Source organism: Rhinolophus hipposideros (assembly GCF_964194185.1).
Source record: "Rhinolophus hipposideros genome assembly, chromosome: 18".
Lineage (NCBI taxonomy): Eukaryota > Metazoa > Chordata > Mammalia > Chiroptera > Rhinolophidae > Rhinolophus > Rhinolophus hipposideros.
This window is the reverse complement of record NC_138064.1, coordinates 12,070,592-12,142,680: the sequence shown is the minus strand read 5'-3', so window position 1 is coordinate 12,142,680 and position 72,089 is coordinate 12,070,592. Positions and strand designations below refer to the sequence as shown.

At 43.2% G+C, this 72,089-nt stretch overlaps 1 protein-coding gene across 3 annotated transcripts; it reads left to right on the top strand.

The window, feature by feature from the left end:
* Window positions 1-27,625: 27,625 nt before the first annotated feature.
* Window positions 27,626-53,966, top strand: MTURN (maturin, neural progenitor differentiation regulator homolog). Of its 3 annotated transcripts, none has more exons than XM_081080173.1 (4): window positions 27,626-27,671; window positions 27,754-27,962; window positions 37,034-37,156; window positions 48,677-53,966. In XM_081080173.1, the coding sequence occupies exons 2-4, from the start codon at window positions 27,801-27,803 to the stop codon at window positions 48,785-48,787; spliced, it is 396 nt and encodes a 131-aa protein (XP_080936299.1). In that variant the 5' UTR covers window positions 27,626-27,671; window positions 27,754-27,800; the 3' UTR covers window positions 48,788-53,966. The 3 variants fall into 3 exon arrangements, with proteins under 3 accessions (XP_080936299.1, XP_080936300.1, XP_080936301.1); XM_081080175.1 differs by lacking the exon at window positions 27,626-27,671 and having other exon boundaries at window positions 27,725-27,962; window positions 48,677-48,772; window positions 49,161-49,374; XM_081080174.1 differs by having other exon boundaries at window positions 27,645-27,962.
* The last annotated feature ends 18,123 nt before the right edge of the window (window positions 53,967-72,089 follow it).

Below are 72,089 nucleotides of genomic sequence, written 5' to 3'. Positions count from 1 at the left end.
GAGCCAGTCTCATGGCATGTTTGATGTATGAGTCCCCTATGCCATGACAGTTTCACTAGAATGTCAGTAAACAGCCCAACTACCTCATGTGAAATTGGCTGTGGACAATCTGTGTTAGATGAGACATGTGTTAAGGTCTGTTTGATCTGGTTAATAGATGGGACAAAATGATGTCTCTATAAAGAAGAAACACATTAGACCAGATGCCAAAGGCTACGATGTACATAGATTTCCTTGAGTTAATTTTTTAAGTCACTGTTTAATTCTACTCTCAGTATTCTTCTCTCAAATGTTTTGTGGTTTCATAAATCCATGCACTTTGAATATCTGTCACATGCAGTCTTATGTTACCTGCTCTTGTCCTTCTGCATTTTGACTATCATAATGACAATGGAAAGCAAGTGTCAAGTGGTTTGTTGATTTCTTAATTTTAATGGAACTTTGCTTAGACTATAATGTGTTGGAGCCTTTTAGGACCAACCGATGAATGAGGATTTCACGTTTAGGTTTCATGTAAAACTCTGTCCAAGTTCTTACTCTGTATCTTGTGGGGAGGTGGAAAGGGGAGGGTTTTACTTTTTTTGCAAAAATGTTTGAAAACATCTGTCAGATTTTATATTCATTAGTTATAATAAACTTATTTTTAAATATTTTATCGTGTGCTTCTCTTAAAGACTTTTGTGTGGTTTCTTAGGATAAATAAGGCCAGATCACAGACGCTCCATCCTCTAAAGTCTAACAAATGAACTACCAAAATAAATTAAAATTTAAGAAGTGAAAGCCACTTAAGTTCACCAGCAATGAAGCAAGGGAAGGAACCCAACCTTGTCAATTGTGCTTTAAACTTCAAAAGATGGTCACCCAAGAAAAAGACCAAAATTTCTGGCAAGAATGAAAGAGCTCCTGCTCCTGCCCCACACTGAGCAGGTGTGGATTTGCAAAATCCTGAATTCTCTTTAACAATTCAGGTTTTGGAAAGAAGTTGATTGGAGTGCTGGGCAGGATGAGTAGCCTGATCTCTGTCTTCCTCTGAGTCGGGCTGTGTGTGTGTGTGTGTGTGTGTGTTTGCGTGTGCACATTGGAAGAAGGGGTGTTGCTGGGAGAGATGGGTGACACAAAGGACAGGGACAACCAGCTCATCCCTGAATTATGAGAAACACTCACATCCCAAGATCCTCTCCCGTGATACAGTATTAGGTAGGTGCAAAAGTAATTGCAGCTTAAAAGGTTAAAAGCAATTGCAAAAACTGCAATTACTTTTGCACCAACCTAATAGATATGTCTCCTCTCCATCTGGAACTCACCTTGGTATAGGAATTAATGCAAGTATCAGAACACAGAGCCAAGTCCAGTCCCTCTGACAAAAGCCTGTATACACAGCTCCTCCTCCCTTCCCCACGCACACGAATGAGCAGGCCTCGGGTTGGCTGGTATCCACTGGTATAGCTGTACTAGTTATTAAAAGAGCAAAATACTTCCATACCAGAAGGTGAGTAACTGCTGTCTGAAGCGTCTAATATCTGGCCACCCCAGCCCTTCTCAAAGCCACCCCCAGCTCCAGGCCACCCCACAGTGCAGCAACTAAAAGAGTAACGAGGCCCAACAAGAAACTTTCAAGCCCCTGCCCCAGAACTAAGCCCCACCTCTGTTCTGCTTATTCAGTGTCTGTGTCATGCTGGTTATTAAATATGTTTAATATCCCCGCCAGAAAGTATTATAGAACACAAGCTCACAGGCGAAGAGGGATAGTTGTCCAATAAAATGGGAAGTATGCCAGGGAGAAGAGACCAATACTATATTAAAGCAAATAAATGGTCTAAACAGGGCTGCCCACCTTAATAAACAAATTTAAATAAAATGACCTGGCAGGTACGGAAATATGCTACAGCCAGCAAAGGAAGTGGAATGGGGAACAGGTGAACCCACGGGGGAAAAACTCATCTAAGAAACAAAATTCCTATAGGTGTATTTTTCTCTCAAAGAACTTCAAAAGAACATGAATTCAATAAAAGGAGAGCTCGTATATGTGGGAATCAAACAGAATGAGATAAAAAGGCAGTTAAGGAAACAACTTGAACAAAAATAACACTATTTTAGAACAACTAAATGAATTAGAAACAGCAAGAAATAGTCAAAAACAGAATTGATAACAGAGGAAAAGGCTTGAGATGACTGCAGTAAAGGAAGAATTTAGAAAACAAAGATTAAATTCTTGAGAAAATAATTGTAGGAAGATGAAGATATTCTAACATGTGTAATTGTTGATTTAAAAAAAGAACTAAAGAAGTATTGAAAGATATGATAAAGAAAAGTTTTCTTGAAATGAAGGAATTAACCTTCAGATTGAAAAAGGGTCCTGTGTTCTAGAAATTTGACAACACAACATATCCTGATGATGTTAATGAACTTCAAGCATGAAAAAAGAATTATTCATTCAGGCAGAGGAAGCATGTCACCAACGGGTCTCAAACTTCTTTACCACAAGATGCAGCTACCGGAAACAATGGAGGAATGCATCTAACGGTCTGAGTAGGAAAAAGTGACAATATGTATATTATTGGCAGCCAAGTTGTGAACTACAATGTCAGGTACTCTTGAGTCGGGGAATACAACACCCATGAGCCCTTCTTCAGAAAACCATTTGAGAGGAGAGACGAATCAAATAACTCAGTAATAGGGGAGCTCACAGTACAAGGACGGTTGAATAAAAGTGCTGGTTGGCGAGCACTGAATTTATATGAAGAACCAAGACCACACTGGGAATTATAGTCACGTTATAGATACATATTGCAAATATTGTAAACTTTAATAATATGATTAATATATTGGGAATGGGGGAAGGGAGGTATAAGTGCCGATCTCTTATTTTTGGTAACTTTTTTTTGAAAACTAAACATCAATGGATTATTAAAGAAATACCCGTTGGGATAAAGAAATATTTAAAAGTTAGTAATTGCTTCAGTTTACTTCAGTTTCTTGTCTTAAATACAAGCACAAAAAATAGCTGAATGCTATTTTTTAATTTAATGTGATTAGAAATAAATATGATAAATAAAAATAAGTATGAGTTTATATTTCTAAAAATATTCTCTATATCCTTTTACCTTTGTCTGTAAAAAAAAAAAAAAGTCAGAAGTGATCCTCACCTGCAGTTAGTGATGGTTATTTTATTATTATTATTAGTTTCAGGTGTACAAAACAATGTAATAGTTAGACATTTATCATTTATATCCCTTACACTGTGATAACCTCCTAACCCCCATCCACTACCCCTCTGACATCGCACAGAGCCATTACATTTCCACTGTCTCTATTCCTAATGCTGTACTCTGCTTCTTGTAAGTATATACATACATATATATACATATATATATAAAATTATAGTTGGCATTCATTCTTGTTCAGCTTCAGCTTCAGGTGTACAGCACAGTGGTCAGGCATTTACATCATCCCTGAGGTGGTCTCCCTAATGAGACGAGTGTGGTGATGGTTATTTTTAAGTGGGTGTTGATTTTATTTTGCTCTTTTCTGTGTACGAGAACTTTATTGTTTGACTTGTTTGATAATTGTGCTATGTTTTTATTTTAAAATGGGGTGAAGGGTGTTCAGAAACAAGGTTAAAAATCATTGTATAGTGTAGGCTGACCCCTGGTATGTGCTCCTACTTTTAATGACGTTTGCTTTATAATTTCTAGCAAGGTACCTAAAGTTTTTAACTTAAATCTCACCACACTTTTTCTACTGGCTATTTTGCACTCATTAGCTTCTATTCCCCACAAAGACATGACTCATATCCCATTTTTATACAACTCGTAAGTGTTGCATTCTTTTATGGCTAACTGGAAAAACTGAACACCAGTATAATACCTAGTGACTAGCCCAGTACATCTGAAACAAATGAAAAAGTGGAAAAAGAAGCCCTTTGGACTGGCTGACAGTCATCTTACAAGAGCCAGCCAGAAAGACTCAGCAACAAGGGAATTCTGCACATGAATTGGCTGCAGTCCATCTGAGAAGCTGAAAGGTTTCTTTCTTTGTGCTTCTGTGAGTTTGGAAATGAAAGGTCAGCCCTTTCCCTGCCCAAGTGAAATTGCTGGGCAGTAGAGCTGTAGCTCAGTATTAGCTTATGCTGCCAGCAATGGCAGATGAGAGAATGCAGCAGTAAACTTCATTCTGTAAGCATTTGTTTTAAGGACCAGTCAGCATTATGTTTGAGGAAACCTGCGGAAGCCCTGTATTCTATTGTGACTTGCGTGAGAGGAACTCGGGACCCTCTGTGTGTGTGTGTGTCACATACAGAGTTTTATAAAACCCCAAATCCTTGGCTATTTTATTTAATATGAAAAGATGATCACCAGATTGCAGAGCTGAAAGACTCCTTATTCTGCCCTGGGGGTCAGAATAGCTATTGCAAAGGGTTCTTACAAAGATGAAATCAGGAATTGGGCATAATGTGTGTGGTAAAGCATCAAGCACACAGTAAGAGCTCCCAAAATGGTGGTGGTGGTGATGGTGATATTTATAGTTATTGTTTTCAAGGGAAGTATAGCGCCGTTGTGCCTGGACGTTTCCTGGCTGAGTGAACCTTTCTTACTTGGGCCACTTGTCCCGGTCTCAGAGGAGTCACAGCTGCCCATACGGCAGGTTCCTCCCTCTGCACTGGATGTCTTGCCCCCTTCAAGGAGGAGACCTTCACCTAATCATGTCTGCAGTAGACTGGGACACTTCTTCTTTCTTGCCTGAGCCCTGGAGCCAGCTGTGATACTTCACCTGTATTGCAGTTGGAGGATTCCAGAAGAATGGCTAGCTGAGCATGAGGGTGGACCCGACACTTTCCATAGGACCCCTCCCATCACTTCAGAAGATGTCTAATATATTTTTCTGTCCTGATCTCCTCTCCCCTTGTTTTGGAGCACACTAATTTCTTTGAGTGACTGCCCCTTCGCTGCTCTTGAGTTCTGCTTGGGCTGCCAGTGACAGAGTCCGGCCCTCCGGCCACAGCAGTGGGCACATGATCCAAAATAGGCCTATCCTGGGATTTCCCTAGGATTGTATATTTAGACACAGGGAAAGAGTATCCGTGTTATGAACAGCATGTTTGTGTCCTCCAAAAATTCATATGTGGAAAGCCTAACCCCCACTGAGATGATATTAGTAGGCAGGGTCTTTTGGAAATAATTACTAATTATTACTAATTACTAATTATAAATAATTAGTTAGATTTGGTCATGTCTGAGACAAGATAGAGAAGACCTAAAATAAATTTTAAAAGGTAAACTATGTTCATGGGTTAGGAGATCTGCTATTGATAGGATGTCTCTGATGTGTGTTTTGTTTTTCATACCACCAGGCAATTCTCCAACACCAGCTGGGTATCCTAAATTAAACTCGGTTCAATTCTGACACTGTCAACCTAGAGAAAGCATCAGATTCCACAGGTTAAGGGCTCAATCCTACAAGACTGCCCCCAGTACACTTCAGGTGCCAATCAAACATCCAGGCTATCACCTGTGCCTCTCATTGAATGTAGATTACACATTCCCACAACTCCCTTCTTGGGATTGATTAATTTGGTAGAGTGGTTCACAGAACTCAGAGAAACATTTACTTACATGTATCAGTTTATTATAAGATATAAGTCAGGAACAACCAAATGGAAGAGATGCACAAGGCAAAGTGTGTGGGAAGGGGCGTGGAACTTCCCTGCGCTCCGGGATCATGCCACTCTCCCAGCACTTTTTGAGTGTTCACCTAACAGAAGTTCTCAGAACCCCACCCTTTCGGATAGGTAATCATGCCGAGGCATGATTGATTAATTTATTGGCCATTGGTGATTGAAGTCAATCTCCACTCCCTCTTCCCTCAGTGGGACTGAAAGTGTCAACCCTCTAACCACATGGTTGTGTCCCCCAGCAACCGACCCCCATCCTTAGGTGCTTTCCAAAAGTCACCTCATTAACATAAGCTCAGATGTGATTGAAAGGGGTTCGTTATGAATATCAAGATGCCTTTATCACTCTTATAACTTAGGAAATTCCAAGGCCTTTAGGATCTCTGTGCCAGAAATGGAAGATCAAATAAATATATGATATTATCAATCACAATATCACAATGTCAGTTCTTCTGAAATTGATCTAAAGATTCAGTACAATCCCAGTAAAGATATCATCATGTAGATATGACACCAAAAGCATGAGCAACAAAACAAAAAAATAGATAAATTGGACTTGTCAAAACTAAAAACTTTCGTACATCAAAGATATTGTCAAGAAAGTGAAAATATAAACTACAGAATGGGAGAAAATATTTGCAAACCATCTATCTAATAAGGTATCTGTATCCAGAATATACAGACTTATAACTCAACAACAAAGAGACAACCTGATTTAAAAAATGGGCAAAAGAGAAATAGACATTTCTCCAAAGAAGATACATAAATGGCCAGCAAGCACATGAAAAGATATCCAACATCCTTAGTTATTAGAGTAATGCAAATTAAGGCAACAGTAAGATACCACTTGACACCTACTACGATGGCTACAATGAAAAATAAAAAAAAACACAAATAACTAGTGTTGGAGAGAATGTGGAGAAACTGGAACTCTTGTATATTGCTGGTGGTAATGTCAAATGATGCAGCTTTTATGGAAATAGTTTGGCAGTTTCTCAAAAAGCTAAACATAGAATTACCATGTGACCCAACAATTCCACTCCCAGGCATAAACCCAAAGAAATCGAAAGCAGGGACTTGAACAGACGCTTGTATGCCAATAGTCACCGCAGCATTAGTCACAATAGCTAAAAGGTGGAAATAATCAAGTATCTATCAACAGATGAATAGATAAGCAAAATGTGGTCTATATAAACAATGGATTATTCTGCCATAAAGAAAGAATGCTATTTAGATACGTGCTATAACATGGATGAAACTTGAAAACATTATACTAAATGAAATGAGCTGGACCCACAGGGACAAATATTGTATGATTATACTTACAGGAGATATCTAGATTAAGCAAATTCAGAGGTTACCAGGGGCTGGAAGCAGAGGGAATAGGGAGTGATTGCATACTAGCTACAGAAGTTCTGTTGGGGACAATGGAAAATCTCCATAACTACATATTGGTTGTACTACCTTGAAAATGTACTTAACGCCACTGAATTTTTTACTTAAAAATGATTAAAATGACAAATTTATGTTACAAATATTTTACCACAATTTTAAAAAATTGATAAAGTACTATGCCAAAAATTATTGCATGAACTGTACACTTTGAATTGTATATTTGAATTTTATGCTTTACCTGTACACTTAAATGAGTGAATTGTGTGATATGTGAATTCTATCGATAAAACTTTTTCTAGATTCCAGTAGGATTTCAATAGAAACTAATGAACTAATTCTAAAATTTATAGAGAGATGAAAAGGACTTAGAAGGACCAGAACAATCTTGACTGTTCACAAAGTTGGAGGACTTACAATAGCCAATCACAGGCTTTCTATAAAACTGCAATAATCAAGATGGTTCAGTGTAAAGATCCACAGAACAATAGAGCGTCCAGAAATAAACTCACACTTATACAGTCAATTCACTTTTGGTCAAAGTACCAAAGTAATTCGATGGTGAACAGAAGACAAAAGGTCCTGGAACAACTGCCTGTGGAGGGTGTGGGGAGATGAACCTCACAGATACTTCACACCACACAAAAATAATTCAAGATAGAGCATGTAACAATGTAAAAGTGGGGGGAAAGGTTCTACAAGGAAATAATGGGGCAATATTTGTGAATTTGGGGTAGACAAGATTTCCTAAGACACTGAAAGCACTAATGCTAAAGGTATGTAAATCATAGTTAAATTTTGAAAGTTAAGTAAAAAACATGTTCTCAGGAACAACAGGGTGAAACCAGCATGGCCAACATTGCAAGGGCAGAAGAGCCAGATCAAAAGAGTACGTTCAAAACATGAAGACTTCCCACACATCACTTAGAAAATAGAAAAAGATACAAAGGATGTGACTGGATGGCTCACAAATAAGGAATTACAAATCGCTAAGAAAAAGGAGGGGTTGAGGAACATAGTTTCTTATGTGACATGCAGGTTTCTTCCTCTGGCCATTACTTGTTCATACTTTTTATCATTTTTCTCTTGGGTTATTTATCTTTTATGTTAATTCTAGTTATTGTATATTGGTTGTATGAATAGCAAATATCATCTCTTAGATGGTGGCTTGTCTTTTCTCTTTGCATCTTGTGCCTTTTGTTATAAAACAAGTTTTTAATTTTAATATAATCAAATGGATCCATTTTTCCTTTATGATTAATTCTTGTTGGGTTTGGTTTAGAAAATAATTGCATATTCAAATATCACTAAGACATCGTGTGATATTTTTTCCAATAATTTAATACTTTTTCACCTTTCGGTCTTGAAACCATCTGGAAATTATTTGTGTGTGGACTGTGGTTTGGATTAATTTGGTCTTTTCCTTATGAATCCCCACTAGTCTCAGCACTGTTGGAGCTTTCCTTTTCCTATAATTTAAATGCTTCCACTCTCATATATAAATCAGTTTAATTCTAGTCTCTGTTCTGTTCCATTTGCCTAATTGTCACTCTCTGGGCCAATACCACACTATTTTTTAAAGGAACTGTTGATGTCTTTTGGAGTCAGTTCCCTCCACTACACACACACACACACACACACACACACACACACAGAGCTTGTGTTTCCTCTCAAAAATGTTTGAGTTTTGGCTGTTTTTAACCCTTTAATCTTCTGCATGAATTTAAGGATAATCTTGTCAAGTTTTGAAAAATATCTTGTTCAATGAAACTTTTATTATAATTATAGTGAATATGTTAGACTGATTTTGGGGGAAACTGCAGTTGCTACAAAATTGCATCTTCCCATCAATAAATATGGTTTATATTTCCATCTATTTAGGTATTCTACTGCATTCTTCAATAAAGTTTTATAATTTTATTAGGAAAAGTCTTATGCATCTTTTGTTATATTTATTCCTAGGTACCTTATATTTTATTGTTGCCATTGAAAAATATATCTTTTTTTAAAAACAACATTTTATAAATTTTGTTGCTGGTGAATAGCAATGTTATTGATTTTATATATCTGTTTTGCCTTCAAAAACCGTGATAAACTCTTATGTTTAGTAGTTTGAACATTCTTTTTTATTTCATATTTTTTTTCTTTTTCAATCCTTATAACTTTTATTTCCTTTTCTTGTCTTATCACACTAGTGAAAAGTTCCAGTACAATGTTGAATAGAAGTCGTGATAGAACAAATCTTCATTGTGTTTCTAATCTGAAAGGGAATGCTCTCAACATTTCACAATTACGTATAATTTTTGCTGTATAATTTTGAAAATTGCTATAATTTAGGTAGCTGCCATTTAACAAGCTATGGAAGTTGCTTTCTACTTCTAATTTGCTATTGATATTAATCATGAAACAATGTTGAATATTATCAAAACTTTTTCTACATTTATTGAGACGATTATATGGTTTTCTCCTTTAACCAGTTAATATGGTAAATCTCATTAATAGACTTTCTAATTTTAACCATCTTTGCATTCCTAGGATGAGTCCAACTGGGTAATGATGTATTTTTAATAGGCATTTCTGGATTCAGTTGAGCAATGTTTAATTTAGGGTTTTTGCATCTATATTTAGAAATGAGATTAGCCTTTAATTATTACTTTCTCATACTGCCTTTATCTGATTTTGCCATCAGAATTATTTTGCTTCATAGAATGAGGTGAGCAGTGTTCCGTCATTTTGTATTCACTGGAACACTTTGTTTAAGGTAACGATTATCTGTTCTTTGAAGTTTGGGTCTGACTGTAAAATCTCTGGCTTCCATGGGTTATTTTATTTTATCCTTTTTTTTTTTTTGAGGGAGGTGGGTGGATTTTAAAACTCCTGTTTCAAGTAATAAATCTAACCCAAAATTATATTTTTTCTTGAGTAGTTTTATGAAGTTATTTTTTCTAAGAAATTGTACATTTTGTGTATGTTTGCAATTTTCTGGTTATGAGTACCAAGTGGAATTGTGCCCAGAAGACCCTGAGAGCTTACTTTGGGTAGAATGGACAGAAGCCAGCTAGGCCTTGACCCCACCTTCTCCTCGAAGCAGGGGCCACACTCAAACCCAGCTTCCCACAGGACCAAAGCTCCCTTCCTTTGGTATGAGGGCCTGCTGCTTTCACGGTCGCCCTCAACCCCCACCCCCAGTGTCCCGGTGCTAGACAACTGACTTTCTCAGTGACTGCTGCAAACATTTAGCCATTAAATCCAGATCACTCTGACAGCTCGTCAGCCAGATCCTGACATGACTCTCCATGCAGCAATGGGAGGAAAGCGAAGCACAAATTATGTCTTTTCTTGCCGACCCTTGTGTTGTAGGTTTCCCCCAAAGAGCTTATTCCTTATCTCAAACTGGATCACATTGTGGAATTCATCCCGAGCTCAGAGATGTTCTGAGCTCAAGATGTAATACATAATTGTTCTTAGTATTATGCTTATTAACAGTTATTTCCACTGTTTTGTCGTTTAAATCCCATTGTCATTCCTAATTATTTATTTGTGCCATCTCTCTCTGTGTCTGTCTCTGTCTCTCTCTCTCTCTCTCTGTCTCTCTCTATCGAATGCACTAAAGGTTTGTTGTGGTTGTTTCTTACTTTTAATTTGGAATAATTTCCGACTTACAGAAAAGTTGCAAAGATAATATGGAGTTCCTGTAAAACATTCACCCATCTTCCCTAATGTTAACCTCTCACATAACCATGTACATTTGTTTATCAATTAATATTGGTACAATTACTTGGTACAAACGTTATTACTACACTACAGACATTATTCAGGTTTTACCCGTTTTTCCACTAGTGTCCTTTTCTGTTCCAGGATGCAATCCAGAATACAGCATTGTATTTAATGCTGTTTTATTTGATTTGTCAAAACTCAATTGTATTGAGTAAAATTAGTCTCGTAAAACTTACCCATTTAAAGTGTACAGTTCAGTGGTTTTTATTATGTTACAAAGTTGAACAATCCTCACCATAATCAAATTTTAGAATATTTTCATCACCCCAAAAAGAAACTCTGTGCCCATTAAGCAGTCACTTCCCATTCCTCCCTTCTCCAGGCCATGCCAACTACTAACCGGCTTTCTGTCTCTGGATTTTTCTATTCTGGATCTTTCATGTAAATGGAATAATACAATCTGTGGTCTTTTATGACTGACTTCTTTCACTTAACATGTTTTTGAGGTTCATATCATAGTATATATCAGTACTTCATTCTGTTTCATTGCTGAAGTGTTACACTGTGTGGATACACTACATTTTGTTTACCCATTCACCATTGATGGGCATTGGATTGTTCACATTTTTTGGCTAATATGAATAATGCTGCTATGTATATTTGTGTACCCATCTTTGTGTGTACATATATGTTTTCGTTTCTCTTGGATGTATACCTAGGAACAGAACCGCTTGATTATATGGTAACTCCATGTTTAATATTTCCAGAAACTGCCAAATTGTTTTCTAAAGTGGTGGCACCATTTTACAATCCACCAGCAATATACGAAGGTTCCAATTTTTTCACATCCTCACCAATGCTTCTTCAAACTATAGCCATCTTAGTGGGTGTGAAGTGGAATGTCATGGTTTTCATTTGCATTTCCCTGATGACTAATGATGTTGAGCATCTTTTCATGTGCTTATTGGCCATTTGTATACTTTCACTAGAAAAATGTCTGTTGAAATCCTTTGCTCAATTTTTAAATTTCGTTAATTTTTAAATTCAGTTACTTATTTTTTCACTATTGAGTTGTAACCCTTCTTTATATATTCTGGATACCAGTCTCTTTTCTGATATAGGACTTTCCAATATTTTCTCTCAGTCTATGGGTTGTCTTCACTTTTATTGATGGTATAATTTGGAGCACAGAAGTCTTTAATTTTGATGGTCCAGTTTATCATTTTTTTAATTTTATCTTATTGCTTGTGTGTTTGATATTGTATCTAAGAAGTCATTTTCTAACCCAAAATCATGAAGCTTTATGCCTACGTTTTCTTCTAAGAGTTTCATAGTTTTAGATCTATGATCCCTTTTGAGTTAATTTTTATGTGTGATTATAAAGTAGGGGTCCAGTTTCATCCTTTTGCATGTGGATATCTATTATAGTTGTTTCAGCCCCATTTATAGAAAAGACTATTCTTCCCCATTGAATTTTCTTGGCACATTTGTCAAAAATCAGTTGATTTCTAATATAACAGTTTATTAATGCCACACTATCTTGATTCCTGCAGCTCTGTAGTAAATTTTGAAATTGGCAAATTTAACTCCTCCAACTTTGTTCTTTTTCAAGATTGTTTTAACTATTCTCTGTCATCTTATTTAACTTTTTTTAATTTAGCAAATTTTGGTTTTGTGATTTTTCTCTATTGTTTCTTATTTCATTCATTTCTGTTTTTATTATTTCCTTGCTTCTACTTTCCTGGGTGTGCCATATTTATTTTATAATTGGAAAAATGGACATTTCTCTTATTACTTTAAAGGCTTTTTTCTTTTCTAACATGCAATTAAGGCCATAAATGATTCAAGTTCTCCTTTAACTGTATGCCACATGTTTTATTATGTGTTGTTGTCACTTCTAGTGCTAAGGATGTACTCATTCCACTTAAGGCTTCTTTTTTGACACAAACTATTTAGAAGTGTGTTTTTATATTTTTTGAAAGTGTTTCGTTTTGCTCACTGATTTCAAATTGTAGTCGGAAAACCTTGACTTTTTCTGTATATGCTGAGTCATATAAATTGTGTTTTTCAAATTTTCCATATTTTATTTTTGCCTGCCACATTTTGAATGTCAATTTGTCCAATTTTCCATTTCATTCTGTCAATTACACTATGTTTCCTGGTGCATAGAACATCAGCACTGTTGAATACTCCTAGTGAATTGTTTGTGTTTCCGTATTGTGGTGACCTTCTTTATCCCTATAAAATTAAAAATTTTAAAGTCTTTTTTGTTTGACACCAACATAATTACACTGTCTTCTGGCCTCTGTTGTGGCTATTGAGTATTGTGCTACTGCGTTCCCCAAAAATAAGACCTAGCCAGACCATCAGCTCTAATGCATCTTTTGGAGCAAAAATTAATATAAGATCCTGTCTTATTTTACTGTAATATAAGACCAGGTCTTTAATATAATATAGCATAATATAATATAATAATAATATAATACCAGGTCTGACATTAATTTTTGCTCCAAAAGATACATTCGAGCTGATGGTCTGGCTAGGTCTTATTTTCGGGGAAACATGGTATCAATTTTAAAAATTTGTATTTACCGGTATAATTTTTTGCCATTCCATTATTTTGAGTCTTTCTGAGTCCTTAGATTTTAAGTGTACCTATTATGAGCAGCATATGGTTGGGTTTTTGCATCTGATATCCAAGAGTCTGTTTTTAAATTCATGGATTTAGAATATATCGTTTGATAGGCAGTCTTCTAAGTACTTTCCATATATTAACCTTTTAATTCTCACAATACCCCATTAGGGTAGGGACCATTAATATTCCTTTTACAGGGAGGGAGGGACCTGAGACATAGAAATATTGTGATTCACCCCAGTGGACATGAGGATTGTGATAAGGTTGGATATTACAGAGGAGACAATCCTGGAAATTGTAAGAGGCAGGCAGGATCAAAGGATGGAAAGCATTGATGGGACACCAGAGTTTTCAGCTCACAACAATCAAGAAATCAAGCTAATAGGTGGTACCATCCCACTCACTGGCGACAGTATTGGAATTTACCCAGTTGAGCTCCAGATTCTGTGCTCATAACTGTCATGCAGCAGTGTCTGTCATAGGATCTGTTCTTTTCCTAGTGTCTTAATTACATCTTTTAGGCCTTTAACAATTTTAAACGTGATTATTTTATGTTGTCTTTCAGATTGTCATCCTGTTATGTGAAGTTTTAGGGAATCTTTTGGTGCTATTGTGTCTGCTGGTTCTCATGGAGGATTCTGCCCTCCTACATGTCATCATTTTTGTTTGTGAGCTCATCTGTAGAGAAGCCTGTTTTCTGGGAGCATCCCCTGTGGCCTGGGAGCCAGGGGAGCCCCTCCAGGGCTGTTTTGCATTCTCCACAGAGCACAGAGAGATCACTGTTCCTGGACCATCTTTCAGTCATTGATCTTCTTGGAGGTCATTTATCTTCATGGTTCCTGGATCATCTGCAACTATGAACCTCCAAATTTGGGGTAGAAAACCACCTGGAGATTTTGTTTCTCAGACATTTTTCCCACCCAGGCAGAAGCATACAAATTCTTTTTTGTATCTCCGTGCCAGTGAATCAATGTTTTTCCTAATCTACTCTTTCCGTGAGGATGCAGCCCTTTAAAAACGGCTTTATTTAAGAATCCTGGGCCTCACCCCAGCGGCAGCAGGATCCCACATCCTGACCACTCACTTTCCTCTTTGTTACTGACACACTTGGGCACTTCCTTTCTCTCTTGCTAGTTCATTCATGCATTTAAAATAATTTTTGCTGTATTTTATCAAACATTTCTAAGAAACATGGCAGGAAAAATTTCAGATTATGTTTTCTCCTCATCTTATGAGAATTGGAAGTCTCGTTCCACCCTTTAAAAAAGTACGATGTTAATTATTTTCTCTTGATAGAATAATAAAAAATGGGGGACATGTATACAAGTGTTAGGAGGGAAATGTAAACTATTCATGATCCCACTACCCAGAAGGGAGCACTGTTGATGGGTTTCCTTCTTTTATTTTTATATGTGTCTAAATATACCTACACATACGTGTGTGTGTATGTGTTTGTGTGTGTGTGTGTATAGACAATTGATTCTTGATCAACACAGGTTCGAACGGTGCAGGTCCACTTATACACGGAGTTTTTTTCAGTAAATAGTGTAAATGTATTTTCTCTTCCTCATGATTTTCTTAACATTTTCCCTGCTCTAGCTTGTGATATGTAGTATATAATATATACTACATATCACATACAAAATATGTGTTAATCTACTGTTTATGTTATTGGTAAGGCTTCTGGTCAACAGTGAGCTATTAGTAGTTACATGTTTGGGAAGTCAAAAGTTATATGTGGATTTTTGACTGTAAAGGGGTCGGTGCCCCTAATAGCCACCCCACTCCCCCACAGACCTGCATTGTTCTAGGGTCAACTGTATTTCCTAACTGGATTCATATGTGTACATCCGTTTACTAATTTTTTTCACCTGATATCATATTGTAGTTTTATTATAACATTAAAGTTCACTAAATTTACTTTTCTTTACCCTGCCACCTAAAAATAAAAAAGAGAATACCTACTCTAAGAGCCCTACCATTCTAACTTTGGGCCATTGATAAATGCCTTACATTTAAAGCAAGACAATGTTGTATCTCCCCCATAGAACTGGTTTTCATTGACTATTCTGAATAACTAGTTATATTCTGAATGTATTGTCTGGTCTCTGATTTGCTGCAACTGAATCTCAGATGCTTTCTTGTTGCCATTGCTCTGTAAGTGAAGCTTAGACTGTCTAAAAGTGGCCCCCAAATACAGTTGCTATGTCAGGGCTGTGAGAGAACAGAATTTAACAGCAAGCCTCTCCATGGGCCAGGGTATAAGGACAATCTGAAACCAAGGTTGGGGAATGACAAGTATGCTTGATGGAATGCCATTCCCCTTCTCTCCTTCTAAAAACAGTTTGACTTCAGGAAAATGGGCGTTGTGTTTCATTTGGTCTTGAAAATGTAGGTCTAACTTTGGCATAGCCTTTCTATCTGCCCTGCAGCATGCATGTCCCAATGGACATAATGACTATAAAGGCAGATTGAACAGTACGGAGGAGATAATCCTGGAAACTGTAAAAGACAGTCAGCATCGAAGGGTGGAACGTGTTCTTGAGAGACCAGGGTTTTTAGCTCAGAGTAATCGAGAAAGCAACTCAAACTCATGCATCATTGTGAAATGTGCATTTTCTATAAGTTACCCCTTGGCCCTCCCCCTTGAGTCACCACTAAGCAACGTCTCGACCAAATCGATTTGAGTTCCAAATTAGGTTCTTGAAATTCAAATTAGTTCCAGCTTACTAAAATTTTTAGTAAAAACAATCGTTTATAGTCCAACACCTTTGATGTACAACAGTCTGGATTTATGAGAGAAAAAGGAATTTTAAGGTTCCAAAGGCTGTCCCTAAAAAGATCAAGGCACAAACTTTATGTTGTAAACAAACTGTTAGAAAGAAATTAGTAGAATAACTAAATGACCCTACTTCCTGCAGATTAAAGATTGCCCAGACTTTAGTCAAAACCTTTTTTATTTCAAAATAAATGTACAAAGATGTAGATGCTGGTGAGTTCTTAAAAGGGGCCCAAAAATGTCTGACAGTGGCCAGAGAGCTGTGGAGAAAAATGAGGTGGGTGGAGAGTGGCCTTCAAGGACACGATGACCCAGGAGCAGATGGAGTGCCTCATGTCTCAGTTACACCTCTCTCCCGGGGGATTGACATGAACTAAATGCCTCCTCCAATGCCAGGAGGCCCAAGAAGTCCAGAGATGACAATACGGAGAAAAGGACACATGTGAGAATATCCTGAATTGAGTGAAACCTAAAATGCCTGAAAAACATTGAAATGACTGTGTTTACCTATTGCTTTTCTGTCTTCAGGTAGAGTGAGGGCTCAGACTTGAACTGTGTTACAGGAAATAAAGTTCAGTGGCTTTCCCATTTGAATCCGTGGCCTGTGAAAAGCTTGCCTCCCAAACTTTGAGAAGCAACATGAGGGAATTTATCATAACTATGCATCTGGGTGTCATGGAATCCAAGGGGAAAAGTGTGACCTGGGCTCAGAAGGGACTAGAACTGAGTACTGGAAAGGCATTGGAGGAGCTGTTTCTTTTTGCTTATCTATATGCCTCATCTCTCTCTGAGGACTAGCTTTCTCTACTTCCCCCATCCCAATGCCAGAAGGTAATGACCTCTAAATCCTAAGTTCTGTGACACAGTTTTGGCCACAGAAAGATTTTAACTTTCCGTCTCTTAGTCTCAAGTCCAATTCTTGCCCAAGGATCTGATTGGCCTACGTTAGTCCCAGGTCTGTCTCCCTCGATTTAATCAACAGTCACCCAAGGGAGCAGTGGTCTGTGGGAAAAACGTGACTACTGTGGGTCATCACCTGGTTCAGGGTGCAGTTCTCAGTGAGTTGGAAACAGTTGTGAGCTGGGAGGACACCCCAAAAGATGATGATTTCTCATTCATTGAGACTTGGTCCTCACTCTTCCCATCTACAAAGTAGGAGGAAAAATATCTGTAATATCCAAAGGAAACTAACAGGTATTGACTTCTCTCCTGTACCAGACATTGTAGCAAGGTACGCAGGTTATCTTCACTTATCCTGAAAAGAACCCTAAGAGATGGGCATTTTAATATCCATCTTTGTAGATAAGGAAATTGATGCTCACAGAGGTTAAATCTCATCACTGGTAAGTGGCAGAGCTCAGATCTGAACCCAGACAGAACTAGTGCTTCAATAGGAGAAAGAGCTATTATTAAGATTGAGATAATGTCTGAAAGCTGTGCTTGGCATTCTCAGCTATTAATAAATTGCCTGGGACAGTATCTTACACGTAATGAATGCTCCAAATTAAAAGTCTCATTCTTAAGAGCGAAAATTAATTAATTAATTAATTAATTAAGGAAAATAAGTGTTGGCAAGGATGTGGAGAAACTGGAACCCTCACACATTGCTGATGAGAATGTAAAATGGCGCAGCCACTGTAGAAAACAAGTTAAACATAGAATTACCATGTGACCCAGCAATTTTACTCCTGGGTATAAAGCGAAAGGAGTTGAAAACAGGTATTCAGACAAGAGCTCTTACATAAATATTTACAGCAGCACTGTTCACAATAGCTAAAAGGTGGAAACAGTTCAAATCTCCATCAACTGATGAATGGATAAAGAAAATGTGGGATATCCACATTTGCTCCAAGTAGAGCTACTTAAGGACGGTGTAGGGAGAGTAACAAAGCTCTGATACTTTTTAGAGCTACTAGGGGTTGTACTGGCATCAGGAGAAGACAGATTGCTAACGAACAGGGCCAGCCCAGAGGAAAACGCCAAGGGACGGAGAGAGACAAACATCCAGTGATTTTATTTGAGCACCTACAATCAACCATGCCGAGGTTATTCAGCTCTTGGACTTCTCAGTTATCTGGTCCAATGCTTTTTCTTCTTTGCTTAAGCTAGTTTGAATGAGCTGTCTAGTATATGTAACCAAGTAAGGTAGAGTAAAAAATGTTGATTACTCACCATAATTTAGTTGTACACTTTTGCTTCTTATTTTTTTATGCTACAGAGAGGATATATCTTTGGGCCATTATAAACAGAAGTTAATTATTGTGGTTAAAAGCTTAATGAATATGAGTAATTGCAGCTACACTAGGAGAAATAGTGACAAGGAGATACAACTGTATATGTGATTTTGTTTTCCAAGGAAAAAGTAATTTTGTCCTAAGGCAGTGGTTCTTAGACTTTTGTTTGTTTGTTTGTTAGTTTCTGGGCCCCTTTTACACTTCTGCAGTTTATTGAAGGCCCCAAAGAACTTTTGTTTATGTGGGTTATAACTATCAATATTTACTATATTAAAAATAGAAACTAAAAAAATTTTTTGACTATATATCTATTCATTTGACAATAGCAATGTATGTCATAATAGCATTGTATGTTAACATAAATAACATCTCAGTGTTGTTATAATATTAATTTTGACCTTGCAACCCCCCACCCCCACCCCGAGATCTGTTCTAAAATAAAATGTCGGTTTGTTTCAGAATACAAAAAAGCATAACGGAGGACAAAACTTGGAAAGAGAATTTCATTTGCCTAGTTTATAATACTTGAGACTGAAAAGTAGCTCTATCACGTGATAAAATCTTAGCAAAGTTTGCCCAATGTGGGTGTGCTTGTTGCCTTGGTTTACTAAGTACGGAACGCCTTGGTCTACAGTGTAAAAAAAGGCTGTTGTTACTCACTGTGTAATCTGCCTGGATAGCAAAGATTCTGGGCCTTACCAGAATAATTTCGGGTACTTTATGTTGACTTTACTATATCCGTGATTATTTATGGAAGAAAAAGAAGAAAGGTTCTTCACTTGTGAAAGAGCAAAGTTTCTTGTAAATCCTGTTACCATCTATGGTTTTTTTAAATGCTTTATTATGACTCTAATTAGGTAACCAATTGTTTCTAAGGCAACCATGATCCCATCTTCATCGAGTATCTAAATATCTTCTGACAAGTTTTTTTTTTCATCTTCCCAAAAATTAGATCTTAAATTTAGAAAAAGTAAAATAAAATCAGGATTTGGGGGGGGGGGGAGGAAGGGGGCATTAATCATAATTTATTTTATTTTTTAACCTTTTTGTTATGGTAAAACATACAAAACATAAAATTCACCATTTTAACCATTTTTAAGTATACGGAAAATCTAGATTATCTTTTATACCTAAAATAATCTTGTGATTTCCTAGAGGGGCCTGGAAGTCACAAAGACCGTTCTTTCACCTTAGAAACAGAGAAGTGCTAGGTTTGTTTAATGTTTTACTATTGTGGGAGTTGCATGAGAACAGTTGTCAAATCAGAAGAGAAACTCGGCTTCCCCTACCTAGTTAAGTGTGCATCGATAAAACATTGGTAAAAAAATATTTCAGAAATGGTAAGTTTTCTAGGAAGTCCCTGGAGATTTGTCAATACTCTGTCCATGATCTGTTTTACCCTCAGTTAAAATACTGATCAAAAGGCTTAGGAAAGGGTGTGTTGTGTTTTCGAATATGTTGTGTTTTCGTATCAGAGTCCTGGCAACACTTTGCCTGATGCTGTCAGACAACAACACTACACTGTTCCCAGTCCTAATTTTTGTTGTTATTTAACATGTCACCTTGGCCGGGCCACCGTTCTATTTCTTTCATTTGTACCTGGTATCTTCTAGGCCAGTGGTTTTCAAATGGGGATACACATCAGACTTCTCTATGGAGTTTTATAAAGATACAGATGGTTAGGCCCTGCTCTTGAATCTTCTTACTTGATATTCTTAGTGCATTCTTGGTATATTATGTTTCATGATAATTATATCTCAAGATTTTTTTCCTCTATAAAATTGTGTTTCTCCATTTCTATGAATCAGATTTCTTTGAATATAAGCTTAATCGTTATCCTTAGGAACCGTTTTTCTATTATTCTTTTCTTTTTTGGAATGGCTTTCTTATCTTTTTCTTGCCATGCCATAGAAACAACCCAATTTTCTTGCTGGTTGTATTACTAGGTACCCCTCATCAGACCTTTCACATTAGAGGATTACTAGTTATAAATTAACCACCACCTTTTTAAATCTCTGCCGTCTACAGATAGTTTTTGTTTTAATCAGATGCTTGCATGAAGGCTCGGCTGTAAACAACAGGCCAGATTTTGTGTTCAACCAAGAAGGATGGTCTCAGAGCTTTCTCCAGGTACAGAAAAGCACTGTACCTGTTACATCAAAATATCAGCGCTTTAAAACATAACCTCTAGGGTACAGGCTTCTGAGCTGGCATCCCTTAGATGACTTTCAGACAGACTGGTGGATTGAGTCAAGACCTCCAGGACTGTTTGGAGTCAAGAGGACTGCTAACCCCAGACCCATAGAACAAAAATTAGTTACGTCAGACTGAATGAACTGATGAGAGAAAGTTCACTAATTTATTTGGGGTGGGGGGTGAATGTTGTTGATTTTGTTTCCGTGTTCTCTATTCTGGTTGTATAAATAAACTTTTCTTTCTTTCTTCCTAAGCTATCTTTAACCTATAAAATTTAGTAGGCCCTGCTTTTATGAGCTGAAATGAAACATTTAAAAATTATATTCGATTCTCACTAACCCCACAGAATTCAGAAACTCTTACTTTTCGTGGCAATGTAGTTATGTGCAAAGGTTTAATAAGAACCTGTTCTCCTCCGTAGCAAGATACAGTTGGATGAATCAATTGTACAATCAGGGCCTTACACGGATTGTCATGTTGGAGAATGATGCTTATTTTATCAGATGTGACCAGCCACTTTTAAGGACCGAAGGTTGACTTCACTTATAAAGCTGATGCTCACAAAGCCCCCCTAGGAAAACTAGCTCATGTGTGGCTTACAGATCCCAGCCTTACAGGACGTTTATCTCCTGACAGACAGGGAACCTTAAAAAAATTGGGGGAACTTTAAGAACAAAGAAATTCACCCAAATTTATAGATCCTGCGGATGAAAATTGATGGCAAGAGTTTCCTAGCCACAGGAGAGCAAAATCTTTCAAGAGATCATTCTGGCATTCCTTACGAAAAGTTTCTAGACAGAAACTCATTTTCTAATTGGTCAAATTACTATAATGGACCTGGATTTTGCAAATCAAACTTAAGAATAATCTTTCTTAGAGATTGTTATGATCACAAAAGGAGAGGGGAGACTAGGGAAAAATTATGAACGACTTTAAAACAGACCAAAACGTTACTTGGTATCTTGAGTGGAAAACTATGCACTGTTTGGGAGCGCACCCTTCCAAGTTTTCTGACTCCATCGTTTGTGCCTTTCATTTTCTTTGAGCTGCTTTACAGAAAATTGATAGTAATGCAAACAATTCTTGTTCATAGAAATACAGTCTGTGTCCTACTTTACCAAACACAATACACAGAGAATATACGAATATTCCAGTGACATGCATTTGATGATCACCCCGTGGAGATTAACCAATTTTGCGTCTATTTGTGCATTCATTCCTGATCAACTATGAAAGTGTATGTTGTGCTCTGAATTCTCCTTTATAGCGTCTTACTGTTTCCCTCTTTAACTAAAGAGTTAAATAAAATCTTTACTGTTTCACTTTCTATTTATATAAGCATCATGGATTTTACCTTTTTTAAAAAATTATCATTTTACCTGTTACTATATTTTCCTGTTAGCATATTTTTCCACTCCTTTGCTTTCACATTTACTCTGGTGTAACTTAAGTGTCTCTTATAAACAGATGAGTTTTGAGCATACAGATTTTGAGCATACAGATGAGTTTTGTTTAATTTTTCCTATCTGGCAATCTATGTATGTTCTCATCTGTGGGTTAAGTCCATTCACACTGATTCTGATTACACTTAGATTAGAATTACTTACTCCATCTTATTTTGTGTGCTTTCTTTATAATAAATTTTCTTGGCTTCTTTGTATTCCCTTCCTGTTTTCTGTTGGACTGATGGAGTCGTCTTAGCTTCACTCTTTCTATCACCTACTTTCCCAGCATTGTAGCTGAGGGCATGCGTGCTTTTAGGGGCAAGACTGGAGTAAAGCCTGTGTGCTGTCATCCACGTCATCGTATCTTACGAAACGGACGTATCCTAAGCGATCAGTCTGCAAATATAATGACAGCAGCTTCTTCTTTGTCAAACTACCTGAATACACATATTTTCCCAGAGAAAATCCACCCTCTGGAAGGAGTTCTGGAGCAATGCCCCTGGGACACCTCTCTAGAGAATGAGTGAATATAACTGGGTCCAAATGAGCCTCAACAGACAAATAAAAGACAGGCAGAACTATAATCGTTATCAGAAAGGGGAAAGAGAAAGATGCGAAAACAACTGGTTTGCCATCTTAACGTCTGTGTTGTTCTCTCAGCACCACTGGGGAGATATTGCTGAAAAGCAAGTTTTGTGGTTAGCGAAGGAAGGCAATGGAAATGCTAGGAGTAGGGAGCATGAGAAGCTGTCTTAGTTGAAAGTAAGGGCAAGGAGGGAACAACTGACCAAAAGAATATTGAAGTGTTTAAATGAATAAAAAAGAAATTAAACAAATCAAATTATTTGTTTCTTTGACATATATAAAAGAAAAATGTTTTCTTTTTTGATCAGACAGACATCTTTTGAAGGGAAATGTAGCCAAATCCTGTAACCCAGAGCTTCCTCAAATTCTAGATTCAAATCTTTTAGAGAGGTAACAAAAATGAAATGATTTTGTAAAAACTAAGATGGACAGATACAGAGACAAAATTTAGGATGAATTTTTCTGGTCAAGAGGCAGAAATGCTGAAGTAAATCCTTTTCCTGATTTCTATGGGTTATTTGGGTCACAATGACTTATTCATGTAGCTTTTTAAATTTTGCTGATCTTTCCTTTTAATTTTTTTTTTTTCAAACTCGAGTTGCAGTGCAATAAATTTTGGCACAAGCTTAACTCACATGCCTGTCCCTTTTAATCTTCCCTCCCTCCAGGTGTCATTTTTCTTGAGTGTGTTGAGAAGGAGAGAGGGATTGGGGATAGCTCTCATCCCTCCTATGTTGCCTTCTTAGGTGTTGTTTCTCCAAATCCTGGGGTTCTTTCACCTCTCCCATCACCTCCATGACAAATCACAGACTTCTCTACTTACCGTCACTCCCTGGAACTTGAGGTCTGCAGTCCCTCTAGATACAATGGGACTACCTGGGGCTGAAAGGGTGAATGTGAGATGGGCTGCCACACTTCCCTTTCTGCCTAATTCCTCATACCACGTAACCACAAGACTGTTTGGAGGCAGCAGATTTACCAAAGGGTAGGGCTAATTGAATGGACTTACAGTGTGGGAGTAAATAAAAGGTAAAATCATGCGTTAAAGTCAACCTTACAGTAGAATAAAAGCCACAGAGGACTTGGAAACAGGGGTGGGTAGAAGAGTCGGCTTGAGCAAGAGAATCTAGGGTAGGCTTTGCAATTCCAAACTGGGCTCCTGAGACCTACGTCCCAGCCAGCATGGGGTTCGAGTAGTCCTTCTCTTATCAACACACAGCTCACAAAGACAAACAGTAGTTCAGAAAGAGCAAAGGCTAGATTTATATAAAGGAAGAGAAATATTTCTCTAAATGAAATAAAGATTGCACAACTTTCCACCCACCAGTGGAGATATGTTTTAATGTTCCTTCTGCTTCAAAACAACAGCCAAAGGCAAAAATCCCCTTAAAGGGGGTTCAGGAGGCCCCGATAGTCCTTCACCCTCAGGCTACACAGAAGACCTGGCTGGAGTTCTGGAATGATCACTGTCCTGAATATATCACTAAACAAAGTGCTTCACAGGACTCTGTCCAGGTAGGAGGGAGGCAGAGTGATTTACCATCTTCCTGTCTAAGCAGCTGACTTTTCCAGTTGCATTAAACAAACTAAGATTCAAGCAACTTCTGTAGGTGTGCATTCCAGGACTCTTTCCATTAGTTAATAAAAAAGGACTGGAGCAGAACTGGTACAAGACTTTTCTCTCTAAATCTGTGATTTTCAAACGGGGTCAGTTTTGCCCTCCAGGAACATCTGCCAAGGTCTGGAGACATTTTGTCACAGTGGTGGAGGGAGTAGGGGAAGATGGTTGTCACAATGGGGGGTGGGGAGCAGGGAGAGAACCGGAATGCTGCTAAACATCCTACAATGTACAAGACAACTCCCCACAGGAAAGAATTATCCAGCTCCAAATATCAAGAGTGCTGCTATTGAGAAATGCTGCTCTAAATGCTTGGGGAAAATGAGATTTCTCTTCATCTGTGACTAGTATTCACCATGCTACCACCCTCATGTCACTCCTGAATTTTACTTTTAAAATTTATCAGCTAATCTTCCTACAAATCATCCCCCAGAAGCAGATGAAGAGTAAAAATGGCATTTCCTGAGTTCTTACTATGTGCCAGGTTCTAGGATAAGGATTTTACATATTTTATCTCACTATTGTCTCCATTTTCAGAAGAGAAAACTGAGGCTTGGGGCAATTAAGTAAGTTGCAGATGTACATAAAACTTAACATTGCAGAGGTGAGAAACATCCCAGAGTGCCCAAGTGTCTCCTCTTTAACTCAATGCCTTTCTAAGGAAACCAACAGAATCCATTGAGCTCATCGAGCAATTGCGTAATTTTTCTATTTTTCATCATGAGAATATTTCATCTTCTGACAAAAAGTATTTGTTGAATAAACATAACTTTGTAATTAGGGTCATTCATCACTTGGAGCAAACTTGATAGATTTAAAAACACTCATATTTTTAAAACTCCCTCCTTCCCCAAACGAAGAAAAGCTTTGTATTTCCTATATTTTAGTCTCAAATTTAAGGAATCTCTTCATTTTGGGGACTTGCAGACTAACACATATAATGGTTTACATCGCAGAGCCAGGTAAAATTGCAAGGAAGCTTGCTCTATCTTGAGAAAGGAAGGAAGGAAGGAAGGAAGGAAGGAAGGAAGGAAGGAAGGAAGGAAGGAAGGAAGGAAGGAAGGAAGGAAGGAAGGAAGGAAGGAAGGAAGGAAGGAAGGAAGGAAGGAAGGAAGAATCTGTAACATTTACAAAACAGCATATTGAATTTTTTATTCAATATGTCTAGTGCCTAGACACATTATTCATGTGCCTATCTCTTCCATCGTCCTGTGTATTCCTTTTCTACTGCTGCATAACAAATTAAAACAAACTCAGCAACTTAAATCAATACCCATTTATTAGCTCACAGTTCTTCAGCCAGAAGTTCTGGTACTGCCATGGCATAACCGAGTTCTCTGCTCACGGTCTCCTAAGGCTGAAATCTGGTATCAGTCAGGCTGAGTTCTTGTCTGGAGGCTCTGTGGAAAATCCACTTTCAAGCTCATTCAGGTCGTTGGCAGAATTCAGTTCCTTGCAGTTGTAAGACTGAAGTCTCATTTCCTTGGTGACTATTGCTCTCAGCTCCTAGACTCTGTTCTCTGGTCCTTGCCAGGTGTCCCTTGCATCACCAAAGCCATTACTGGAGAATCTCCCTGATGATAAATCTATCTCATGCTTTGAACCTCTCTCCAGGAAGAGCCCAATTCCTTTTAAGGGCTCACCTGATTAGGTCAGGCCCACTCAGGACAATCTCTAATCTTACGGTCAATTAATTTAAGACCTTGATTACCTCTGAAATATCCCTTAGAGCAGTATCTAGATTAGTGTTTGAATAATTAGGAGGTGTGTGTACAGCAGGGAGTCAGGGATCTTGGGAGTCTTAGAATCCTGCCTAGTTTACAGTCTGTAAATTCCTTGATGGCAAAAAAACTGGGCCTTGTGCATCTTTGTCTGGTACCCAATTCATGCTCCATAAACGTTTGCTGAGCTGAATTGTTTTAAAAGAACTGAGAAATTACGAAGTCAGGAAATCAACTTCCAGGTAAGGATGGTTCCCATCAGGAAAAAGATCCGATAAGATGCAATGTCTAGCACTCCTGTGGGCTGATCACCATCCTGACCTCTTACTCACCAAAAGATTAAGTGCTGTTTCTATTTTCACTGTAGGGAGGCAGCTTTGATTTATTAAGATAAGTCAAAGAAAAAGAATTCCTATTCCAGACATGTGCAAGAGAAACAACTTTCTGGAATCACATCTATACTATTGAGTAAAGGGTGTGTTTAAATGGATTCATGGTGTCATGCTCTTCCCTTGGTTAGTCTGCCAGTTGAGGATGGAAACACGTATTATTCATATTTATATTCCTAGGGCTAGCACGGTGCCTGGTTCAGAAGATAAACTTTAAAGATAAAAGCTGATTGAATGTTTGGAGAATGAAAACTATTTAACGTGTCCCTGCTAGTAGTCACCCAATTCCTGCGGGCGAGTTCTGTCAATGCATTTTCTGCAATCCAGCAATGCCTGTCGAGCCCTGGCAGCCAGTGAGCATTCAACAGGTGCAATCGTGGGGCCATGCATTCTTATTTTAAAATATACTTTCTCCTCTTCCAAACTAGCGTTGATCATTTTAGGTTATGCAATATGAAGTGAAACTGAATAATACACAAGCTAGTTATATGGGCTTATTTCTAAGAAATACTCAGATTTATGCTAAAGCAAAAAAAAAAAAAAAAAAAAACAACGAAAAGTTTCATCTTCCTTTCCAAGTGGGCATTCATATCAGCGTCTAATAAATGTATTTAGGGGAAACATTTCTTTACATCCTTTACAGGACAGAGCTTTGATTCTGGAAAAGAAAAGCTCCGTTTGCCTTAGACTTTCTCAGTTCCTCCATGGCTAGCCTCAGCCAAGGTACAAATTATCTGCAATTCTCTGGGCGTCCCCTGCATTTAAACTGCAGTGTTTCCCCGGCCTTCTAACTCCAGATAAACGTTAAGAAAGACGGACAACCAGCTTTCTCGCTGCACTGTAACCCGGGAAGCCGCGGATGTTGAGCCCGCGCTGTGACGTCACCCGGCTCGCAGGCCCAGGCCCAGGTCTCAGGCTCCGGTGATTGGCTGGGACCCATGACGTCACGGGCTGGGGTGGCCCTGGCCTCGCGAGGACCCGGGGATGCTTTGGGTTCGTTTATTAAAAAAAAAAAAAATTTTTAAAGTGGCCGGGGGAGGGGGGCACAGAGGAGCCCGCGGAGCGCCGGGCCCCTCCCGCCGCGCCCCGCCCCAGCCGCGCCAGCCTCCTAGGCTGCCCGAAAGGGGGCGGGCGGGGAGGCGGGCCTGGGAGGAGCCGGGCGCGGCGCTGCGCCGTCCCTGGCCACCGCCCACCCCGTTACACACAGCATGTAAACAGAGCCCGCCGGGAAGCGCCCCGGGACCGGAGGGGACCTGCACCGCCCGTGCCGGCTGCCCGCCCGAGCGCCCGCGGAGCTGCGCGCTGCCCGCCCGGGAGGAGGGCGCCCGAGGAGAGAGGAGGGCGGCGGGCGGGAGGCGGAGGGAGCGGGAGGCGGGCGGCGCGAGGCGGCTGGGGCGCGGCGGGCGCGGCGGGCCAGGATGGATTTCCAGCAGCTGGCTGACGTTGCGGAGAAATGGTGTTCCAGTACGCCCTTCGAGCTCATCGCCACGGAGGAGACGGAGCGCAGGATGGATTTCTACGCCGACCCCGGCGTCTCCTTCTACGTTCTGTGTCCGGACACCGACTGCGGGGACAATTTTGTGAGTGCCTGGGGGAGGGACCGCTGCAGCGCGGGAGTGTGGCCGCGCGGCCGCTGCCCTGCGCCCGAGCTCCGGCGCCCGAGGAAGCCTGTGTGTGCTGGGGGCGCGGGGACGGTGCGCGCCCCGCTGCTCGGCCGGGGGAGCCCGGGGTCCGGCGCGGCGGGGTCGGCGTTCCGGGCGGGGTCGGCTGGGCGGCGGGCAGGGGCGCCCTTAGGATGCGGGCGGCGGGGCATGGCCCGGAGGCCCGCGCGCGGTGCTCCGCTTGGAGAACCTCGGGGTGTACCGCCTCGCACCCGCGCGTCCCGGGGCGCACGGAGCCTCCCGCAGACGCGAGCCGGAGTCCGGAGCTTCCTCCACCCGGGCGTCCCGTCTGGCTGTGGAATCCCGTGCCTCTCCCCACGCTCAGACAACTCCTCGAGTTGTCCCCGCCCGGGGCGCCCCCCAGCCCCGCGGGTTATTCCCTGCGCTGCTTGTTTGGACACAAAGCCTCTGTCCGCACTGGCCATGCCCCATCTCCTGGACCTTCTTTGCGGAATTACACCCCGATCTTTACAAACGCACGCGCGCTCGTGTGCGTGCGCGCGCGCACCGACACACACGGGCTCGTATCCCCTGCGCTTTCCTTGCTCTTCCGTGAGCTTCTGAGCGGGTTGTCCAGCTGCGGTGCTGGCTGGGGCCCCTTAAAGCCCCTCGCTTTTATCGGAAGAGAGGGAATTCCCCCTCCCTCTCCCCGTCACAGTCCCCGCTCCTGCCTCGGGCTCCGAGGGAACAGGACCTGGAACTGCCGCGTCCAAACCCTTGACTTTGTTTCCCGTGCCCACTTGGGATCTTGGGCGCTGGCAGTTTAGGAAGGGGATGCGGACGGCAGAGCAGCTGGGATAGGAGGTGCGGAGACGGGGCGAGGATGGCGCTCCATGAAGTGTTTGTGAGGACGGGGGAAAATGATGGTCCCCAAATGTAAGATGGAGGCGGCTGTGGGCTCGGGTTACCGTGTGGTCACCGGCTTGAGCCTGGAGCTGGCGCTGCTGCCGCCCCTGCGGACGGAGGTGGGGTTGCCTGGCCCTGGCTCTTCAGGTGGAGTGAGACAAAGCTGGGCCGAGTTCCTCGCCGCCGCTTGCCAGTACCATCCATAGAAAGTTCTCCAAGGAGTTGGAGAGACAGGAAGATCACCTTTCTTGGTCTCGGCCATAAAGCACGCCCCTCCCACCCCCTCCACCCCACTCAACCCCTCGGAGAGGAAGAACCCACCTGGGCCCCAGCCCTGTGACGGTGGAAGAGGGATGGTCTTGGGTGACGGCCAGATTGGAGTTCTGGCCCTGTGAACTCTTGTGAACTGGTCAGTTGCTGTCCCCCAGCTCAGTTTATACATCCAAAAAATGGGTATAATGCCAGTACCCAGGCTATTGAATAGATAAAGCACATAACAGCCTCCACACATAGCAAGGGACCCACAAATTGGGATCAGCGGTTAGAGTTTAGAGCTTGTTTCTTTTTTAAAGAGCGTCAATGTTCTCACCTGTAAAATGTGAATCAGAATGCCTCTTTCACATGTACTTATGAAGAGCAAGCTATATATGTGTGTGTGTGTGTGTGTGTGTGTGTGTGTGTGTGTAAGAAAACTGTTAACTGCAGTTAAAATAAGTGTTGTTTGTTATTGGGAGGAGTGGGAGGTCATGAAAAAAGGGACTTACAACAGTGTAAAAGTGTGAGAAAGCCCCAGGGATAGAGTGGAAAGGGCATCAGAGCCCAACTAACTGCCATGTTAGGGCTTGGTTAGTAGTCCCTTCCAGACCTGTGCTTCCTTAGACGGCCAGTAGTCTTTCCCCCTCCTTATTGGCATGACATAGGGCAAGAATCAGTCAGGGTTCTGGATTTTGTGGGGAGAGTTTCACACAGCCTTCCTGCTGGGACTACCGGGAGACATAGCCTAAGAAATTACTCCCTGGAGATTAAGTGGGTGGAGAAAATGCAAGGCCATTCTCTTACCTTGAATATGTATATCAACCCATTCAGAAACATTCTGTATATCCGGCCTTTTTCTAGATCACCCGTATTATATTTTAAATGTTTCCCCACCTGTAGGAGTGAACTGCTTGAAAGTGTTCTTTCACTGACAATTAAATGATATAAAGAAAAATGAAGATGGGAAAGGTCATTCCTTGGGTAGACCGGCACTTTCTCAATTTCTGGAGGCCGGAATGGATGGACAGGACGCTAACCCCTGGAGTTTTCTTAACCCAAACCTCTGCTCCTGTGTGTCCCAGGCCAGGTTTGTCAGGCTGCTGTTTGCCTTCAGTTAAAGGAACTCAGGTACAAAGTGTCCTACCTCTCTCCTTTTCCCTTTCCTAGGAAAATCTGTTTAGCATTAGAAGAAATTTTAGGTGAGTGGAATGAATCCCTATAATCTCAAGGACTTCTTACTAGGAATATTTTTGTAGCATTTCTCAATTTACAAAGTGTCTTCACATCATTCATTCAACGAACATTTTATTGAGGGCTTATTTTGTACCAGGGACACCTAGAGTACAAGTAGGGTCTCTGCCTTCACTTTCCTGGGGCCATTCTATCCATCTAAGAGGCAGTGTTGCTTAATGGCTAGAAATACACTAAGGTAAGTACCCTGTGGGCAAACTGCTTGGGTTTGCACCCCGCCCCCCCCCATGTCTACCTGTGTGCCTTGGGGGAAGTTATTTAGTCGCTCTACGCCATGATTTCCACATCTGTAAAATGGGGATGATAATATTAGTATTCTCATCCTAGTAGGCTTGTTTAGAACAGTGTCTGAAATGGGGGTGATGATATTAGTGACTCTCTGGCAGAGTCTCTGGATCTATTTAAAATATAATCCAGGTCATGTCCCCGCCAGTCCCTCCCTACCTAAACTTTTACAGTAAAACCTAAGCCCTCACGCTGGCTTCAAGCCCACACAGGATCTGTCTCCTGCCACCTACTGACCTCATCTTGGACCATTCTTCCCCTTTCCTTACTAAGTTCCTGCCACACTGGCCTTTCTGGTCTTCAGACATGCCAAGCTCAGGGCCTTTGCATTCGCTGTTCCCTCTGCCTAGAACACTCCTCCCCCACATCTTTACCGGTCTGGCTCTTTTATGCCACTCAGACCTGGGAGAAACCTTTTGTTCTTATCGTAGCACTCATTAGTACTTGGTAGTCTCTTGTTTATTTTCTGCCTCCCCCACTAGACTATAAGCTTCATGGGAACAATAACCTTGTCTGTTTTCTTTATCACTGCATCACAGCACTTAGAACAGTGTCCGACACATGATAGGTGCTCAATCCGTGTTTATAAGAATGAATGAATGAATGAATGAATGAAGACAGTCTGCTGTAGAAGACAGATGTTAAGGGTCAAGAATGACAGCTTCAAAGAACAATCACAACAACTACCACTTATGTGCAGTTTACTATGTGCTCTAAGCACTCTGCACGTACGAACTCATTTACTCTTAGTAATCTCACCAGGTACTCTATAATAATCTCCGTTTTGCACATGAGGAAACTGAAGCACAGTGAGGTTTACTAACTTTCCCACAGCTAGGAAGTGGAGGAGCACCCTGACCCACAGCCCTATTCTGAAAACATAGCATAACTCGGGACCGAGTTAGACTGTGGGTTCAAGGGCATCTTCTTATTGGTCCGCAGAAAAAGTCTGTGAGGTAGGTATTATCCCCATTTTATAGGCGAGAAAACTGAGGCTCGGTGTAAGGGATTCATCCAGGCGTACACCACTGAGAAGTGGCGGAACCAGGACTTGAGCCCAAGGCCAGAGGCTTGCCCTTGCCACCCTGCAGCCCGTCCCACAGGCAGCATCAGGCCAGTAACTCCAGATGCCTAGGAACAAGGACCTCCTTTTATTTTCCCTCTGCTTTGGCAGCTCTTGGGTCCCTCGTGCCCTCTGTCCCCTTCTCGCTTCACAGGCCATCCGGTCCAAACTGTTCCTTTCCAAACTGCTGCCCTGATTTGGGGCTCTCTTTGTGGACGCTCCGTGAAGTCTGGTCCTACAATCAAATGAAGCTGCCAGCGCCTTGTCTGTGCTGGGAGTTGGGGGACGGGGCTTATCCTGCCTGGCTACAGGTGTGACCGGGAGTGGGCCGAGGGCTTACGGACAGGTGGCACACTCCCCTCTGTGGCCAACTCAGGTCCTGAGGGCTCTGCCAGGCTTGAGGAGTGGGGTGTTGGCAGCCACTCATGTACCAGCCGGACAGGGGTGCGTGTGTAGGTGTCACACGTCCCGGGCATGGCAGCACCAGCTGCTTCCCTACTGTCCTTGCCCAGGAGAAAGGGGCTCTAATCAAAGAGCACTGCCCTGCCCCTCCCTGGTGCCCGGGTGCTAATCACCAGACAAAGGAAAGACCTGTTGTCTACTGTTTTGGGGCAAGCCATCAAAACATGTTTAGATCTAAAATTTGTATAGTTTAATCCCTTCTCAATACAAAAACAAAGATAGCAGTTGTCATAGTATTAAAGGAAAAGGTTCTCTTTATAGAAAAACTATGTGATTTATATATCTATGTATATTCATTCTAGGTAGCCAAATAACCTTTGCATTTTGGAGAAGAAAATACAACTGGTTTAAAAAAGATTGCATTGTATTTCTATGGTAGTATCATGGAGAGAGAACACTTTCTTGTCTAATTTAAACTCTACCCTCAGTTTTCTCATCTGTCAAATGGGGATAATCATATCTATATTGTGTTAGTATTGTGAGGATTAAGTGGAGAATATGGTGGACTGTAAAGCTTTCCACTGTATGAATAGTGGTCGTGCATTATTCATGTAGAGAGACTGTTTCAGGGGCAAAGATATGGTCTTCGTTTATCTGTGGAGTGAGTGGTAATCTGAGGAGAGTCATGTTATGCTCAGATGAATTCACATAGATGGGAATGAGCACGCTAATGAGAGGCGATCTGCAGGTTATCTCCTGTAATCTTTATAACCATTCCATGAGTATTATTATTTTCTGTGACTTACAAATGAAGGAGCTGAGGCTCAGGTTGAAGGCTGCACATCTCTGGTAAGGTCCTGGCTTTGCCTCTTGTTTCCTGTGTGACCACAGACAAGTTGCTTAACCTCTCTGAACCTCAGTTTCCTCCTTGGTAAAATGGATCAGTGGCTGACATAAAGAGCAGGTCATAGGTATAGCCAGCCATGGCCTTCCCACCCTGTGCAGAAATATGTTGGGTGGCATGAGAGGGCTTGTAGCTTTTATCTTCTGCCACCTCCTGTATGGACAGTAGTCTGTTCTGGATGAAGCTACACCAACTCAAAATGGACTCCCTGGCACTGCTGACGGCAGAAGCTCTGGTCACTGGTGCAGTGAGAGTCAGGACTATGGCAATGGCCCTTTGTCCTCTAAAAGCTACTTGTAGGGTTGAATTACCTTAATGATCTAATACCATTTTTGGATAAGATGGATATTGCCATGTAGAAAACAGAAAGGTGGTCGTTTTCCTATTTGCAGATGACAGTATATTGTCTTAATGTGGGCAAGCTTTGATAACAAACTCCAGTCTGACTTCATAACAGAAAGCAGGGCCACAGATGGCCTGTTCTAAAATCAAAGTTCTCACCGGGGATTTTCAACTCCTAATGGGCAGGAATTTACAGGAAAGCGGAGGCTGCTCGAAAGTACAGCAAGGGCCACTTTGCTGCAACCATGCTGTCCTGAATTTGGAGTTGGTTTTAGTCAGTAATGACATTGAGAGTTTTAAATGTAATGCTCATCCCCAGCCCCGTACCCCCAAATTTGTGGTTAGCCCAAGCTCGGCTCAGGGTCCGGTTCTCAAAGTGTGGTCCCAGAACCAGCAGACTGAGTGTCTCCTAGGAACTTGTTGGAAATGCAAATTCTCAGCCCCGCCCCCATCAGACAGTCCGGGGTGGGGCCCAGCAATTGTGTTTTAATAAACCTCTAACTGACCGTGTTGTGTACTAAAGCTTGAGACTCACTGTTTTTTTCTCCTTTGCCAAACCTTTCCTTGGCCTTTCTCCTATTGTAACAAGCAAGGTCTGTGATCGGCCTTAGCTCTAACTACCCTATTGGAAAGCCAATACATTCTGTACCTACATTTATATTTGCCAGGGAATTACTGTACATTGTTCAAAGCCACGGGTCCTCTGACCCCATTCCAGTCTTTTTCACGGCCCAAGTGGGTGTTCGGTTACACATGCTTAAAATATTTTCCAAGTTGGAGTCATGGTAGCCATGCCCAGTGGTGCAGGACTCTGGGTCTGCAGTTACCCATCTGCCTTTGTACAAGACAAATCCCCAGATGCTGTTTTCAGAGGCATCAGCCCATGCACCTGATTTTCTTCCTGCCTCTTCCCCCCCTATTTTTCCTAAGAGATAGCCATCCTGCCCCTAGCCCCTTGTCTATTAATTCTGAAGAGCTGGGCTGTTTTATCTGCAGGCACTGCCTCCGGGCACTGTGCTTCTCTGTCTTTGCATAGGCCTCCAGAAAGCAAATCTGTCCCATCCTAGCAGGTGGCCCAGCCCCCTTACCTTTGCTTTGATCTTATTTTCCTTTCGTTGTTTTCTTCCCTTTGTCCTTATTATCCCAACTGCAGACTTATTTTTTAGTTCATTGGCTCTTGTATTCTATGGATCTTTGCTGATTGCCTTGATTATTTTGGGAAGTTTTATTCAAAAAATAAAACTGAGTACTTTTGTTCTGAGATACAATGGATATGAAACAATTAGCATTTAATAACGGATGTCCTTTGAATGGCCATGTATGCCTGGGTCTGTCTGATTCCAAACCCTGTGCCCTGTCACTGACGTTATCATTTGAGCAGAGATTCAGTGAAAAGGAGTTTTTAAACCCATAAAACCAACATGACTGGGAACCCAGGGTGAATTAGACAGCCAAATGAGGGAAGTTTAAGCAGACTGGACAGAAGATCCTTTATGGGTGTTACGTCTTCCTTCTTCAAAATGTACTTATAAATCAACAACTCCAAAAGTGAAGGAATGAAAATCGTGGCATGAACAATCTCCTCCGGAGGTTAGAAATGCCTAGAAACATTTAACCAAAGAAACTGATTGCCAAACAGTGTTGGCTACACTGCAATTCTGTTACTGTTCGAGTGATACACTTTCCTTCGTTTACTTGGTAATTTCAAGCACAAATGCACTTAAAAACAAACAAACAAATCAAACAGGTATATAAGGTTTTCATAGATACACCGACTTGTGGATTATAACCCACGTTGCCTTGGGTAGTATTCTCAGTGAAGCCGCATTGAGCGTCTGATTTGCTCAGCCTGTGACCTCGGCCATGAGGCAGGTGGAAAGCCCAACCTCACCCTCCCCGTTCTCCTGCAGAAGCTAAACGGGGGAAGAGGGTACTTCTGTCCACCATTTATTGAACATCCACTGCATGCCAGCCAGGCACTGTGCCAGGAATTTAATAAACTTTTTGCTTTTTCTTAAATCTTCACCAATCTAGGGAAGGCAGGCTTAAAGTTTTCTATTGTGTGTGCTAGATGTCAATCCCATCTTTAACTTAGAGAAGAATTGAAATGCACTGGAACTTTTTAAAATTTGAGTATGGAAATGGGTGCTGAGCAGAACTTACATGAAAGTGAGATTTTATTGTTCTTGCTGAACCCCCACGGATTAAGAATCAAGTTCAATAATGGACATAAAAACACTTTGTACTATTCTACTTTCGTACAATGTAAGGGACTTGTTACATCAATGGCATTTCCATGGCTTGACAACTTTTAGGGTCTCTAACTAATAGGCAGTTGTGTTTGAGCTATTCTCTCAAGTGAGAGAATCTAAGTTACCTTTTATTAGGACGAGGCAGAAGCTACTGTAGCAGTCTGCTGGAATTAGAGCAGCACGTGTCAGAAATGGACCTTTGCATCTATGAAACGTGGATAATTGGCTGTACAGATAGCACATTAGCACCTAATTATTGTCTCTTAGATGTGAGCAGTATTTTAAGTCTATAGATCTAGTTGAGAAGGAAGAAAGTGAAGTGAGTTTATTGAGTGATGAGCTTACTACTTTCTGGGGTGATACCCTGACCGTTTGTATTAATGGGAGGGACGAGTGTGTGCTTAATATGGACCATTTCTCCAAAGAAATTTCGTCTCCTGCTGTCTGATCCCTGCTTCTTGCTCTGGTCTGCTAGTCATCCTCTCCCATGCCGCCACACTTTTTTTTTTTTCTAACCAGTGTTGAGCTGTCAAACCAGCCCTCTCTAAACAATGATTTTTGGTACCTGGTAGATACCCTGATGTTATCCTGGTAGCCCAATGCCTGTCCCTCTGCATCTATAGCTGTCAAGCCTATTTCTTGGGCTTATTCCAAATTCTTAAACATTTATGGGAGAGACTTGTCTAGTCTTAAAGGTGTGCTACAATGGATATCCTCATGTGGAAAGAAAAAGTGAAAACCTAAAGCCAGTCTCTTTGGTGCATGCTGACATTGAGAAGTGGCGCTTGGGACGGAGCCCTCTAAAAGCATTTTAAGGGAATGTGAGCTTTCAGAAGCCTTTCTCCCCCAGTGTCTAAGCGATAACTCTTCTGTGTGTTCTCCTAACTTCATTTCACTTGGAAGTAAATTCACCATCACCCCCACTCACAGGCTAATCTGGGTAAAGAATGTCTCATTCCAAGTTAGTGGTTACAAACTATGCCTAATTAACCCCTCAGCCATGGCGGAAGACAACGTTAAGGAGCATGCAGGCTCTTGGTTTCTCTTCCCTCCTTTTTTAAAGCCACCCTTGGCCTGCACTAGACGGGAGACAGTGGAAATCATGCATATTGACCCCACTGTCCTTTTTACGACCTTTGAGCAGATCTGATGGCAAATCGAGCCGGTGAGATTATGGACCAATAGCTAGGGTGTTCTATAGGGTATACATTTTCTTATCCCCTTCAGAGCAAACAAATCAGGAATGAATATATAAATTTTACTCTGGAATACAGGCCTTCTTCAGATGCATGTAATTAAGAAAAAAATCTTTTTGGTTTTCTGTATTTCACACTGAGTTTAATGACTGTGTGTCTTTGTTTTCTCCTTCCCCTTGCCTGTGGGCATGTAGCACGTGTGGAGTGAGAGCGAGGATTGCCTGCCTTTCTTGCAGCTAGCACAGGATTACATCTCTTCCTGCGGCAAGAAGACGCTCCAGGAAGTCTTGGAAAAAGTCTTCAAGTCTTTCAGACCTGTAGGTGCCTGCTTGCCTTCTAAAGCCGTCTTGTTTTCTACCATGATTGTGTTTTGAATAACATGGATTGTGGGGAAAGTGGGCAAAACCTGGGATGACTAATTGTTTTTCTCTTGTCTGCTTTGTGGCTTTAAGATAGCAGCACGCGGAGGGAGGCTGAGGGTGGGAGGGAGGGGGAAATGGGATGGGACACAGCTGTTTGCTGCAAGGATGACAGTTATTTCTAGCATCACTTGAGTTAAGACTCTCTGATAGGGTGGGAAGCCAACAGAGCCTTCATGAGTCCACTGAGTATTCTCGTCCTTATGCGGTAGACTTCAAACCAAACTGTTTGGAAGGTTCTCTTATAACTGAGGCCTATATTTGGGGAACTTCCCAAAGGTTATATGAAGGATGTACCACCATGTCTGTGGGTCTGGCGAAGGATGAAACTGGATACTGGATCTGTCCTTTTCTCTTTTGCTAAACTCTTACAGAGTGCTTGCTTCTCCTACCCCGGGGGATTTCGGGATTTGTATGTTTGTGGCTGGCTAACAGTTTGTATTCCTTCTAGCAGAAACACATATTAAATGAATTCTAGCTGAAAATATGTAAAATGAAGACTCATCCCTATTTTAAAAATTACCTATTTCCATTTATCTTTATTGGAAGATAAGGGTCAAATGACCAGTGTCCTGACACTTCCCCAAGTTCAATTCTGTGCCCACCGTAAATACTCAACACGTTCAAGGATATTTGCTCTAGAATTTCTATTTATTTCTTTTTTTTTTTTAAAGTCTTTTAAGATAGTGCCTACTTCTCTGGTGAAATTTTCAAGCTTGTCTTTTGTTTCTCTGAACGTGGTAGGCACGATTGCATGGTTGCATAATAGACTGTGTCTGGTATTCCAGTATTTCAAGGTTTGTAAGTCTATTATTTTGTTGTCTTTTGTTTCAGATGGTTCTCACTCCTGGTATCGTATTTCTTTGTGGGTTGGATTATCTCTGTGTGCTGCTTATTGTATTTGAAAATTTATATATAGGAATAAATTAAGGCTTAGATGAGGGTGCCTTCCCCCAGAGAGGATTTTCATTTGCTTCTGCCAGCCCTTGGGGGCCCTGTCAGTCTGAGACCACCTCCAAACAATTTCAGACTTGTGGTTCTTGGAACAGTGAAGGTGATGAGAAGCCAGGCTGCAGGTCCGCTTTCTTCCAGCTCATCCTTGTCCTAAGAGCTGTATTAGTCCATTCAGGCTGCTAAACAAAATACCACAGACTGGGTGGCTTAGAAACAACAGACATTTATTTCTCAAGTTCTGGCAGCTGAAAGTCCAAGGTCAGGGTGCCAGCAGATTTCGTGTGTGGTGAGGGCCTGCTTTCTAAACAGACGACCATCTTTTTACCGGAACCTCACTTGGTGGAAGGAGAGAAAGAGATTTCTAAGGCCTGTTTTCTAAGGGTACTAGTCCCATTCATGAGGGCTCCACCTTCATAACCTAATGACCTCCCGAAGGCCCACCTCCTAATACCATCACCTTGAGGGTTAGGATTTCAACGAATGAATTTGCGGGGGCACAGATTCAGACCATGGCAAGGACATAGGCCTTTGGGGTCCCGACTTAACGTGGAGATAGTTTGTAGCATTTGGCTCCTTTGGAAGACCCTGGATTTGACTTTGGTTCCCCTAGCTTTTAGAGTCGGCCACAAATGCAGTAACGTTTCTAGCTGTTTCTTCTAGGTCAGCAAATACCCTCAGGACAAAAGCAGCTATTTATGTTAGGTTTACCTCTCTAGGTTCTAATTCTTGAATATATTTAAGAAGGCATTTTTCATATTGAATCCAGCTTTTTTTCAGTTCTCTGTGAAAGAGTTGGTCCCAATCATTTAATGCACTGTTACAAGAATTGGAATTTCTGTGGCTTTTGTCACTCTGTCTGATTTGTATCACTCATCCAACGAATTCATTCTTTTAATTTTTTTACTTTTCTAAGCCTGCTTGGCACATTCAAAATAGATTTTTGACTTAAAAGTATGGTCCATTTCACTTTCATTCATTCAATATATATTGAATATATACTTACTGAGAGCCCACTAGGTATTTGGCAGTACGTACTGCTCTGTTCCTAGCACTTGAATCAAATGGGTGAAAATCTTCGACCTCACGGAGTTGATATTCTGGTGGCAAGGGAGACAGGATAACTAAGTACAACACGTGTCAGTGATAAGTCAGGGAGAAAAAAGTAAGTCAGCGAAAGGGGGCAGGAAATGTCAGAGGTACTGAAAATTTTGATTAGAGGAGCAGGGAAGTCTTCATTAAGAAGGTAACGTTTGAATGAAACTTGAAATAAGATGTGAGCCACGAGGAGGTCTAGGGGAAGAGCTTTCCAGGTAGAGAGAAGAACAAATATGAAGGCAACAGGGTAGGAGGTACCAGAGTGTGAGGAGCAAGTTGGGGCTGGTGTGGCCAGGTGGTGGTGGCGGTGGTGGGGATGGAGCGAGAGAGGAGTGTGAAGAATTTGAAGGGTTGTGGGTCACAGAAGCACTTGGCCTTTTACTCGGGTGTGATGGGAGCCACTGGTGGAGTTTGAGCCGAGAGGGATCTGACTTCACATTTTGAAAGGCTCCCTCTGACAAGTTGAAAATAGGTTCTAAGGGGAAGACCAGCGAGGAGGCCATTGCTGTCACGTGGGTGGGTGGCAAGGGGGCTTGGACCCGGATGGTGGCGGTGAAGGTGGAATGAAGGCGTCAGATTCTGGAGATGCCTTGAAAGTAGACCCAACCGGACTGGCTATGGATCAGAAGTGGGGCATGAGAAAAAAAGAGGCGACAAGGATGACGCCAAAGTGCCGTGGCTAGGCACGGAAGGGCGTGGCATTGTCATTTACTGCCATGGAGCAGGCTGCAGGAGGAAACGTTTGGGGATGATACTATCAGGAGCTCCGTTTTGGTCAGCGTTTGAAACACCGATTAGACATCCAGGTAGAGATATCCAGTAGGTACATTTTTTAAAATATCGATTCTCCCAAGTCTTCAGCGGAAAAAAAAAAGTCTGGTAGCAAATGATATATCCATTTTGCAGCTGGTTTCCTCGCAGGGGTTTGTTCCATTCGCTTGTCTGCCACCTGGTCCCTCCTTATGTGGCAGTCATCTCTGGTAGCAGGCAAAATACCTGTAGAATTGCCTTAACTGGAGAAGGTGAGCTCCTGCCAGAACCCGTTTTACTGTTTTTCTTTACCAAGTTTATGACTATATCTTGGTAACATATAAACGGGGGGAAAAAAGTGCAGTCCGAAAAAGTCCAGATGTATTGCTGAAAACAATTGGATTGGTGGAATATTTTCTTTCCGTTCAAGCTGCTGCGTGTCATGGACACACACAGATTTGATATGTTGTTGGACTTCCAGGGTTTGGGTTCATTTCTAAAGCGGAGCCTTCCTTCGCGGGCAGCGTGGGTGCTCCACGGGTGAGGAGGCCTTGACCCAGTACAGCCCTCCAGTAGGGAAGGTTTTGGGTGCTGGGCGCCCATTCTTGCTCGGCTTACTGCGATGTACTGGTTCTTGGGGGAACCACTCCGGAGAGGACGTTAGTGGGCTGGGCATCTTTGCCCCTCGGCGAGTGCCAGTGGGAGGCACATTCTCAGGATTAGTGGCCCTGAGGTGCGCGTGGGGTTTTGGGTTTCTGTCAGTCGGGCTGTGCCCCAGTCGGATGAGAGCAAGTGTGACAGCCCAGAATGAAGGACCGCTGGAGACCAGTACGGAAACATTCACCCCTCCATCCCCACTGAAGAGCGCAATTCTTCCCACTGCCAATATTTCTCTGTTTTATACAAGGGGGCGTTGGGTTTAGAAATAAGACATACGAAAGGGTCTTGTTGCTGCTGTACTAGAAAGTATTTGTGAAGTAACGCAGACCCAAATGCCACAGGGATGTCAAACAGGCAACCTTCCCATCATTTCCCTGAAAAGTCGTGGTCATCTGATCGATTGGGCAGCTGCCTTTTGCTAATAGTTGGGAACCACAGGGGAGCTATTTCTGCCTCCATCTTAGAACAGCTTCACCCAGGCTTTGAATCCTTGCTTCTGCTGGGCCCGCCCGTTGCCAGCCCCTGCCCTGTGGGTCCCTCCAAAAAATAAGGACCTGTCTGTTGACAGCCTTCTCTGCCTTTAGGGGGCATCGGTCACACAGAGTTAGCTAAGTGCCGAAGCCTGCACACTCTTGCCTGCACGGGCCAAGTGTGGAGTCTTCTGGCCTTCCCGAGGGAGCCTGTCCGAAATGCTAAGCAGGCCACTTTAGCACTCTATCTTTCAACATACCAACTTTGTGGACTGTATTTGTTTTCCTTTCTCTTGTTTGCCTTCCCCCCACGGAAACACTCAATATCACAGTCAAAGGCCGTCCCCCCACCCCAGGAAATCTGTTGTTGGATTTGAAAGGGGGAAAAAACGTTACTCTTTTTCACCATCCTACTCCTGGTTTTCCTCTACTTGTTCATCACATTTTCAACGAAATGTTACCGATCGCCTGCTCTGTGCCAGAGCACTGCTTTGGAGAGTGAGGGGCAGGCCACCGTGCCCAGCTCTGCCCTCAGGGAGCTGCGTTTGTGGGAGGAGAGACAGCCACAGGACCATACAGAGAAACTCCATGTTACACACAGAGCCTTTGTTTTGGCCCCGACACTGCTGGAGACTGCGCAGAGCCTGCGAAGGAGTTCCACTCTTGCTCAGCTTACTCCGATGTGCTGTTTCTTTGGGGAACTATTTCCTGAGTGGAAATTAGTGGGTGCGAACTGTAGGGTGTGTTGCCTGTGGTCTCTTTACCCAGTGTTGTGGAATCAGGGTACTGCAGTGATGAGGAACCCAAGCCCTGTGGGCAGCGATTCAAATCCCAGCTCTGCCTCTTGCTGCCTGTGTGACCTTAGCCGAGTTACTTAACCTCTGTTTCTCAGTTTCTTCATTTGTAAAGTTAGGAAACAAATGACAATAGTTACCTTAGAGTTGCTTTGACATGAAATGACGCAATTCTTGTAGGGTACTTAATACAGCACGTTACCCATGAGAAGCACTGAATAAACGCTGGGCAGGATGGGGACACCAGGTCAAATACTGTTGAGAAGTGAGTTGGACTTAGTGAGTCCCTTTCTGGGACTCCGATTCTTGGCAGAGAGAAAAATCGACTTGCTCGGTGCTTGGAGCACATGCCTAACAGTAGCATCTAGGTAACAGAAGGGACGTTAAAGAGGCTTTATGGGGGTTCACAGACAAATGTTGATAAGGGTTGGTTTGGACAACGTAATAAATGTCCATTCAGTAGCTAATCCGTACAACTCGCTGTGTAGGTGCCGGTGCTCCCAGAAGAGTGAATGGACACTCATCCCCCGAGTGGGGCATGTGACCCAAGAGCCGCTGGGGGCAGGTTCTCGGGTGACATTTCTGCTTTTCTGTTTTTTTCTAAATGCTCTATGATGTCACAGAAACCATTTATAACCAGAAACTACGTTGTGTTTTGTTAAAAGCTGTATTGTCTACAAGGTGTCAGAAGGGCTAGGAGTGTCAGACTCACTGAGGAACCAAGTGAAGTGTGGGGCAGCGACTTTATGAGGAGGTGGGACTTGAAGAAATGGCAGAATCCAGACGTGCTCAGAGGAGGAAGAGGCCCGGCCACGAAGGAAGCCCAGAAAAGCCAGAGTCCTTAGAGCTGCCCCAGTGGGGGCGGTGGCTCCGTCCTGCGCTGGCCTGTCTGGCTCCCATGCTGAGTGGCCTCTAGCAGGTTACCTCAGTACCCCATCCCTGTCTCTCTGTCTTGTGGATTCGTAGGGAGCTTCAAAATCAGACTAAGGACATAAAGGACTGTCAGACCCCAGCCATCCTGCAGTGTCATCTCAACTTCTGGCTCGTCACGGCCGTTAGGAAATGCTTATTGGGCGGATCCGTGCCCCTGGGTCGTACACCGGGGCAGCTTCCCGCCTAGAGTGACCACATTCTGCTCCGCTCCAGGGCCTCTTGCTTGAACCTAGGATTGTTCCTTCTTGCTGGAACATCATATCCAAATGGTACCTGTATGCAAATGACAGCAGCAAGGAGGTTGTCATGGCCATCTGTGAGCTGGCGGGTTTATCCGTGTTGTGCAGCCACTAATGGCTTCAGAGATGCTGGTCAGTAGCCTTGAGAAATGTGAGTTGGAAAAGTTCGGGATCCTACATTCTTCTTGTTTAAGTGGCCCTTGGTTGACAGTTGCGGTCATCACATGATTGAGCTAGATAATAAAATAGTGGCTGTGAATCTAAATAATGGTCATTGTGCCATTCATTTTCTTCCTCTATGTTTTCACATGTTTTATTTAGTGATGACTGACAGACTTCCCCCTTGTTTAGAAAAACAGTTCATAAGAGAAGAGAGCGCTTACCATTTCCATTAGCGGCTAAACGAAACCTTATCTTTGCCCTTTCAAATTCTCTCAAAGCTTTTCTTTATTTCCCTGGAGTCCCAGCTCTTCCTCCTCTTCCCAGCACTGTGGGCATTGGAGCCATGAGGCACCTGTTGCTATGACAGTTTTGTGTACTGTGCTGGTTCATGTTGCTCTGAGCACCCTACCTGGAGTTAGAACCTGTGGTTCCCCTGACTGACCCCGGTCCCCTCCCTGGGGTTGCTGTGTAACTCCACATTTGTAACTCTCAAGAAGCAGAGACTCGTATGAACCAGACTGATACTGTCAGTTTGCCACTGACGGCTGGTGAGCCAGAGATAAAACGCCACAGGAAAACCCTTTGTGACCCAGAAAAAGTCCAATTCTTGCTTCTACTCTTAGTCTGGTCACGAGCCTGGCAGAAGAGAAAGAACCCACCTGTGGGAAGCTGCTCGTGGGTCAGAAAGTCTGATAAGAACAGATTATACACACTTGTGGGTTTTAATAATAATTAACTTAATTATGGCTTTTATTTTTTGCTCACTTTATGAATATTCAAGCCCTGTCTTTTTTAGAAAGTGCAATGGCCCCTAAAAGTAAGAGAGTACCTACTACTCTTGCCCATTTGCAATGTTGCCACCTACCTCTTTTTTCCCCCTAGTGTCAAGAAGACAGACTGACCAGCATCCCATCATAGGTTTCTTGGTACCACCAGCATTATGGATCATTACGATAAATGGTGGCAAATTCCCTAAATGCTTTAAGAGTCTCAGTACTTGGAGTGTGGTTCCAGGACCAGCAGTGTCTCCGCGTCCTGGGGGTTTGTTATAAATGCGGAATCTCAGGTCCCACTTGATGCCTACTGAATCAGAATCTACATTTCTGGTAGGTCCCTGAGTGAATCATATACTGGGCGCCAAAACAATGTCTACAAGTGGACACTTTGCTCAGCGTTGCTCAAGCAGTAATTCGCCGTCATCAGAAGTGTCTGGACGCTGATGGTACCCACTTTGAGCACCTTGTCATTGCAAAAGTCACACGTGACTTGTATTCCTCTTTTGTCATGGTATATATTGAGTATTACAATTTTAATACAGTTTTCCTTTCTTAAAATGTGTCTACATTTTTGGGGGCACCCTCTGTATGTACTAAAGCATGAGGAATGCTGCTTCAAAGAATCCTCAGGAAGGAGCTTCCTGGGACCTCAGAAACCACAGAACATTTACTGAAAGCACCACAGCTCTAGCTGGTTGAGTGCACTCTCCAAGGCACAGACACCTCCTCCCCTTATAAAGACGCTCTGGCCCACTGCTGAGTGTGTGCCACCTTTAGAGACAGCAGATGCTAAATGCCAACTGAATATGGCTTCGACCAGTTTACATCACTCTCCAAAACATTCAGTTGGTCCTACAGATAATTGGTACTCTCTTAGATCTACAGGACTTTAATTCTCAAGGGCTGGCATCTCTACCTTTCCAGTACAATCCTGTTTGGATGGGGCCCCAGAATTTCTTACGTAATCACAGGTTGTTCAAAGGAAGCCTGATGGACAGCAAGACCCGGGACACACCAACACTCTTGTCCAGAGTGAGCATAGAGATTCTTTTTCCGGTCAACTGAAAACATTTTACTGAAATACGAATTAATGATTGTAACTATCAGCAGTAACTTAAATATACCAGACAGGGTTTCTGGGCCTGTCTCCTTTCCCTTATGAAAATCTGTGGGTGTAGTGAAAGCAAGGACTCCAGGATTCTCACCAGTCTGTTTGTGCGCCTGTCTCTGATATGTCTTCTCCGCTGTTCAAAATTTGGATCCAGAAGTTAAATTTAGACGTACCCACCATCGATGGGAATGGAGACAGAGGCTGGCGGGAATGCTAGATTATTTCATGTCTGTATGCTATCCTTTGGAATCCCAGGCAAATTCTAGTCCTGGTGCTTTTTCTATTCTCCACATGCTTCCAAATTGTACATACTTGTAAATGTAGCCGTTAACATCGCATGTGGAATTTTTCACAAGGTGTATTACCCAGTATTGAAGCCTCCAGCTACAGGAATAGCACTGACAGCTAGAAGGGAGTCTCCTGGGTAGCCTGGTGGTTAGGCGTGTGAACTCTGTAGTCCAGTGGCCTGGGTTTGAATACAGCTCTGACCTTACGCTCAGGAACTCTGGACAAGTTCCTCAACCTTTCTCGGTCTTACCTGTAAAAGGAGGATAATATTAGTATCTACCCCACAGGGTTATTATGAGGACCAAAGGAATTATTATATGTACAGCTGCCTCGGACAGTGTCTAGCAGGTAGTAACTTAAGCAGTATTAACTATGATTATTATTAAGTCTGCAGTGAGACAAAATCGGTTGGTTCAGTGGAATGCTGAATGTAAGCCTGACAATCAAACGAGGCTAATAGCACTCAGCTTCTTACTTTCCACAGGACTAATGAACAGTCACGTGGTCCAAAAGCAAGCCCAGCAGAAGAGAGGCAGGAGCAGGGGCTGGAGGCAGCCGACTGATGCCGCAGTGACTCTCCTTGAATAACTGAACAGGCTGTGCTTTAAAATGAGAAGCAAGATGATAGGACATAACTAGATAATTCACAAGACTGTGGTGTGCAAACCATGGCCACATTCACTTTCTCAATTACTCTCCATAGTTTCTCTAGAGGTAGAGCAAGTGTCATGATTCCCACTCTACAGAGAAGGGTACCAAGGCTCAGCAAAGGCAGTGGCTTGGCAGAGGTCCCCAACTAGAGCTCCGGCTTCTGGAAGCCAGGTCCAGTGCCTTTTCCACATAGCCTCTCAAGGAATCTGCAGACCCTACACTAAGGTGCCTTAGACGTCCAGAAAGCCATTGAGAACTTCCTTTCCTTCTGCCTCCTGTGAGGGTAGGGGATGAGCACCTCTCAGAGCAACATGTGAATATTTCCCATCAAAGGGAAGGACCTCCCGTGTGGCTGATGTTCTAGATCTAGAACCATGGGCTTGAGCCACATTGAAGGTAAGGTAGGGAGCTACAAAAAGCAGAGAGGGAGGGAGAAGGCAGTGGTTTTGTGCTTGGCTTGCGTGGAACCTCTTCTACAGGCCACCCTAAGCTGAGGAGCGGAAGGGTGCTGAGAGGTACCTTGGTTTGGGTCCATGTGACTTGCTAAGTGTGTTACGAAAATGAATCAACGGCGTGTCTCTTTAGGACACTGTGGCAAGTATGCAGATGTGTACCTCAACTATGCCCTCTTTACCCACGACAGTCGTTGCTAACTGAACACGATTTCCCACTGCTCAGAACCCTCCTGAACCCAGGGCTCTGGGCAGCCACCAGCAGTCAGATCTGTTAAGTGAGAGGGAACCCATTGGCCCTTCCTCTTTTCAGGGGTCTCCTTTTAATATAATGGGGAGTTACATTTATTTAAATTAATACACCTTGTTCTGGCATTTAGGTGATTCTGGAATTGTTGGCAGTGGCAACTATATTTTTTATTAGTCATTTAAATGTTACTACTGTTTTGATACTTTGACCTTGTTGTGTCATCTAGCGGCTTTGCAAATAAAAATGGAACACCAGAATATTAATCATCTGGGTTCATTGTAACCAGCCATCTTTTTTTCTCTCTTTCGAGGCAAACTTTGTCTTTTATTCCATCCACTAAGATATGGAAGGGAGACAGTAGTAGGACAAAGGGGCTTCTCCCTGCTCCCAAGCACACACAAGGTTGGCCCAAACTATTCGGACAGGCTGAGATGTCCTCCCCCGGCCCCACGCTTCCCAGGGACCAGTCTCTGAGACCGCTGCCTCACTCAGAGCGCTGAGGGGAAAGCATGTGTCTGCAGCTGGCCGTGTCCACCCTGGCAGGCCACGTGTGTAATATGACCAGTGGTGCCCAGCGGATGATTTCGCTCTGTGTTCATAGGGCTCTTTGAGACCTGCAAGAGGACTTCAGAGTAAGGCATTATTTTCATCACAACTCTGCTTATCTGTCCCTCACTGAAGCAATTGGGAGGGAGCGGGAAGAAAGGGGTGGGGGTGGCAGGACACTAGGGAGGCAGTAAAGAGTAAACAGAACGGTTTTTATTTCATGTCTTACTGCAGTTAGTGCTTAGATCGTAGGGCCATTCAGTGGAGTTGTCTCACAGTGAGCGACCAAGCGGCCACCATGGGACAAGATCCTTTGGCCACGCGCAGGCAGTAAGTGTCATTGAGGAGCCTTTGGATGAACGCCCCCCGATCACAGACAAGGCTGAGGAGTACCCAAAGTCACAGCTTCCTCCATCCAGTACCACAGCTTTCTGTTCATATTGATCTGACCCAGCAAATGGCACTCACAGTCTCTAACCAAAGGCCCGTCGGTGCTTTAAGAAAATCACTGTGTAGTTGTTGTGAATTTCCCTGGTGATGATTAGAGAGCATTTGGAAAATACAAAAAGAGAAAAAGAAGAAATGTACCCATAATCACACTGTCTTAAAAATACTCTTAACGTGTAAATGGGCTTTGAGGTCTATTTTTCTATGTATCTGTGTGTAAATTTTAAGAAAATCTATATCATAATGAAAACACTATTTTTATCATGTTCTTTTTACACTTATGAGCACATTTTGTATATTGGATTATTTAAAATACTATCTTCCATGGATAATAGGATTCCGTCTTATAGATATACCACAAATTTTTCAACCATTCTGTAGAACATTTTAGTAGTTTCCACATGTCTGTGTGTTATAAGTAATAGCATCATGTGTTTTTAGGGGAGGAAATGCGGGGAATAGATTTTTGACATATTGATGGGATAGTTAGCCCTGTTCATTGTACTGCTGCTAACATCCAAGGTTTGTGTGCGGGTACGTAGACATAGTATCTTTGTGCATAGGTCATATGTGATGCCGGGTTGTGTAGTTAAAAGTAGAGATTCTTTCTCCAGGCTCCCCAAGAAAACCTAACCCTTTCAGCACCAGTCCATTGAAGGATTGATATTCCCGTCTAATAAGTTTATAAACGTAATTGTGGGAGTAGTTGACTCTGAGGGAAATCCCTAGCTGCTGTTGTAAGTCCTGGTGAGTGCTGTTGAATTTGGACCAGATGCTTTCGGTGGTCTTCGTGCCTGGGACCCTCAGTGCTCACAGCTGCTTCTCTTTTCTCCCTTGTAGTTACTGGGCCTTCCGGATGCAGATGACGACACATTAGAAGAGTACAGCGCAGACGTGGAAGAGGAGGAACCAGAGGCAGACCACCCCCAAATGGGGGTCAGTCAGCAGTAAACTTGCCAGGGCTCCCATCTGAGAAGGAAAGTGAGCCCCGTGGTACCCAAGGTGGGGTTGCGTGCTCCTGGGTTAGCATTTTGCATTAGTACTTCGAAACAGGACGTCTGACACCCAGCATCCAAATTAAAATGAAATACCTTTTTAACAACCACAAAATATCTGGGATGAGCTTTGCTCAGAAGTGACCTGAATTTTACTCCCGTTTCAGTGGGTTTCTATGGAGTTGTCTCGGTAGCCTTGGCCATTTTGAATTTAGAGTCCATTTTGTGGCTGACCATTCTCTCTTGAGTTTGTGTTGGAGAAGTAACATTCGCTGACTCGAACGTAGGGAACTCTGAATGTATTAAGGATATGTGTTGAGTCTTCACAGGTGACATTATTGAGGGGAAGCATGGCAGAAAAGAAATGCAGTCTGCACTTTTTATGTACCTTGTAAGTGTCGTAAGTGAAAGGTTTTGCTTATAAAGCATGAGTTGTAATATCTAGTCATTAAACTGCACAAGGGCAAATACAAGGGCAGAAAAGGATAATCACTTAGCTTTGGGTGAAGAGGGGAAGAGAGGCAAAGAAGCCTTCTTTAAGTATGCTGCCATTACTGAATGCCCCAGATATGGCAACTGGTTCATGGGTAGGTATAAACATACTTGCATGTTCAGTTATTTTAAAACATGCTAATTTCAAAGACACTTTTAAAGTCGAAGAGTGGAAAATATAAGTGGGGTGACATAAGCTATCAATTTCTTTAAAATGTTTATAAACCATCCCATTTGTGAAAGGAAACATTTACCTTCTCTCTTTATAATGAGATGGCGACTTGTTCAATCATGAAAACACCCAGAATCCAAGTGCCACTTCAACTTTGAAGCCATAGATAAATTTAATGGGAAAATAAACCAGGATAAAAAAATTTTTTTTAAATATGATGGAATCCTTCTTCACTTTCTTAGTCTGTCTTTTATTCTTAAAAAAAAAAAAAAAAGTCAAGAAAAGGATCCTACTGTATAATTTACAAAAAAATTATAATCAAGTGCTTCGAGGAACCTGATTGCAGTGAATTTTTAAAGTGATATGAAAGTGGGAATCTTTTCATCGTGGGTTAGCTTGGTTCAAAGGACACATTTTAATGATCAAAAGACTCAGACAACTCGCAGGAACAACTGTTATCATCATTTAGCCAACAAATACTTATGGGGAAAATCCTTTGTAACACTAACATGGACTTATTTAAAACATTCATTTTCTTGGATGATTCTGCGTTTCTGGTTCTAAGGACTGAATGCCTCTTCTACACCCCTTGACTAAATGTGGCCTCTCTAGTAGGAATGTTTTTAACATGCTGGCCTATTAGGTTGTCAAAGTTTGGGATTAAAAAAAAAAAAAGGCAGTAACAGCCGTAGAGGCTATAGAGTTTATGGGAGTCATAGATCTTCCAGGCATGTCGGCATAAACCTGATTATCTCAACATTTTCTGTTAACTGGTGCTTTGAGGAGCACAGCTGCTCGTGGTCAAAGAGCGTACTGCATTTTTAACTCATCGGGTGAAATAATAGAGTGGTTTCCATCCGTACTTCGGTACCCACATTGTTTTCATTTCTTTGGAAAAAAAGCTTAATTCAAGGTTAATTCCAAATGAAACATTTCCTTCCAAGGAGCCTGTTAACAAAACAAACCTTGACATGTCGTCCAGTGGGGTGAGTGTATTCTGTCCTTTGCTCCCTCGTCTGAGTCCCGATGGGCTCTGTACCTGAGCACAGGTGTTTGGGAAGCTGTACCTTCTGTAGCTATCGCTCAGGTTCGGTCACCTTTGTTTTAACACAATAGGCCGAAAGAATAACTTCTGCGCCTGACATGAAGAAGCTTGACTGGCTTGCTCCATTCAAAGGTAAACTGGAATTTTAATCGTACCTAGAGGCTTACAATCTAAATTTGCGTAAGTTTGCAAATGGATTGAACATTAGTATGAAATGTATTTTAGGCTTTGACCAAATTCATTTTGGTATTATTGTGTTAATATTCTCTGTTTGTAAAAATTGAGCTGAGATAGACTCAGTCGTCCAGCAGAGGGGCTGAGGAGAAACCAGGTCTTGGTTCGGCCCCAGGAATAGGGGATAACGTTGCTGTATGTTCCTCATTTTCCTGGTAAAACCCCAAAACGTATTAGCAAAAGGATTGTAGCCTCTAAGACTTCCTTTTCTCTGTGCACATCCCCGCCAGTGCTCTCTGACACATGCCCACACGTTCAGGTCGTGGGTGGCACTGGGATTTGCACAGTGCAAATCCCCCCAGTTGGTCAGTGAGTCAACAGCCTGTGGTTTCTGTTCTGGGAAGGGTTCCATGGCTAGATAGGTTCTGGACTTTCATAAACATATAAACCCACTTAGCAGGAGGCAGTGTGGCACAGGGGGAGCAGAATTGACCCAGGAGTTAGGAGAGAGACTGGCTTCTAGTGTTCACTCTGCCAGTGACTGCGTGACCTTGGGCAAGTCACTTAACTACCCCGAAACAAGGGATGATTGCCCTTCCTGCTTTTTAACCACTATTCCATAGCTGCCTTACGGTGTACGTGGGTATGAAGAGCAACAATCAAGGAAACTTTAAGGGAAATGAGCAGGAAATGCATTTTGAATCTCTGTCCTTAGCGTCGTAGCGACAGGATTACCTTAGAACGTGTTTCTGTTGGTCTGTGAGTGTCCAAACCCTCCAGGGCCTGATCCTGAAGGGCTGAGGAAATTCTGTTCCTTAGGTGAGAGGGTCTTCAAGTCAGGCTCCAGAAGATACAGAAAACACACTTATCCCAGTTGTACATGCTCTGCCCATGGAATGCATAGTCTTATTTGTGCCCTGACAGACTGACAGACTGTGGCTTTGAAAGTGGAATAAGTTTAACTGGGGAGAAATTTTGCACGAGGAAGAACTGGAAAAGAGTGAAAGACGAGTACTTTTTTTGCCATCTCATCCAATAGAGAGAATGTGTGAGAGCATGAGTGAGTGAGTGTGTGTGTGTGTGTGTGTGTGTGTGTGTGTGTGTGTGTGTAGGTATCTGTAGGTGTGTGAATAAGGGAATGATTGCTTGTTGATCACTGTGGGCTAGCTGTGAAATCATGCCTATGAAAACGTAAAATCTTGATCCTGGGTTCGAGTAAATCACAGAGACATTTTCTGTGGCTGCCTGGTTACTTTTCTCTACCTGATAATCATGCCGAGCAGACTTTGGGGAGTCAGAGAATGAACTATGGAGCGGGGAAGAAGGGGAGACCGCACACAGTGCCTGCCACCACTCTGGGTCCAGTTACACTGAGAGGTGCGCCCGTCTCCCAGGCTCAGAGAAGCACATAATCCTTTTTGTTCTTCCGTGACTAGGACACAAAAGGCTCTTCTTTGGGAATTCTCCTGGTGTCCTGGGGCCAGAATTTGCTTTCCCGTGTACTTCAGTAAAAACCTCTCTCTCATAGTTGCTGTCATGTTTCATGTATAAGCAGCAACCATTCTCTATCTAGCACAATTACATGTCTAAATACTGCTTCTGTTTCATAAGAGCACAAAGTATGTGGACCTAGGGGAGCTGTGATACCAGCATATCTGACAAGTTGGGAAACTGCTATGAACATATCTGATCTCACGGTTTGAGAGTCTCTCGGAGTAGGCAAGACGTAATCTGGGGTGGGAGGAGATGAGTAAGGGAGAATGGGACAGTTAGGGTATGGTTCTTCAGAAAAAGGCCAGGAGGCAATTATCACGTAAGTCCCAGGAAAACTGTATTTCATGGCTGTGTCAGTAGGAGCCTGCTTCCCTCAAAGGGACTGCCTGCAAGTTGAGAGGCAAGGTTTGTGTTGGGAATGGCTCTGTGGCTTTGAAAATGCCCCCCAGCCAAGGAGACAGTGGGTGTCCCGCAAATCTGGTGGAGTTCTTGTCCTGTAGAAACCAACTGTCAGCCAGAGAAGATCTGAGCGGGGCTCCAGCTACTGGCAGGCTGACCATGAACCAACCTTGATCTTGCATCAGTTGCAGAGGAAGCCATGGGTCAGTAATGCCCCCACCTGCAGGCCCGTGGGCAGAGCCCACCTACTCCACAGAGCTTTAGGGTTGTAGAAAGAGCACAGTTAAAACTCCGTTGGGTTGCAGATCCCTCTGCCCTATCGTGAGTATTAATTCCAGAGATGCCACAGTTGCCATTGTCATTGCTTGGTCATCAGATTACCAGGGAAGCCTACAGTTGTTGTTGTTGTTTTAATTCAATACCAATCTTCTATAAAGACTCAATCAGTTATTTTGGTTTTGTGATAACCAGGTTTGGCATGAAAGGCTGACAGTCTTTTAGATGGTATACAGAATAACTCTAACACTTGCCAGGATGCCGCTAGCCCCCGGTGTCCATGGCAACGTGGTGTCCATGGTAAAATATCTATAGCTCAAGTTCATTGGGCAAATTGTAAAATCATAGGTTGTCTTTGATGTTTTTATTTAAATTTGGATTACAGAAATACAGCACCTATGAACGTTTCATGCTAGAAAGCCCATTTAAAACACTGTAAGGCTCAAGAGGCACAGCAGTTTAAAAGCGTGCTGCAGGCCACAAAACAGTAAACACTTAACTTACCAAGAACTGTGTATTCGAGTTGTTGGATACCGCAGAGAAAGCTGACAGCCTGTTCTTTGTAAAACTGCCTTTCCCTGTTTTTATCTTTTGTTTCCTGCCTGTGTCTTGAGATCTTTTTTACTTTAAGTACCATCTGATAGCTAGGCAGATGAAGCTACAGAGCAGTACTCTAGGCCAATGTCAGCTTTTTAGGGGAGAAAGGAAATCGCCAACTCTAAAAAAAAATCTGAAACTATCTGTGAACCAGTCTTAATTTGTGTATCAAAGCAGTTTAACCATCTCCATGAGAAGCAAAAGCAAGGAACAGTTTTGGGGGTTTTTTTAGGCAAAACATATTTCATGCAGGGTGTGGATGCTTTGCCTTGATATTTCCTTTCAAAGAAATCTCTTGTAAATGACAAAACTGTGAAATGGGTTGCCAAAAATTGTTGCCCTTTGTTAGATGCTTCCTTCCGGCAGTGTAAATCCTAAATGGAACCCTGTCCACATCTGCTCCTTCCTCCCTCCCCTGAGAGAGAGGGTCTCATCTGACGATGTAATTACCATACGCTTGTTATTAAACAGCCTTCCAAACACTCATGATGTTTGCCTCTTTCTTACTCCCTCCCCCATGGCTGGTTCTAGAGAATATACCCCTAATGTCATCTAACCGAGGAATAAGGACCCTCGACCATCGGTGAGCTTTGTGGTTGCTGTTGTTGGGGCTGGTGGGGAAAGGGGTACTTAGGGGGTAGGCAGGGAGGAGGTGGTTACGTGAACCTCTGGTATGATTCAAATGTTAATAATTGATGTTTTAAGACTTGAATGTATCTATTCTGACACTGCACCTGGTATTTAGTAGTTTTCCACTCTTCAAACTTGTACTGTAGATTTCTATGTGAGGACCCCTTTTTTTTTTCTATCCTAGTTAGGAATGCTTTGTGACACTGGTTAGACATCTGTGGTCATTCAGGGATGACATTGACACCATTTCTTCACTACTTTCCTCCCAGTTGTTGTTATTCAGTAAACAATGACATTTAAAGAATCTATCTGGAGGTTGGTGGTCAGTCCCATTCTTTGATTAATAGCAAGTTTCTTTCCTCAAATGAATAGCTCTCCATAGATTGTTAAGTTAGATTTGAGATTGCCTTAATAGGCACAGCATAGAGGCTTACGTGTGCGTGTTAGACAACTTCATTGGTGGTTGTGTTTGACGTGGCTGCTGTCGGAGACGGTGCACGAGCAGTGGGCTGTGTGTGAGCTGAGTTCAGACCGCAGTCCCATTCTGACCGCAGCGGTGGTGGCGTGATCTTGCCCAGACACAGCCTTTCTTACGGGGCAATTCCTTTGTTACTGTGATGTGAGCACTCTTCACAGATACACTTTTTAAAAATACAGAAGGGCTTCTTTACCTTAGTGTAGGTGCATTCCTCCTTCACGGTGAGTCATTCGGAAATTGGTTGACTGGGGGAAAGAGTTCTAGGCCAGTCTCGTCCCTGACTGGCTGGGTGACGATAGGCATGTCGCCTCTCCCTCCCCTGCCACCTTTGTTTCCTCATCTGTAAAAGTAAGTATGGACTCATTTCCAAGTTCCCTGTGGGCAGTGGCATTGTGGGAATGTATGTGCCCTTGGCTAGTGGGGTAGGGAAGGTGGGAAGTAAAGTTTATAAGGAAAATACTGTCTCATGAAACCAGGGCTGGATGATCTGACATCGGCAAGACTGCATTTCTCTGATGTTGAGCCCATCTTTCCTAGGACCCCTTTTAGAAATAAAGACCCCAGCCCAAATAGTGGGTATATATTAGCCCAAATGCAGACATCCCTGAATTATTTCTCCTGCCTTCCTATACTTCCCTTCTCTTTGTGATCAATAACATGGAATAAAAAGCTACAACAAAATTAAGAAAATTTGCCGTGGTTGCTTAGTGATGTAACGAACAGTCACGTTTTCCTTTAGAAATGAGTCTCATTTCCATAGTGGAGTCTGGCCACGTGGGACAGCTCATTGTACCCAGTGCTTGTTGTGGACATGAATGGGTTAAAGTAAAACAAAATAAGCAAAGCAAAACTCATTACTCGGTGTTTGGACCCTGCCCCCGGCCTGGGGCAAGCGGGGGTGTGCCCCAAGTGTGGAGGTCTGGCACACGGTTTTGCCCTCTGCCCTGCTGAGTTGGGGTGAGTGAACGTTCTCTGAAAACTCAAGAAATGCGTCGTGAAATGGCTGGCATGGTAACTTCCCTCTCAGTTCTGTAGTGGGCAGATAATTTTAAAATATTTTCTCAGTCTCTGGCCCACCTTTTTTTGTCCTTGCTGGAGAAGACAATGAATGACATTTATAAAAATCTGGGCAAATGTAATAAGACAGTCAAAAAATAAGGTAGGCATATCCTATTAGGTAACACGTAAAGTAGCAGAGAGATTGTTTCCTTCTTTTCTAGGAAAATGTGGCAGTAGCACCGGTGTAGAAGCCAGCCGTTAAAATGAAGTTGGTCCTTTGGGATGCTTTTTAATTGGAATCCTCTAGAGGTCAGCACTGCATAAAGAAAGGGCTTTCCAGTTCTGGGGAGTCTGGTGCCCATTTCCTGGGAGAGCAGGAGTGCTGCCAGACCTCCAGAATGGAGAGGGCGGAGTGAACGGCCTGGTGTACACAGGAGCGGAAGGTGTAGAGTCCTCTTCTTAGACATAAACCCTAGCATTTGACTGGGGTGGGGTTTTGTTTGCCCTCCTCATCCGTCTTTCTCTACAGCTGCCCCACTCCCCACGCACACACTTGTCAGCTCAATAAACACGACTTATTGACCGATCAATGAAGCGTGGCATTTAGCTCACTCTAGAAGGGCTTGGGAAATGCCAAAGAGGAGATGGACGATGCATTTCTTCTTGCTGTGAGCAGGGTGAAAGGCTGCTCTGTGTTCCAAGGCAGCCTGCGCCTTTCTGGTGATGAGCCAGCAGGCTTTGCTAAACCCTGCAACTTCCAGCCCAGCTGCAGGGTGCTGGGGTAGTGCTGGGTCCGCAGGTTTCTATACTACTTGGAACCCAAATGAGGCTCCCTGTGGCCTGCACATGTCAGGAGTGGGTGGGGAAGGATTTGAGCATCCATAGATCTGGCCAGAATTGACGTCGTTGGGAACCCTAAAACCTGGTCAGCACTCCTGGGGCTCTGGAGCACAAAGTGCAGTAGCAACATGCAGGGATGGCCACAGGCTTTGTGGACCCCCAGAAGCCAAATCCAAATCCAGGAGCAGCCTTGGGAGCTCCCAGCTGTTCTCAGAGGTCCCCAGGATTTCCTTCTAGCTCAAGAAGAAACAGAAAGAACTGAGGTTCTTGAACAAACAGGTTCGTTGAAATAATTTTAGTGACTGGTAAAATAGGATCCTCAGGCAGGGAAACAGCCCGCGTGCCCTCCTTTCTGTGCTTTGCTTCCTAGGTCCTGCCCCCTGAGCAGCCCTTTACAAGGCCATTGCTGTCTCGTCTAGTAACAGAAAAGGCTATTACAGACTCCTTGCAAAGAAGGGGTTTTTCCCCACGCTTACCGTGAAATAACCAGGAGCAAAAATTCACTGTAGTCAGGCCAGAGCCTGAGAGCAAGAAGAGAGCTCTCCTCGTCCACTCGCACCTGATGACACGCAGCAGCCTCACCACCACGCATCCACGGCTTCCGTCTCCACGTGGCTCCCTGAACCCTCCAGACACGTCCAGCCTGCCATCCAGCACTTTCCTTTCTCACCTTCATGCGGAGGCAGCGCAGCCCCTCAGGGACACTGCAGTTCTCATGCTTGGCTAGGTGCCGTGTCATGTGGAGGGAGTGCATGGAAATTGGAGAAACATGTCAAAGGCAAATTCAATTCACTTTGAAGCTCATCTGTTTGATTGGACAATCTCTGCCGCCGTTAACCTCCACGAACGCGGGGAAAGAAAAGCTGGCCATATCAGAATCCCCTGGAAGTGCTGCTTCTCCAAACCTGCTCCCCTTGGTTCTGAGATTCAAATGTCATCACTACGTCCCTCGAGATTGGGACCCCGTGGTCCTGGTATGTGAGTGTCGGCTCACTGGTGAGTGGTTACAGGGAGCAGAGCCCTGCTTTTCCATTTTCCAAAGGCTGCACGGAGGAGAGAAAGGAAAGCAGAAGAGGTGAATCAAAAAACAACCCTTTGAACATGTAATTTCTCCGACGACCATAAAGCTGCCCAGGTTCAGGAAGAGGAGGGGACAGTGTCACCTGGAGACGAAGAAAAGTCGGTTTTCTGAATCTGGCTCTTGCTTCCCATGGCCTTAGTCTTTAAATCTTTAGTTTCTCCTGCTCAGAAGGGTTACGAGCCACTCTAAGCCTCGCATCGAGCCACTCTAAGCCTCGCATCGCAAGGGGCTGTAAAAATACAAACTGTTGTGGAGAATCAACTTTACATCGGGTCTGGAAAGTGTCGGTTTCACAGTTTCTGGCTCCCGTCCTCCCTGTTATCAGAAGTGTAGATTCAATAACTGAAAAGGACATGAATGACCATAGAGTCTCCCCCCAGGTCTCCCCTGCAGTAGGCTCTCCTTCCGAAGCTTCCTCATGAGGGCGGCCTGCAGGCCTGCCTTTCCCTCCACAGCGCACCCTCCCGCCATTCTCTCCCCTCCCACTTTGCCTGATGTGGCGTACTTTATAATTCAAGTTCATCTACATTTCACGTGGGGATATAATTCCATCCTTTCCTAGACAACACTGTGACTTCAGAAGCATGACCTTCATACTTGCACGTGGCCTTAGCTTTCACACTGCACTCGGAGAAAAATCCCGCTATGAACGATAACTTACCTAACCCAGGCCGTTTACAAGCTGGCCTGTACAGTGTAGTTCAGATGTGATTTGGCAGAAGAGTGGGAGGTACTTGGTGATAGAGCTCGACTGTGCTGATCTCTCGAGTCCCCTCCCTTCGAAGACGACTCCTGACCCTGGCCCGCTCCCAAATGACTCCTGACACTGGTTACAATCCCTGTGAGTGATTTGGTGTAAAGCCATGACCGTACTGGAAACAAACCAGTGTCCTTCTCATGGTGGATGGGGGGTATCTTCTCCATAAACACCTTGCAAGCTTTGGAAAATGATCTGTTACCCAGAAGGAAGCCAAAAATGTCACCTCGCTCAGTCCTCATGAGCTCATCAAACCCCTTCACATAGTCCGGTCTCTTCAGGACTCCGGCCAACCCTTTGCCGGATGCATGGAAGCATAATCCCTGGGGTGCCCGTCCAACCTTGCTCTGACCCCAGCACGCTTCAGCTCTGGAAGAACACAAACAAAATTGGCCATGTGCTCTTGAAAATTCCATTTGGAGGCTAGTATTGGTGATTCTGGATAGGATTTTGACAAAAGAAAACAAACGCTGAGTCAGGTCTGCTGCTTGCAGCTTAAGAGTTCATGTCCCTGGGGACAGTCCTGCCTGCTGCCAAGGGAGAGTGTTACAGATGTAGAGTTGGGCAGAGCAGCCGCTGGCAAGTACAATGACCTTGGTCTGTTCGTCTGTTGTCAAGACAATGGCACTATTATGACGCCTTTAGAAATGGAACTTTTTATCTGGCACCATAGTGTGCTACACTTTGGAGCACTGATGTCATAAGCAGGCAGAAACTAGGGAATTCATCCTCTTGGACAGGGTGACTAATTCTATTTCCCAGCCTCTGAACATAACTGATGGCAGCCATCTTTCCCCAACCACCCCAGCCTGGGGGTGAGGAGAGAACCAACGACAGGTACAAACTCACATTTCTCTGGCTCTGACACTTCCTGGGGACTCCCAGCTCTCCTCAGATTGCTCACAAATATTCCTGGGTGGACCTCAGGGAGACTCACAGCTGGCTTACAAGCAACAGAAATTTGCTCTTCACAGTTCTGGGGCTGGAAGTCCAATACCAAGGTCCCAGCAGATTCGGTGTCTGGTGAGGGTCTGCTTCTTGGTTCCTGTGTCTTCACATAGTGGAAGGAGTGAGGAAGGTTTATGGGGTCTCTTTCCTAAAGGCACTAATCTCATCCATGATTGTTCTACCCTCATGACCTAATCCCCTTCCTGAGGCCACACTTCCAAATACCATCACACTAGGGATTAGGTTTTCACATAGGAATTTGAGGGGAACACAAATGTTCCGTCTATAGTATAAAGTTACCTAAGTTTCTGCATCTAGAACTATATATGTCTAGACCCCTGTCACCTGTTCTCAGAGCCACAGGAACCCTGGACCTCTATTTTCCAATGCTTTCTCTTTAAAAGACTCCTCCATGAATTCTTAACACCCCCCCCCCGCCCCCAATCAGGCTCTGCAGTTTCATGATCACCACAGGAGTGGGGTGGGTTCCTGAAGGCCTCCCAGGGCCAGTCCACCGGTGCTGGGCCACTGACTCCATGCAAGCTGTTGGCACAGCCACACTTTGAGATTCAGTGTCCTCAGAACCCTGTCTCCCACTTCCATCTTCCTTCCTTTTCTGGTTTCTTCATTCCACATGGTACTCACTTCCTACTCCTGGGTTTGCATTCCCGTCTCGTCACTGCCCTGACGTCTTTTCCCATTGCAAGCCTGCCCTTCTCCCTCATGACTATTACAGGGGGCTTTGGTTACCAGGTATGGTCACCCCAACCCTCCTGCTTCAGACCTCAGAGAAGATTGAGTGGCGTGTCCCTACTATTTCCAAAGATGAGAACAGGGATTTTTATTTGAGAGAGCTGTATTAGAGCTCTGACACCTTCTCAAAGCCGGGCCACTGGGTGGCAGAACTGGGTTCTTATTGGGACCAGTTTCCACCTGTAGCACTTCTTCCAGCAAGGTCTGTGTTGAGAGCTCAGGGAGCCTCAAATCATGGGAACCTGTTCACAAAGACACAACTAGAATCACTGTCTAAGAAATCAGGTTCATTTACTTGCCAGTGAAAACAAGTCTCTAAGCTGCCGGAATCCCTGTGACCCTAACTAAGTGTTCCTACAGAAGGGTCTGTGCCTGGTGCTGGTCTGCAGCGGCCCGACTCTTGGATTGGAACGGCTGCCTACCAACAACATCAGCTCCTCTCCTGAGATGATCTTTCCCAACGTGCCCACAGCTCGTCCCGTGCAGGATGTGTCACATGGCACAGATGTTATTCAGGCTTCCTGCCAATGGAAGTCCTGCAGAGGACTTCTGTTTATAAGGAAGGCATTCCCCGGGCACTGAGGCCCTCTCAATCCTGCTGAGAAGTAGGCTGAGTCCCCGCAGACACTGAAGGGTGGGGCTGCAAACCTCCTCTGCCAAAGAAAGGGTGATTCTGCCACACACAAAGGGAGGCTGCCCCTGGCGTGTCTTGGAGAATGAATTGCATCAAAAGCTAAGGTAGGTCTGTCTAGCTCCAATTGGCTTTAGTAAAGAAATGGCCACAAGCTATAGAGTACTCTTTAGTTCTGGCTGCCTGTGTCTATCGGGGCATCTTAATTGCTAAGTGCTGTAGAATGGGCAGCCAGGGCCAGTGTAGGCTGACAGCCTTGGTGGCTGGCTAGGCAGCCTGCTAGTCTTCCTTAAGGGCCTTTCCGTCAGGCCCAGCCCCAGGAGGGAGCTGTAGCATATACCTGGGTGGTTTCAGGTCGAAGCAGGAAAGGCCATGTCTCTGTGGGGGAGTGATACTTGTTTCCTTATGCAGCCTGTAGGTTTTTTATTCATTAGTTAACCCTGACCGTACCTGAGATGGCAGAATAACTGACCTTGAGGTTGAGAAGATGCATTTTCAAGAAACACAGCCGACCGAGCCAGCTCAGCCACTTACTACCTGTGAGTCTTCAAACCAGCTAACTTAATCTCTCCAGTCCTCAGATTTTCCATTAGTAATCTGGAATAAATAACCCAATAGAAAAATGGACCAAGGATACAGAGAGGAAATTCACTGAAGAACAACTACACATGGCCAATTAATACATGCAAAGCTTTTTAGTCACCAGGAAACTGCAAATTAAGACAAGACCTCATTCTTAGCAAATGTTTAAAAGATCGAAAGTGTTAACATGGGCACAAAGGCACGGTCACACTGTTGGTGAGACGATAAATTGGATCAGCCACGATAAAAGGCCATTGTACTACACTTGTCACGTGTAAACACTGTGGCTTCCAGTCCCACTTCTAGGAATCCATCCTGAAGAAATAATTGTGCATATGGAAATGGGTGTGCATTGTACTATTGCCTGTAACATTTTACAAACATAAAGGAAAAAATCTAACTGCTCACCAGTAGCACAAAGGTCCTGGGCAGGTAATGGCAGGTAGCTCTGTAGGTTCCGACACAGAAACAATTCTGTCATGTGTGGTTACCTGAAAAGAGCGAGTCAGGGAACAGTCCATGGGGGGCAGTGGCATGTATGTCAAAAGAAATGTGTTTTCATTTTTGTGAGTAGGCTCATGGTCCAGGTCCAGGAGGGCGTACATCCAACTGTTCACTGTAATTACCTCTAGGAAGACGAGTGAGGACAGTGGGAGGAAGGGAGGGAGGAAGACATCCAGTTTTTACTCCATATACTTTGGATTTTTGCATCACTTTCAATCTGCATTGCAAGGTTACTCTTCTCTTCTGTTGTCCCAGTTCCCCCGGAGAGCTGTCAGAACAAGACTGAAATGGGAAGGCGGCATCCAGAGCAGAGCTGGGAGGAACTATGAGGCGCGCAGAGGTGGACAGGTTACATTTCCGATGCCCATTAGGTATGTAGGTGGAGATGCCCAGCAGACAGCTGGATAGAGGAGTCTGATAGGTTTGGGCATCACATTTGAAGAGGTGTCCCCTAGGATATATGGGCAGTGTGGAAAGGAGTGCCATTAATAGGATACGGTGGGGGCCCAGAGCCGAGAGTGGTGGGCGTCCAAGCCCCGGATTCAGTGCCCTTGACATGAATCGATTTCTGCTATGAGTCTAAAGGAGTGTAGTGTCTCAATCGAGGCTTCCATCCATTGGCATCACCGGCACCTCCTTAAAGGCTCCCTCCATCTTATCCTTAGCACTGCTTCCCGCTTGTCCTCTGAGTCCATAACTCTGTATGGCTGAACTCTTATTGATGGTCTCTGGGGATCCCAACTTTCCCTTCTCTTGATATCCTGTCTTTAGATTTCCTGTTGCTCCAAACTCCATGGCTACAGGGAAGCCCATCCTACCCGAGTAACTCCACCCACCCCATCTGACCCCATTCTTCAAACTCCAGCCCTGGCAGAGCCCAGACCCATACACACTCCGGAGATTTCAACATTTGCCCATTTCTTTGCACAGTTACTAATTTAATTCCCAGAAGGAAGACAGATTTGTATTATTATCCCTGCCATCTCAACAGATGAAAACATTGAAGTTCAAACACGTGATATACCTGTCCAAAATCACCCAGATAGCAAGTGTCTCCCTGTTCGATTGCCGTGTGACACACTCAGCAACTAAAAACAACCCACATCTGTTATCTCACAGTTTCTGTGCATCAAGAACCCGGGTACATCTCGGCTGGGAGCTCTGCATCAAGTCTCTCGTGGGCTGCATTCAGGGTGTCAGCCACGACTGGGGTTTCATCTGAAAGCTCAGTCTGGCAAGGACCCACTTCCAAGGTAGTCAGTCGTCGTTGACAGAAGTCAGTTCCTTTTGAGCTTTGGGACTGAGGGCTTCAATTCCTTCCTGACTGCTGGCTGGTGACCACTCTCACTTCCTTGCCATGTGGGCCTGCGCAATGTGGCTATTCACGTCATCAATGTGTGTGAGCTGAGAAGACAGAACCTACAGTCTCTTAGAACCTAACCTCAGAAGTGACATCCCATCACCTTCGCTGGATTCTGTTGGTAAGAAGGAAGTTGCTAGGCCAACCCACACTTAAGGGGAGGGACCACACAAGGGCACGAAGCGGGAATCACTGGGGAATCTCAGAGTCAGCACACCACAGGAAGTACCACTTGGGTTTTAATTCAGGTCTGTCACCGACTGCCAACGTTTGGCTTCTTCCTTCTGTGCACGCCTAGATCCTCAGTGGTTGCGCCCTGCTCTGGCCTGAACAAAAGGGTAACAATAATATCAGTTTCCTTGAATGGCTCCATCAAAAATCTTTTAGCCATGGATATTGAGTAACCTGATTTTAACAAACAAAGGGACTTTCAAATTAACATGCTTTTCCAAAGCAGTGTTATTTAAAGCTAAGTAACTAAAGTGATGAAGGAAGGAGCAAATGGTGCCCTGTAATAAAGGCAGCTGAAAATAACTGCTGTCACCTTTTAAACCAGTCCTGCACCCATAGACCACTGGTAAATAATCTTTCTATGCCCAGCCCAGAAAATTAGCCATTCTAGAAAAGGAGGTGGGTCAGATCAACAGAGAAAACCAGTCCCCGCGGTGTCACACCAGCATTCTCTCTGAGCCACCTTCTTCCAAGACACTCAGGTGGGCACAGTTTTCAGTCCGCATGATGGAACAGTTCCTGACTGACAGACGTCTTTCTGGGGTGACTGGTGGGAGAGATGATGCGTGTCAGCCCTTTCTTCCTATCTCGGCCCCCACTCCCTGAAAACCTGATAAGGACACTTGCCAGCACTGTGGCTTCTCGGTAGCCCGAGGAGAGTCTCAGGTATCCCTCTGCTCCTGTCCCTGTTTCTCAGGCTGCGACTACGTGGGGCTCTCTCCCCATTGCCCCCACTCCTCAAAACAGCCACTTCAGGTCCCATGACCCCCAATTACCTTGTCATCTGGGACCTTCTGCCTTTAGCGTAACCCAGATGGGTATATTTACTTAATAACTATTTATTAAGAACTCACTGTAGGCCAGATAGTCTTCCAGACACTGAAAAGGAGGTATTCCTCATACATGGATATTATGTACACAGGTTCCTATGACACAGGCTAAGAGCATGGCTTTGACATCAAGTGGTTCCTGCTGCTGATTAACGATGAACTTTACTTTGACAGGTTACTTTCTGAGCCCCAGTGTCCTCTTCTGTAATACGGAGGTCATTATTCCTACCTCGTAGGACTGTTGTGAGAATTAAGTGAAATAATTTGGGCCGCATGTAGTCCACGTCTAGCACACAATAAATACTTGGCAGTACTTCTCCGTGATCAGCACAGGACACCATTAGCCACGATTCCCCATCTTCACCAAACTCTAGCTTCCCAGAAGGCTGCACAACGCCTGGCACATGGTGAGTACTCAGTAACCATTTGTGGAATGGCTTGATGAATGAATTAAGGCTGCTGCCGTTTAGTGACAAAATAGTTATCTAGAGCAACTTTCCAAGGAGCTCAAAGATCTCTCAATAGTATCTAACTCAGTTTTAAAGTCCACCTTGGATGATAAGTAAGAGGTTTGGCCAGTTAGTTAGGTGTTTGACCAAGGCCTAAAGGTAAATTTGCCTAGGACCCTACAGTAAGTCCGGAATGGTACTAAGGTGGAGGTGGAGATTCTCGGACTCGCAGCTCACTACTGCGTATTAAGAATGTTGAGATCATCTCCCTGGCCTGACTGATTTAGCAAATCGGGGACAGCCCCTTTGCATGGGGACTGCCTACTTCCTTGTGGCCATGACTCATTTTGGAAGAAACCAACTGGTCATCCCAGGCCTTCGTGCTGAGCAAATGTTAGAGCAATAGCCAGCTAGCTACCTTCTGCTTATTAGTCAAGAGTCTGATCTGAACGTCCCTGCAGAGATCGTCCAGCAACCCCATGGGTGATTTTCCTGCATGGTGAGGTTATCTGCTCAAGCGTGACCAGCAGCCAGTCTTGGAGAATGAGAACAAATCTCAATATCAGGTGATCTGGCTCCTTGGCCCAGCTGTACTAGCTGTGTGACCTTGGACATGTTTCCTGACCCTCTGCACTTTCATTTTCTCTTCTGAAAAGGAGTGGATATAACACCTTGTAAGGATTTAATGATATGATGTATGACAAAGGGTCCGCAGCACGGTTCCCAAAGAATGCTTGTGGAAATTGGATCTAACGCAGGCCAGCGTTAATCATCTTATGTGGTGACGGGCCTGGGAACATCTTCTAGTCCCCCTTTTCTCCCCCATAGTCTGGCCTAATTCCCGTTGGTATGTTGGGTGAGGCAGTGATTTTCAAGATTTCTCTCTGAGCAAAACTCTTTTGTCAAGCAAACTTAACGTGGAACGGAACCAAAATACACGGAACTAATAAAGTGGAGCTCGCTTGACGGAGCAGGGCTACATCTTCGTCTGAGACCTGCCCACGCAACATTTTGTAATGACCTCCCACGGGTCGCCGAGAGCCCCAAAGCTTCCCGGAACTGGGTTTGAAAAGAACGGAACTAAAGCCTTCTCCAATAATCACGTCAATACGTCATCATAATATAAATGCTCGCTGCTATTATCCATAGTGGGACTATTATCGCTGACATTTACTATAGTGGTTTGAGACTTTGGCATGCATCAGAATCCCCTAGAAACCTTATTAAAACAAACATTGTGGGGCCCCACACCCAGAGTTTCTGATTCGATAGGTTTGGGATAGGACCGAGAATTTGCACTTCTAATGGTTCCTAATGATGCCGGGGCTGGAGCCGGGGAACCCACTTTGAGAACGGTAGGTTTCCTGTGTGCTCTCTGTAGGACAGGCACCATGCCTGGCCCTTTACCTGGGTAGTTGTACTTGATGCTCATAGCTGCGACTTGAGGTAGGTATTGTACTATTTATATGTCTTACTTACAGGTGAAGAAACCAAGACTTAGAGAGTCTGAGTGACTTGCTCAGGGTCTTACAGCTATTAAGTGGCAGAGACCCAGCCAGGTCTGACCCCATGACGCTCTTAACCATGACGGGAAAATGAAAATGGGTTACAAGGGACGGGTACACTTATCCCCATACACTTGTTGGCATTCGTTGACCCAGTACAAATAAGTTAGTGAAATGAACTGGCTCTCAGGGAAAGAGTTCCAGCATAGTCGAGGTTTGATGGAGAGCAGAAAAACAAGACAAAACAGGGATGCCTGAAGAACAGACCACTGCTTATCATCGTCTGGTACCCATTTGGGGTACCAGGCAGCCATATGACTTCTCAGGGTGTCTCGGAGATACTGACCAAGAGAGGCAGTACATGTGACAAAGGATAGAAAACAAATTTCATTTTACTCATTTATTTATGACTTCATTAACTTACAAAATATTTAGTGAATGGCTACTATATGCTGGGTGCTGTTTGGTGCTGGACATACAAAGGGGAGTAAAAATAGACACGGTCCATGATCCTTGGAGCCTACAGTGCACTCAACATTACCAAGTCTAGTAACGATTTTGCCCAAATCTTGAAATCAGCTTTGACCACATTTCTCTTATGTCCCAGCCCATTGCTTCTGACTTTTCCAAGTCTTATTATCTTATTATTCACTCTGTTTGTGGACCTAGTGAATTTCCATTCTGACGCATGCAGTTCAACCCCATTCTGACGTCACGATCTCAAAAGTCTGCCTTTTCAACAGATGTTCTTTTATTCTTGATTATAGACAGGTTTTGGCTGGTGTTTGATCATTGGTTACTTGGAAATATGACTAATATGTGGAGGTTTTTTTAACTGGTCTGCTCTGGTGTTCTTACTCATTCTTGCTAATTACCCAATGTGTCTGATATGCAACATAAATGCTTAATGAATGGTCTAATGACTGGATCTGAAACACTACATTCAGGTTCAAGAGAGCTGTGGTCCTGGGAGGGAGGTTCTTGCGGTTCTCATTCCGCCAGCCCTACCTCTTGCCATTTAGAATAGGTTTGAGAAGGCGAAATTAGATCCTGAAGGTCACATGGCACTGTTTGAGTCCAAGGAAAATGTCCCCACATCCTGGACTTAGCATGCTTTCTCTGAAAACTCATTTTGGGGAAACTCTGTCTTTCTTGTTCCAATTTAGATTCCCTCACTTTGGCAAACTTATGATCTATAAAAAAGTAATAACAGATAGGGTAATTCTTGACAACTGAAAAGCCAAGTTTTGAGAAATCACATGAAAGAAAGAAGAAGGAAAAGGAGAAAGGAATGTGAGGGAAGAAAGACTAGTAAGAAACCCATGATTGACGTGAAACACAGTTTTCATGATGAGCTAAAGAAAACCTCTAGGCTGCCTCCTAGAGACACAATTTCCTGTTCTCTACTCTGCAGATGTTTGCATTAAAAACAAAACTAAATTTAAGCTTCAAAGTAAAAACTTAACATTCAGGGCAGCCGTATGGACTATTTGCTTTGAATGAGTGGCTGCTGCCAGTCTTCTAGAGTCAGACCGTAGCAAATATTTGAAACAAAGACTGTAGTGAGAGCTGGCACATGGGGTCTGTGGAGTGAGGTAAGTGCTTTCAGAAAGAAAAAAGTGAAAAAAGAAGGAGAAGGAGAAAAGAAGAAGCCACCCACACATCCAGTTCTTTCGGTTATTGTCAAATTTTACTCACCAATCCTAACAGACCCACTTGTGATGACTCTCAGTGGGGCATTTCCAGTGGAAAAGTATCCAGTCCGTGAAAATCCTCAGTAAATGTGTTATGAAGGACACTGCTTTCATTTTGGCACAAAATTAGCGTCAACTGTAATACCCCCATGTTGATAATTCAGGCTGCCTCCTCATGCCCAGATCTGCCCTTGCGTTTGGCAGGGTCCCCCTACAGCACGACGTGGAGCCTTGGCCCAGTCCCCAGGTTGCCTGGTCAGGCCCACATCAGAGCAGGGGGCCGAGGAGGATAAACATGCTGAGTTGGTATAGCTGAGTGTTTAAGGGTTCAGGCTCTGAAGACAGAAAGACCTGGGTTTAAATACCAAATCTGCTATGTGACCCTGGGCCTCCGTTTCCAAATAAGTCTTGATAATAACATGGGCTTATTATAAAGATTCAGTGAGGTGGCATGCACTAAGGGCTTAGCTCAGTGCATGGCACACGCCATGTAATCAGCAAAGGGTACCTGTGATTACTGGCAGTCTTGGTCTTAGTCTTACTATTAGCATGGGTGGTTTAAAAGAGGACATTATGTGCACCGAGAGCAGTTCTCCAATGCACTTGTAGCAGATTATAAAGTTTGTCAAAATTAGTGACCCCATCCACATACAGCGCTGTCCCATCCAACATCCTGCAACAAGAAAAATGTCTTCTGTGCTGCCTGAGAGTATCGCCTCTGCCGCATGAGCTACTGAGCCCTTGAAACTTGGCTAGAGGAAGTGAGTTTTCAAATTTAATTAATTTAAATTGAAGTAACCATATGTGGTCTGTAGTTACCATGTTGGACAGCACAGCTTTTTAAGATTAAAACTGCCAAATCTATGTGAGAAAGGGCAAATATGAGAGAAGAGTTAAATGTGAACATAAGGAAGGTGAGAGCTCATAGGATTGAAAACGTCAGAAAGAACCAAATTTTTAATGAGTGATGGTCATAATTCTTATCACATCCATTTAGCACAAAAACAAGCAAAATATGAAACATTTCTAAACCTTAGAAGTCAAACCGTCTGGTTTCAAGAGCCATTTGACGAATTATAATTCCAGTGAAGTGAGATTGAACTTCGATTTGGAATTCACAACAGAAAAACGTGTGCCATTTGGTAAATAACCGTGATGAGCAAATGAGGCAGCATCAGATCTAAATATGGAAACCTAACAAGCAGAGGCAAGTTTCTTAAATGTCTTCCTCAAATCACATGTTGAACCTCTACAGGTAAGGGTCATTTTGGGGGGAGAGAAAAAAGAGGAAGCTTATGTAATTCACTGCTGAGTTGGCAATGAACTCGCTCATTGGCACACTAATGAAAAAGCCCAGATGCGGAGAAATTATTAAAATTGATATGTTTTCTGTTCCTATTGGCACAACCCAAGATATAGGCCTAAGTGCTGTGTGTTCAGCAATAACTCAAATGCATCACAGACATTGTAAGAGGATGTTTAGTGACTATGATAGCTTTAAATACTAGGAGAATCACTGCACTGTACACTTGAAGCTGATGCTGAACAATCATGAAGGTCAACTACAACACATATATATACATATATGGTTACAAGAAGCGGAGTACAGCATTAGGAATAGAGACAGTGGAAACGTAATGGCTCTGTGCGATGTCAGAGGGGTAGTGGATGGGGGGAAGGGGCTTATCACTGTGTGAGGGAGATAAATGATAAATGTCTATTGTTTTGTACACCTGAAACTAAAAAAATAAAAAATAAAAATAAATAAATACTAGGAGAATTATAATTCAGAGGGTCAGAGGTCCAGATGAAAAAAAAATAATGTTTCAAAAAGCCTTGGTTTTAGAAGCACTTAAGATACTGCATGGAGATCTCACACATTTGAAGTAAAAGTCGCTCTGCAATTAAGAATGGAGATACATGGTTTTGGGACCTGGTTTCTGCTGGTTACCAGCTGGGAGTCCTCCAGCAAGTTACATAGTCTGTAAGTGCCTCACGGTTTCCATACATATGAAAATGGGGTTATGACTAATGATCTCATAAGATTCTTGTAAAGCTTGAAAGGAAAACAATACGGAAAACTATAAAGCACTTTGCACATGAAAAGTGTTAGTGTTATCGTTATTATCGTCATTATTTTGATTTTCTCAATAATCCTCTGAGGGAGGGAGACAGAGCAAACGGACGATATTACAGATGAAGCACCTGAAGCTGAGAGGGGTTAAAGGACTTGCCCAAGGTCACACAACCATGACAACAAGTGTCCTCATCATGGTTACTAAAAAGTGGGTGGAGCTTCGCTGAAGAACACAAAGGGTTCCTATTTCTCTTGAATCTGTTGTCTTAGAAATGCTTAAACTCATGGGACTGTCGAACTGGAACAGTCACGACTGCCTGATCCAGGCAGGGGAGGCCCCTGGCCAGGGCCCTGTGTGTTTGTTAGAACGAGGGCCTGCACACTGGACCAAATCCAGCCTGTTTGGGTAAAGAACATTTTATTAGAACGCTGCCATGCTCATTCATTTACAAACTGTGTTTAGCTGTTTTTGTCCTTCAAGGACAGAGTTAAGTAACTGCAGTAGATACCAAAGCCAAAAATATTAACTCTTGGCCCTTTACAGAAAACGCCTGCCACTCCTACTTTCAAAGGGCGTGTACTGTGTGTCACAAAATACACAAAAGTAAATGTATTATCTCATGGCCATTCTGTCCCTCCAGGTCTGACGATCAGCCCTGGCAGAATGGGACCCCTGCGCCGAAGTAGCCGCTGCCTGACCAGCACCCCTCCAGCCCAGACTCCCACATGAGCACTGTGTTTACAAAGAGACTACATCTGGATTCCAGGGCGATTCAGGACTTCTGCTGCTCCTCACTTAGGCAGGTACAGCTTTGGGGTGCAGGGAGCATTCGAGCTGGATAAATCCTTACTAGATAACAGAAATAACAAATCAGTGAATGTCTCCAATCCTTCCTCTCAGCATCAATGCAGTCGATTCTTGCATAACAAAGTATCAGTTCCCAGTGGAGCCATGCATTCTGGCTTCTCTTTGAGTTTCAATTCCTGGTCTGGCTCTGGGGGTGCTCACAGATTGGCACGGTATCTACCGCAGACGCGCGTGCCAACTGGGAAACACTTTGTAATATTAAACAATTTATATCACTTGTCAACAATTTTTTATATAGGTCTCGATAGAACATGGGTGAAGTGTGATCCGTTTTTTACGTTGGCCACTGGATGGACATTGAACACCAGAATTATTTTTCTAAAATGATTTTATTTAAATGATTTTGATTTAAACTTTTGGCACTTGGGTACTATAATTTGTATTTTGCCTTTTAATTTTAAAGGTACGTTTTGAGTTTTTAGAAGATAAACACATACTTGAAAACACAAACATTTCTAATTTTTTGATTTTTTTTTACATTTGTTTTAATTTACATTTTTTGATGAAAGTAATATATTCATACTTGACGTACTTTGAATACCGTTTCGTCTTATTTTTATAATCATTTGGACATTAATGTCAATGAAGTGAGAGCCATGTTTCTCATTTATGACAGCAGTCATGCTTTTTTGGTTTGGACAATAGAAGAAATAATATTCCTATCTTTGTTTTTTTTTTCTCTTTAGACAACAGATGGGAATGAGACAACAGAATTATTAATATGGTTACTTGTTTCCCAACCCCCAACCTCCTGACAGGAATTCTCTACTTGGGGTTATGTTGATACATTCTATCTCAGTACCTCTGGGAATCTGTTTTTCAGAAAAAAAGTTCTCTTCAGTTTGGGGACTACACAATTCTATTTAACTGCTTTTCTGGTGGGTTTGGGTCTGTTTTTCCAGTGACTAATTTGCTAGGACACTGCCTCTCAGAGGCTCCAACTGCTGCCAGCAAGGAGTTCCTTGAAGCCCTATCTGATGCTGCCTTTCCCAGGAAAAGGAGGGCGGGGCTGCCAGGCTGGCCTGGAAACTGGAAACAAGGTGGCTTTTGTCCCCTTTGTCCCGCAGACATCTGCTTTCCCTGGGGTTCATTAGCATCAGCCATTCAGGGAGTCAGCCAGAAGCCTGCTTCTCTCCTAATGGAGAGAGACACACTTCCATAGGCACTCAGGGGGCCGCTGGACAACTGGCGGGAGCCATTGTTAATTACCCAAGTGGGCCCCAGGGCCAAAGCTCGGCTCTGTCACCGCAGCGCTTGGGAGAGCTACTCCCACATGTCAGAGGAAATAATGTATTCATTCGTTAGCTCATTGAACAGATACTGACTGCATGCTTACTGTGTGCCAGGCATGTGCTGGGCACATGGTGATTGTCTTTCTATGGTGTAAGAAGA

Coding starts and splice junctions, on each gene's coding strand:
- MTURN (XM_081080175.1), top strand. CDS start 27,801: ATGGATTTCCAGCAGCTGGCTGACGTTGCGGAGAAATGGTGTTCCAGT. Junction 37,157..48,676: donor TCTTCAAGTCTTTCAGACCT/GTAGGTGCCTGC, acceptor TCTCCCTTGTAG/TTACTGGGCCTTCCGGATGC. Junction 48,773..49,160: donor CAGACCACCCCCAAATGGGG/GTCAGTCAGCAG, acceptor GAGTCTTCACAG/GTGACATTATTGAGGGGAAG.